The 51,610-nt window shown below is 44.8% G+C and overlaps 4 protein-coding genes across 8 annotated transcripts; 2 read left to right on the forward strand and 2 right to left on the reverse strand.

Moving 5' to 3' along the window:
* Window positions 1-2,956: 2,956 nt before the first annotated feature.
* Window positions 2,957-8,703, forward strand: rcbtb1 (regulator of chromosome condensation (RCC1) and BTB (POZ) domain containing protein 1). 3 transcript variants are annotated; one of them, XM_076094453.1, is made up of 14 exons: window positions 2,957-3,101; window positions 3,202-3,223; window positions 3,469-3,712; window positions 3,833-3,983; window positions 4,109-4,275; window positions 4,905-5,063; window positions 5,152-5,259; window positions 5,380-5,522; window positions 5,783-5,846; window positions 6,041-6,167; window positions 6,274-6,400; window positions 6,523-6,674; window positions 6,781-6,911; window positions 7,165-8,703. In XM_076094453.1, the coding sequence occupies exons 1-14, from the start codon at window positions 2,957-2,959 to the stop codon at window positions 7,303-7,305; spliced, it is 1,881 nt and encodes a 626-aa protein (XP_075950568.1). In that variant the 3' UTR covers window positions 7,306-8,703. The 3 variants fall into 3 exon arrangements, with proteins under 3 accessions (XP_075950568.1, XP_075950570.1, XP_075950569.1); XM_076094455.1 differs by lacking the exon at window positions 3,202-3,223 and having other exon boundaries at window positions 3,016-3,101; XM_076094454.1 differs by lacking the exon at window positions 2,957-3,101 and having other exon boundaries at window positions 3,201-3,333.
* A 122-nt stretch (window positions 8,704-8,825) lies between these two features.
* On the forward strand, window positions 8,826-13,360 carry cdadc1 (cytidine and dCMP deaminase domain containing 1). Its single transcript, XM_076094456.1, has 10 exons — window positions 8,826-9,233; window positions 9,531-9,631; window positions 9,735-9,912; window positions 10,022-10,319; window positions 10,396-10,602; window positions 10,688-10,797; window positions 11,103-11,152; window positions 11,417-11,776; window positions 11,854-11,902; window positions 11,994-13,360. The coding sequence occupies exons 1-10, from the start codon at window positions 9,134-9,136 to the stop codon at window positions 12,092-12,094; spliced, it is 1,554 nt and encodes a 517-aa protein (XP_075950571.1). The 5' UTR covers window positions 8,826-9,133; the 3' UTR covers window positions 12,095-13,360.
* Window positions 13,361-13,498: 138 nt separating this feature from the next.
* On the reverse strand, window positions 13,499-18,820 carry cab39l (calcium binding protein 39-like). Its single transcript, XM_076094457.1, has 9 exons — window positions 18,618-18,820; window positions 16,572-16,705; window positions 16,189-16,353; window positions 15,973-16,091; window positions 15,707-15,875; window positions 15,518-15,577; window positions 15,232-15,297; window positions 15,002-15,145; window positions 13,499-14,901 (listed from the first exon to the last, which is right to left on the reverse strand). Exons 2-9 carry the CDS (start codon window positions 16,671-16,673, stop codon window positions 14,722-14,724), a joined length of 1,005 nt encoding a protein of 334 aa, XP_075950572.1. The 5' UTR covers window positions 16,674-16,705; window positions 18,618-18,820; the 3' UTR covers window positions 13,499-14,721.
* Window positions 18,821-19,617: 797 nt separating this feature from the next.
* On the reverse strand, window positions 19,618-51,221 carry mcf2la (mcf.2 cell line derived transforming sequence-like a). 3 transcript variants are annotated; one of them, XM_076094940.1, is made up of 32 exons: window positions 45,097-45,344; window positions 37,637-37,720; window positions 36,821-36,935; window positions 34,894-34,984; window positions 30,437-30,550; window positions 30,206-30,322; window positions 29,931-30,080; window positions 29,711-29,835; window positions 29,501-29,615; window positions 29,289-29,408; window positions 28,692-28,883; window positions 28,365-28,556; window positions 28,120-28,273; window positions 27,975-28,027; window positions 27,746-27,825; window positions 27,586-27,652; window positions 27,376-27,491; window positions 27,139-27,208; window positions 26,938-27,030; window positions 26,740-26,832; window positions 26,532-26,657; window positions 26,218-26,439; window positions 26,046-26,138; window positions 25,881-25,959; window positions 25,708-25,780; window positions 25,508-25,608; window positions 25,185-25,277; window positions 24,576-24,650; window positions 22,693-22,802; window positions 22,499-22,611; window positions 22,039-22,142; window positions 19,618-21,933 (listed from the first exon to the last, which is right to left on the reverse strand). In XM_076094940.1, the coding sequence occupies exons 1-32, from the start codon at window positions 45,167-45,169 to the stop codon at window positions 21,854-21,856; spliced, it is 3,483 nt and encodes a 1,160-aa protein (XP_075951055.1). In that variant the 5' UTR covers window positions 45,170-45,344; the 3' UTR covers window positions 19,618-21,853. The 3 variants fall into 3 exon arrangements, with proteins under 3 accessions (XP_075951055.1, XP_075951053.1, XP_075951054.1); XM_076094938.1 differs by lacking the exons at window positions 24,576-24,650; window positions 25,185-25,277; window positions 45,097-45,344 and adding an exon at window positions 51,025-51,221; XM_076094939.1 differs by lacking the exons at window positions 24,576-24,650; window positions 25,185-25,277 and having other exon boundaries at window positions 45,097-45,342.
* Between the last annotated feature and the right edge of the window lie 389 nt (window positions 51,222-51,610).

A 51,610-nucleotide genomic window follows, 5' to 3' on the forward strand; every position in this document is an offset into this window, starting at 1 on the left:
GGTTGAACTTATTAGGGTTGAAATGTTGTGGATTTGATTTAAGTGCTGCTTGGTGCATTTTGCAGACTTTCAAACGACCACAAATAAAGTGGTTAAAAGCTTATCTCAGTTATTGGCTGTCAAGCACACTCATTGCGGGAAACGGAGCTGAAAACGCTGCAGTGGCGCTGTCCGTGGTGCTGAATCCACATTCGCACAATACTAACACACCCCGAGAAACCTCATCAGTACGCAGCTGTTGAGTATGCATGCGAGCTCTCTGGACTATAATAACAGTTAGTGTTTCAAACCGATTAAAAACTAACAACACCACAATGAAAAGCAATAAATGGACTTCATTTTGTTTGCAGATATAAATCACCAAAGTCACATCGTGCGTCTACGTTTTACTGAGATAGATAATTCAATTCCAGTGAATGATAGGACACGTTTAGACAGAAAAATCTGTCCAGCACATCCATCAAGTCCCTGAGAGCGTTTTCCCCGAAAGGCTTTTAAAACACACCACCCATTCTCTGGACGTTGCGGCTCATTTGCCTGCGATTCAGTCCATTACTAAACCTTAACCCCAAAACAGCAGCTTTGCTGAGGGAAAAGGAAACGACTTTCATGTATAACGTGCCTTTGATGTTTGCAGTGTGATAAAAAATCCCCCTCTGAGCTGACAGAAAGGTGCGGACCTGGGAATTTAGGAAAAGAAACATGCACTCTCAACAAGAACAGGACTTTATATATTCAAGGAGAAATGGTGATGAGCTAGGGTTTGAAACTAAAAGACTAAAATTGTATCTATAGGTTATTTGGTGTGACTCTGTAGCTTCTGTCAGGTAGCAGGGGACCATTTATGAAGCTCTGAGCATTATTTAATACTCCTAAAACAACCACGTCTCCTGCTCATGTAGTCTTGTATATTCTGCCATTTGAATCACAACAAGCACCATACATAAGGGATGCAAACACTCATTACGGCAGGACGACTGGCACATTTTTTTCCAACACTCTGTTAACAATTTGCATTGTTCTGAGGAGCTCAAGGCTGCAGCATTGCTGTCATCAAGGGTCACAATATCACCTGTGTGCACATGGAGGCTTCGGCTCCAACCAGCAAACAGCTGTATGCATGCGTGTGTGTGTGTGAGTGTGTGTGTGTGTGTGTGTACAGTATGTGTGTGTTTGTCACACACAGCAAGGAGAGTATAGCTGGAAAAGGAGGAAGAAGGGTGCAAGATAAATACACGGCGGGGGGAAAAAGGAGGAAGCAAAAGACTGAAACGTGAGAGTGACGCTTGCAGAGTGGGAATTCATAAAATGCAAATGAACCAGAAAAGAGGTGAATATTAATTACAACACTCAGAGAGATGATTTACATCAGAAAGACTCCAAAGCTTCTCAACTCATTATACATCTGATTGCAGGAGGATAGATAGAAAGCTCCTTTCTTGAATAAAAACTTGTATTTATTATTCTACATAAATGCGACCTGTTGCTTCTCTTTGTTTTCTACTTATTTCTCTATCTGAATGTTATTGCCGACAGCATGGAGAGAGCTTTATGTTTGGTAACAAATTGGTAAATGGAAAGAAACATAAAATCTGCAGGAAGAGTGCTAGTACTACAGTACTTTGCTCAAGTAAAAGTACTGTTACTTTGAAGAAATTTGACTCAAGTAAGTGTAAAATGACAACAATATATCACAGATACAAGACACTTCATTGTGTAATTTTGTATTAAACAGCTTTAACGCAATAGGCCCTTTTCACATGCTATTGCAGGACAAACACAGGTGTAATTAATAAGATTAATTAATGTATTATACATGTTGGCTCACTGGAAAGGCTATGACACACAAATTAGAATGGTACCTCAATTAAGTTGATCAATTACACCTGTGTTTACCGTGCTATGACATGTCAAAATGGCTGCTATGAAAAGGGACTATAATACATTTTTGTATTAAATTATAACATATTGCAGTGGTTATAACGAAATGTGTACAATAATACATGCATAGCCAACCATAAATGATGTCTCCATCTTTAAACAGGTTATATTGTTAACAATTTAGCTAAATTAAACTCCCCAAGTAAATTAGACCTCTATGGATTCTTCACATCCATGAATACGTTTCTAGGTTGACTCACCTGTCCGAACGTCGTTCTGCGAGTCTTGAAGAAGTCCTCCTCAATCTGGTCCAGGCTCAACTTCTCTGCTTCTTCATTCCCAATGCAAAATAAATAGCCGAACCAGTTCACTCAGCCTCCTGGTCCCACTAAAACCGGTCTACTCAGCCTCCTGGTCTCACTAAAACCGGTCCACTCAGCCTTAGCATTTTGTATTTTGGCTAGTACCAGCATGCACCTGTTTTGACGCAACAACGTGGGTGTGTTTGATTTGTGTCACTTAGCGTGATTGTCAGGCGGTCAGTTTTTAACCTTCCGTACACAAAATACTTCATACTTTGTACACTTAATATAAAGAACTTCAAATGCAAAATATTCGGTTTTAATCCCTTTTTTTAAATAACTACTTTCAGCAGAAACAGACAAACAGCACTTGCTCCTGAGCGTCAGATTTGTGGACTGATCTCTCACATAATTCAGCACATCAAAGGCCGATGAGCCCAGATGTATGTGGTAGTACTCCATCTGCTGGTTGTCAAGCAGAACTACAAGTACATGGAAAGATAATTTAAAATACTGGGTTAACTTTTTATTTTAGATCCTAAATGCAAGCATGTGCTGTATAGAGTTGTCTTGACTTGAAGGTAACTTTCTACAAATTAAATAATTGCAAAAGTCACAAACCTTTTTTTGCTCATGCTGATGTGCATCAAACATTTGATTTAATAATAATAAATTGTACATTGTTGTGTCTGAGCTTGGGTGCCAAAGGTGTTTTGTTTTTTCCCCCAAAAAATGGACATAAACAATAACTTTTTGGAACAGCAGTTCAACCAATGACCGGAGGGGGGCAGCAACACTCACCCATGCAGTCTACTCTACCGGAAATAAAAGAGACGAAGAAGCCGCTGTACCCAAAACAACCACAACAGTTTAGAGAAGCAGTTGTACTGTTGACACCGTGGAGACGTTTTCAGTCGGGTAACTTTACACCACTCTATATATTACAGACGTGGGATATTTGTACTGATAGTGATATTGATTGTTGTAATGAAATATGTGTCTGTTTGTCTCTTCTCAGTTGTCATGGAGCGATGCTTTAGGTAGGAAGAGCTCAGGCACTAAGCCACTAGCTTCTGTTGTTGACCGTGCGCTTCAGTGCCCGTTAGCTTGCTGCGATGCAATTAACATCACAATGCTGTCAGAGAATAAAGTTAGTTTCTTTAGCTTCTGATTCTCTCATTTGGCTGAATAACTGACTTATTTGCATGTAATTATGGGTGCATCCGTCTGTCATCATATCAGTCTTCTGCAGACGTCTTCTTCTTCTTCTTCTTCTTCTCCGTAGTGTCAGCAGGGATGGTTCCGCTTCTTGCTCCCCACCTCCTCCAGCATCACCTCCTCCTCCTCCCTCCTCGGCCCTGACCGCTGCTCCCCAACAAGGAAGGCTGAGTTTCACAGGAGCCATGGTGGACGTCAGTAAGTGGCCCCTGTTCTCTCTGCTGAGCACCGAGGAGCTGGCCACGGTTCGACAGGCCTGTGTGTTTGGAAACTCTGCCAATGAGGCCATCTACATCACACATGCCAATGAGGTGAGGGGCGTGTGTTCAAACAAACTCCTTGTTGTGTTCTTGGCAGTTGTATTTGTTCTACATACAGTTCTGGTAACAAAAACCTTCTTTTATGTTGATTTGTGTGTTATTATTTCGCAGGTGTTTGCGTTTGGGTTGAACTGCAGCAGCTGCCTCGGCACAGGAGACAGTCTGAGCACCGTTGTGCCAAAGAAACTGGACTTCCTGCAGGGGAAGAAGGTAGCCGGCCTCAGCTATGGAAGTGGACCTCATGTCCTGTTGGTGACAGAGGGTCGGTACTTACTTATGCAAGCTATATAAATCACTCAGCCTGTGAATCATACCTGTATTTGAGCTTAGAATCTGGATTGTCAAGCCTTAGGCTCTGCTGGTCGTCTCTGTGTTTGTTTACCGCAGACGGACAGCTGTTTGCTTGGGGGCACAACGGCTACAGTCAGCTGGGGAACGGGACGACCACTCAGGGACTGTCCCCGCTGCCGGTCGTCGCCAACCCGCAGAACAAGAAAGTGAGAGAAGTGGCGTGTGGCTCGCATCACTCCATGGCCCTCACTCTGGATGGAGAGGTAGCCGTTATTATTTTTTAAATGCATGTTTATTTAAATGTTTAACTTCCAGCTTCATATACAATAATGAAGTTACTTTGTGTTAAATGTAATCGTTCTGGAGACATAAAGACCTGAATGTTGTCGTTCCCATGTCAGACAAGTATAGCACGGTTTGCCCCATAATTTAATTAAATAGAGATAAACACAACAAGAGCATATCTACATACACTAGTATGTTTGTATTCCATATTTAGTTTTAGACGAGTCTCGTGAAAACCTTGACGTAGCCACCTCCTGCTGTGCTAGTGTCGGACTAAGCAGCTTATTTTTAACCCCAAGGCATTAAGCTAGCGCTTAATTAGGCTGTGTGTGCGTGTGTGTGCGTGCGTGTGTGGCAAGCAGGAAAGGCTGCTACCATGTTAAATACTGACTCTACAGTAGTACATTTGACAGTGTTGTGTTAATATTATATAAAAATAAGATGTGAAATTGTCTCAGCGTTAGTCACACGGAGCTCTTTTCTTACCACCGAAGACATGTTGTTGACATTACAGCAGAATCTGGTTGTGCCTTTCCTTACGCTACAACTCGACCATTAAAGATTTGTGTTGCGTCCCTGGTCCTGACCTGCCTCCCCGCCCCTCCAGGTCTTCACGTGGGGTTACAACAACTGTGGCCAGATTGGCTCGGGCTCCACGGCCAACCAGCCCCACCCCAGGAAAGTCACCGGCAGCCTGCAGGGCAAGACCGCGGTCGGCATCACGTGCGGACAGACCTCCTCCATGGCTCTGATCGACAACGGAGAGGTGACGACGGCGTTACGGGAAATCTTCACGATCCCCGCGGAGAAAAAAACTGAACTTCATACCGTAAAAGTTGTTTGTGTTTATTTAGGTTTATTGCTGGGGCTATAATGGTAATGGACAGCTGGGTATCGGAAACAATGGGAACCAGCTGACGCCTTGCCGCCTCACCGCTCTCCAGGGGCTGTGCATGCAACAGGTAAGGACGGCAACCCAATGTAATGCTGACTGAGGATGTTGTGTATACTGAAGGGGGGGGGGGGGGGGGGTCATCACACACTTGTCTCTATGCATGACTCAACCGTTTCCTGTTTCCCAGGTTGTGTCGGGCAACAGCCACTGCCTGGCACTGACCGATGAAGGGCTGCTGTACTCCTGGGGAGCCAACACCTACGGTCAGCTGGGGACCGGCAACAAGAGCAACCACCTCAGCCCGGTGCTGATCATGGCGGACAAAGAGAGGTGAGGGGCTGATGTCTTTGTGTTTGGAGAAGAGACAGATTCCTCCCATCCTGTTTAGACTTCTACTTCCTGTTTCCTGTCCTCATTTCCTCCCCCCTTGTACCTTTTCCGCTCCTGGTCTTAAGTAGTCGTCTGTGTGCAAAAGGAACTCGTCATAGACGATAACAAAACACCGCTCTTTCTTGTTGTGGCTGTAACAGGACATTAACACTCTCTATGTGAATCTGTGCCAATTTTTAAACGCATCTCTCGTTTGTCAGGATTGTCGAGGTCGCAGCTTGCCATTCAACACATACGTCAGCAGCCAAGACCCAAAGCGGTCAGGTACATATGCAATTAATCTTGTCTACGATGGCTCCTTATGTATTCATATGTGAGTGGATTTGTGCATTTGGCTTCAGAGTTTGTATAATCGGCTTTTTTTTTTTGTTGCAGGATTGAGTGTTTCTCAGTTTTGTCCCAATTATTTTAAGTGAGCCTGTGTGTTCAGTAAGCCATGATCATGTTTTACCCTCCAGGTGTATATGTGGGGTCAATGTCGGGGTCAGTCCATCGTCATGCCACACCTCACGCACTTCACCACCACTGACGACGTCTTCGCCTGCTTCGCCACGCCCTCCGTCATGTGGAGGCTCATGTCTATGGGTGAGAGAGAGGGTGTTGATCCTCATCCTTTCTTCGCTAACATCGTGAGATCTGTTCTCAAAAACGTGACCTTAAGGTTGATTTATTGCTCTCTGCTTTATTCCAGAGCACGACGACTTCATGACCGTGGCGGAGGCTCTGAGGAAAGAGTTCGACAGCCCGGAGACGGCCGACCTCAAGTTCAGCGTCGACGGCAAGTGCATTCACGTTCACAAAGCTGTGCTGAAGATCAGGTGCGTGTCCCGTGTGCTGTTAAGACGTAGATATAACTCTAAAAAAAGCAGTTATTTTCCCATGCACACCAGTCTGGCAACCCAAAAGATTCACGACAGATAATGTGTGTTGTTTTGAGCAGGTGTGAGCATTTCCGGTCCATGTTTCGCTCCCAGTGGACGGAGGATCAGCAGGACGTGATCGAGATCGGCCAGTTCTCTTACCCCGTCTACAGATCCTTCCTCCAGTTCCTCTACACGGACGCCGTCGACCTTCCACCCGAGGACGCCATCGGTCAGCACGTACATTTGTCAAACGCTCTGTTTTCTCATTTGTGTGGCTTCGATTCATACCTGTGTGTGTGTGTGTGTGTGTGTGTGTGTGTGTGTGTTGGCTGCAGGCCTGTTGGACCTGGCCACCTCTTACTGTGAGAACCGCCTGAAACGACTGTGTCAGCAGATCATCAAGAGAGGGATCAACGTCGAAAACGCCTTCACCTTGCTGTCTGCCGCCATACGATACGACGCTGAGGTACAGTACAGGCACACTGTACTACTATACTGTAGAGGTTCACCCTACTTTTACAGATATTTTCATATACTTTACAACAAAAGTCTGAGTTTAAAGCAACTGAGAGGCTGCATGATAAACATGTCTCGTGAAAATAACATCTAAACTTTCCCTCGAATAGTTTTGAAGTAAGAATCGGTCAAAAGATTCTCCATAAAGCCAACGCTGTTTGACAAACGCATCGCCCTGTCTCGTGTTCTTTCTCTTTTTCTAGGACCTGGAAGTGTTTTGTTTTCGTTTCTGCGTGAACCACCTCACTCAGGTGACTCAGACCGAAGCCTTCTGGCAGGTGGACGGAGCGATGCTCAAAGAGTTCATCAGCAAAGCCAGCCGCTGCGGGGCCTTCAAGAACTGAGCGGTACTCTTGACGTTACCGCGTCGCTGCTCCACAAACATCAGGTCGGATCACATTCCGAAAAGAAAGCTTTCTTGAAACGTTGATTTTCATTTTTACCGAGGCGGATAAGCAGCGTTCTCTATATGGACTGGAATTTTAAGCTGCTTTATCGGCAGATCAGCTTTTTTCTTCTGTCTCGCTGCATTGAGCTCTCTTCACGCTGTACTTGAATTTTTGCTTTTTCTCTCGGCCAGTGCTAACTCTTTTTTTCTGACATTCATTCATTCGGGAGACCAAAGACCTGGTTCAGAGGACAGAGTCTGTGTCTGGCACCTGAAAGAGATGTTTAGGTAGAAGAGCTTTGACTTAAACTGGCCAGGACACAAGAACCACTTAACCGAAACACATCAATTTACAGCAAACGTAGCTCCTGGATGTGTTGAAAGTTTCAATTTAAAGTCGTCAATGTACACAAGTTTAAAAACCATTGTAGGATGTATAATAATTTCCTTTTTATACTCGAGTCTGTTTTGTTTTGTATGCTCATTCTACCTGACTTAAATATGTTGCTCTATGGCACTTTTAAGAAACTGCAGTCGCTTCTTTTTCTTTTCATGTATCGAAGGCAGATGGCTTGTTGCAGACGCTTTCTATTCCAAGGATGACCTTCTATTCCTTTTTATTTTACTCTGGGACTGACAACAAACTGATCCACGGTGTCTGTTTTCATCTGTTTGTGTTCTCGGGGCAAATGCAAAGAAACAAAGGGGCAACTCAGTGAGACCAAAATGAATCCTGAGTGATTCCTCTGTAATTTAATCACATTTTAAAGCACAATACACTGCAGGCTAAAAAGCAATATGAACGTGCGTGATTAAACAGTGAGATGTTTTGTTGATATTCTGTCCGCTTGCGTTTATGATGACCAATAACTGCCTGCAGGTCCTGGTTTATTACTTCTGTTGCATTACTGGGTAATTAATAAAAGCAGTCAATAAAGAGTGTGATTGGCCAGGTCAGATCAGTTTCAGTTTCGTTTCGTTAGGTTTCTATTTCTCCATCAGACAAGCGGTTTGTTTTGGTCTGAGCTTGCTGGTAAGTAGGAACTCTGTTTATTATCAAAGCAGAGTATTAGGAGCAAGTTTACAATTTAGTTTTAGATGAAAATAAAAAGATTGTTCTGCTTACTGTATTAAGATTAAAGTGTATTTTTACTGTACTTTGTTTATATTTTATTTACATAGGACAAGTTTATATTTATTTGGTTCAGCACCATGGTTTACTTTGAGGTGATCAGCACTAAAGTACTGGGATCTCTACGACTGTTTTTCTGCTGTTACATAACTGACATGTTTTTCTATACGTATATTTAGTTATGGAATCACAAGTCTGAAGAAATAAATAACTCAAACCCTGCTTTGTTTCCATGTAATGGTTGTCTTTGCACTAGAGTAGTCTCTTATTATTTCATTCTTTGGCATGAAATTAGACTTCAGATATTATAAAAATCACATTATTTCTTATTCTGCACTTAATGTTGTGTGTCATACTAAGGCAGCTACTTCTTCATAGTGTAATAAAAGCGGCAGTTATATGCTGATGTATGATATCGTGGTACTCTGCTGCCACCTGCTGGAACAAACGGGTATTCAACGACGTACTCATCGTTGCCCCGCCCTCTTTGTTACGTCAGAGGTTATTGCGGAACTCACCCGGATGTTTGTCAAGCAACCAACCACTAGCCGCGACAGGAACAGATCTAAGGTCAATTCTTGTGTGCAGAACATGTAGGATAATCCAAACCTGTTACATGTAACGCGTAGGAAGTGTAGGTTAGCCTGATTGAATGGAAGGAAGCGAGATGAGGAACCGAGCCGATCCGGGCCAGTCCACACCGGGCCGCGATACGAGAGACAGTAGCGCTCAGACTGACAGCAGACTACAAGGTGAGCCAGATGGAGGAATAGCTCGTGCTGTGATTGTTTAGCAACACTTCTGTGATGACATAAAACAGCTGATGTGTGAGCAGCTGATCTGTAATTACTGCTGCTGTTACACCTGAATGTCCATTCTTTAAAGGGCTTTTCTTGTCTAATATAGCAGCTACATCCAGAATGTTTGTGGTAGCAGCTTGTCAATAACCATCATGCTTACATGACAGTAGCCTAAATGTATTGTTTAGCTCAGTGTGTCTCATGTGTGTCCAGCTGAGTGTGCCCTACCTTTTATTGGCTGTCCTCCAGGTCCTGGCCCCAGGCTATCCGAGGTAAACCTGTTCACCTTGTTGAGTTTGTGGATGGAGCTGTTCCCGCAAGAGCAATCCGAAGAAGAGGACCACAGTGAGGTGGGTTTCATGACACACACACAGTTGTGGGACAGTGAGTTATCGCAGGCTGCGGCACTCGAGCGCTCTCAATGTTCAGTGAATGACATCTGTCGTGTTCTAGATCCGCGGGACGGGTCTGGTGGTGGTGCGGGACAGCAAGGTGGTGGGACTCCACTGTTCAGGACCCGATCTCCACGCAGGACAGGCAGCCATCATCCAACATGGCGCCTGCTTGGCTGACTGTCAGTTGTACTTCTCGCGGAGGCCCTGCGCCTCCTGCCTCAAGATGATCATCAACGGTGAGGAGATTTACAAACATACTGACGTATTATACATCAGTAAGGTGAAGTTTGGATCGCTCGGCTCCACCTCCTCCACAATACACCATGCTGCTTTCTCTTCTTCCAGCTGGGGTCAGTCAGATCTCCTTCTGGCCCGGAGACCCTGAGGTCAGCATGCTGAGGCCCGCCTCCGCAGACCACCCGAGCTCCCCCGGTCCACCTGGCCGCATCACGGAGGAGGCCGCACTGGACGCCGTGGCAGCGGAGAGGCTGAAGTCCAACAGCCGTCCCCACATCTGTGTGCTGCTGCAGCCGCTGCCGCCCGGCCTGGCGCAGTTTGTGGACGAGACGTCCCGGGAGTGTGATTTCGTGGAGAGGATGTCCGATGATGAACCGGGGCTGAATACAGAGGAGCTCTTCAACAGGTACCGTCCTTTGCATCACAACTCATTGATGGACCGTTGCTGTGTTGCATGTAAGACGTTCTTCCTGCTTTTCCAGAGAGCGGACGACACACCTGAAGGATTTCTCCAGACGGCTCCTGGTCAAGACGTCCGAGCGGCACCGGGAGATCTTGACCCACATGGGTCTGGAGAACTTCTGTGTGGAGCCAAACTTCTCCAACCTGAGACACAACATGAGGGAGCTGGTGGAGGTTCTGGCCGCGGTGGCTGCCGGCGTGCCGCAGCAACGCTACGGCTTCCACAGGTTAGAAAACGCTCGCCGGTCCCTCACGCGTCTGCCGTGCGTTTTGCTGTTATTTGTTGTTGACTGTGTCGCTCCTGTGACCCAGGGAGCAGCCGTCAACCCCGGAGTCCTCGCCGCCTCTCCGTCACGAGGGGCTGTCCCAAGAAGTGGCTCGCCATTGCATCATCCAAGCCAGGCTGCTGGCTTATAGAACAGGTGTGATTGGTTCTTCTGTTTGTCACAGACAGGATTCATCTGTTTCACTACCAAACAGCACGCTAGCTTTTCATTCAATTACAAACACAGATAGCTGAGGTCAGCATTAGATTCCTGTGTGTGTGTGTGTGTGTGTGTGTGTGTGTGTGTGAGTATCTCGGCAGTGACTCTCGAGGAAACGGATGCATGCCTGTCGTACATTTTTCCTAAATTGCATGTTTAAAAGGTCACAGTCATTAGTAAACAGCGCTCCTGTCACCAGCCTCTTCTATGCAAAGTATGCAAAGCTGTCATTTTCATTTCAGAGGACCCCAAATTGGGTGTGGGTGCTGTCATCTGGGCCAAAGCACCGTCGGTGAGCTCACCTTCCTTCCTTTGATTAAACTTCTGTTTTGTTTTGTTATTATCCCAGGTGCACAATTAACATTGCTTCTGTGGCCTCATATGGGTGGAGGTGTTTGTTCGAATGCTTTCATTTTATATTAAGGTGTGCCACTGAGTCAGTGTGCACGATAGCAGAGGCCTGGCACTGGCACAGGGAAATATAATGCGTAGTAATTACTAATAGCATCATTATTCCTGTTAACATAGTTCACTTTGATCTGCTCTCTTGTCCCAGGCTGCCAGTGATGGAACGGGGTGTCTGTGCCTGGTGGGTTGCGGGTACAACGCCTACCCAGCCGGCTCCCACTATGCAGAGTACCCCCAGATGGACAACAAACAGGAGGACCGGCAGAGACGCAAATACAGATACATCGTCCACGCCGAGCAGAACGCCCTCACCTTCAGGACCCGACCCATCAAACCGGAGGAGCCCGCCATGCTGTTTGTGACCAAATGCCCGTGCGACGAGTGCGTCCCTCTGATCAGAGGCGCCGGCATCACGCACATCTACACCACGGACCAGGACCGGGACAAGCACAAGGGAGACATCTCCTACCTGAGGTTCGGCAGCCTGAAAGGCGTCAGCAAGTTCATAGTGAGTACGCGAGGACGATGTCTCTCTCTGCTGAGGAAAGCAGACAAGGGGGTGACATTTGTGTTCTGTCTTCACAGTGGCAGAGGAGCCCTTCGGTTTCCTCGGCGTCCTCTCCTCACCACGCCAGTGAGTCCCACCTCGTAACCTCGACGTCTTCAAATGTGCCTTTACATGTCTCGAAAAAAAGTAACCCTCGGTGTCTTTTCTTTTATTCCAGATGGTTATGTCGGGAAGCACATCAGGCAGGCCGAGCGGGAGCGTCACAGCAACAAGAAGCTGTGCACCCACAGATCCCACGACTCGCCGACTGTCGGCTGAACGCCGGCCGCAGACGGACAGATGCAACGCTACAGGGACCTGTAAGAACTGGGAGAAACCTGAACGTTAAGTCTGCGCCGCACATCATTTTATTCATTCGCTCTTTCATGAAGTACCTGGGATCGGTGTCATGACCTTGATCGCTGGTCTGCCTCTATGTTGGACCTCTGACCTCAGAAGGAATCTATTAGGAAGAGACGGGTGAAAGGAGAGAGAGCGGGAAATAGGGATACAAGAAAATATATTTTAAATGGTAATATAAACTGTGATATGTGGATTTGTCTGTCAGTTCATTTGTTTATACGTGGTGGATAGTTAATTTAAACCAGTGGTTCTCAAACTGTGAGGCGCGCCCCTCTAGTGGGGCGCGGAGGTATTGCAGGTGGGGCGCAGGGGGAAATGCAGACATTTTTTATTTCAAGAACTTTATTCATACCTGCAAACTTGTCGCTTTTAAACCGGAACACCGGCGCATCTGGTTGCAGGTTGTTTGTGTTAACTCAAAGTAGAATGAGGATGATTTCGTGGTCATAATAACTGTCATGACCACGAAACATGAGGCCCAGATACTGATGAGATGATGAGCTCCTCTCATCACACTGTGATGACCACAGCCAGTGTACCAACAGTCCCAACAGTCCCACGTGCACTTATTATTATTATTATTATTATTATCACAGCTATTATTTTATTCTTAGAATGCTACATTTTAAAGCTCATATTTAAAATAAAATGCTCCAGGTATGTGTGACGCATATCTGCACTCATTTTGTTTAGTTTTTCACAGGTTGCAGTTTATTGTTATCTTAGAAAGATATTCACTGCAACACAGGTGAATTGCAGCCACAATAAGCTATTTTTTGCCAAGTATTAGTTATTTTTTGCACAGCTTGCATTTTATTTGCATTGTTCTAACAAAGTGATTGCACATTGTATTTGTTTTTGTCTGATGGAGCGATCTGGTTTACTTGAAAGTAATTGCAATTTTCTTTATTCTGTTATTTGAAAAAGCACAGATGGAGTCAAAATGTTATTTCAATAAAAGTTCAACATGCACCATTTTGTTGGGGTGGTGGGGCATGAACATTTTTCTTCCTCCAAAGTGGGGCGTGACAGAAAAAGTTTGAGAACCACTGATTTAAACTAAGGATGTTGAATTGCAGATGGTACGCAACGCCGAGAGTATTTTCCTCATGATTATATTACAGATGTATTGATATGATGCATAAAGCAGCTTTAATGAAGGAGCTGGATTACAAAGCTTTACTCTGGTGTCATTGTGTGCTTTTGTGTTTAAAGTAAGTTGAAGCATATTTTAAGGAGATAAATACACATGGGAATAAAGTTAAGAAAATGAAAGAAGTTGTACAGCACCTGCCTGTAAACACACACACACACAAAGCATGAATTCCCATCCTTTTATTTGTCGTGAATGTGGTACAATAGCATCAATGTGGAAAACAAGGTGGCTGCTATCAGAGAGAGGACACTGGGAAGATGTCACAGCTTACAGCGTCAAATAAAAAGCTGTTTATTTTACGCCAGAAAAGCGAAAGCAGAATGTCCGGTCACAGGTTTATAATCGTTACTGTCACCCAGCTGCACACTTCCTGTTAGAGTATTAGTCTTCAAATGTACCGTTTAGAGTCCTAATTAAAGAGATTCAAACATAAAACTTCTGTGGGAGCTCATATAACCCTAATGGAAAATGGAAATATAAAAGTTTAAGTTACAAACGACTCAAATATAGCGAGTTAAAGAGGTTCAATGCTCAATCACAACAAATATGTTCTTATCCAGAGCATATTCTCATCGACGTAATAACTAAGCTCCCCCTGGAGAGATGCTGTCAAATACAAAAGAAAACACACCAAAACCAAAAAGGCACCTCTGACTCGTCTCCTTTCTAACACCAACATCAGAGCAGAACACTTTGTCACAGTACAGAGAGAGAAGAAACAAAGACACGAGCGGCCATCTTTACGGCTCCTCCACCCAGCAAAGTGCCTCCTGTTGACGCGTCGTCACTCGCAACGGCACTCACTTCAGGCGTACGAACCATAAACTGTACATGACAATGAAACTATATATAAAACATAATTACCCTCAAGCAGTGTGGAAACAGTGATACAATTAACAAACAAAAAGAACATTTGTTTTTTAATATAATACAGAAAGTACCATCAGCCACCAGCAAAGAGAACTAGTGATGAAAACGGGTTGAAGCGGACATGTTGATCCCGCTAAAAGACGAAAAAAAGAAGCAGAAACTCTTCATATATTTGTTGTTTTTTTTTGGATTTGCAGCTACTTCATTTAAATAGTTAAAAATCAACACGCGTGCTGGGACTAACAGAGGACCTGGTGGCTGTGATTCTCCCAACAGAGCTAATCCGCTTCCTCCGACACCTTGAGTTGTGGCGCTACATGCTACAGATGAAAGGGCAAAAAGATTTCACGATAAAAAAAAAATGTACAAAAGAAAAGATCAGTGATTGAGAACTACTGTTGCACGAGTTTTAAATGAACCAAAGACAAATAACGTCTTTAAATAAAATAGAAAGACTGTTATTGGTAAGGTGTTGTTTTCTTCTACGTCTTCCTATCAAATAAAAAGCCGCGCTCCTCTAGGAGGCCGGTTTCTTCAGATCCCGGATCTGTTTGATTAGGTAGGTCTTCTCGTCGTTGAACTGCTCGTCGTCTGTGCGGTCCTTCTGGAAGTTGCTCAGGAAGTCGATCAGCTTGGTCTGGTTCTTGAGCAGGATGTCGATGATGGGCTGCGTCTTGTTGGGGTTGGCGACAAAAACCTGAAGGACGTGGGGGGGGGGGGGGGGGGACGACGACAATGTTTATTTCTGGACATTTGCTGCGTTTACATGCACGCGTGTTGTGTTTGTGTGTTGTTACCTTGAAGACATGGAAGGCCTCAAACTGGATGTTGGGGCTCTTGTCTCGTAGCAGATTCATCATCAGCTTGAGATTCTCAGGCTTGCTGATGTAGCGCGTCATCACCGTGAAGTTATGTCTGTCCAACAACAGCTCGCCCAGGAGCTGGAGGAGAGAGACAATCAATATACATATATATACATATATATATATATATAATATATAGATGTGTAATGCTGTACAAATCAGACCTTTAGAGACTGCCTCTTGGTGACGTAGTTCTCAGAGTGCAGCAGCTTCTCGTAGTCTGCAAACACCTGTAGTGACATTAGAAACACATTTTATTATAGATTACTAACAAACTGGTGGATCATTATTATTATTATTATTAACAGATGGAATGTGGGAATGCTTGCTGAATGTCTGGTTGCCTGTGGTTTGAATATTTGTCCATTTGCCCCCAAAGAAGTTTAGCAATTTAAAAACACCAAAACAAGTTAAAAAATAAAAAATAAAATGGAGTTACGCGTCACTCACGGCATCGTAGTGCTGTTCAAGGTATTCAGCCACAAGCACTTTGTGTCTCGTCAGGAGATCCTGCGAATAAAGACGGGAACACGTATTATAAATCCATCACACGATGGAGCTAAACATTACAAAACGCCGTGACTCAAACCGCTGTCCTGCAGATGTTTTCCATGGTTTCTGGTTTGACCCCCGAGGTACCTTGAAGGTGGCGAAGGCGTCGGAGGCGATGTCGAAGGTGGACATCTCCACGTAGTGGAAGAAGCTGTTGAACTGATCCGACTGGAGAACTATCTTGGCGAGCGGCTCGTGGCGGATGCACTCCCTCAGCATGATCCCACAATTCAACGCGACCTGCGGAGTCTCGTACCTTCAAAACGCAGAGAGAGCGTTTGTGTCACCTCTCTGGAAGCCATCCGACTCTGTAGAGTACGTCCTCTGTGTGTGTGTGTGTGTGTGTGTCTCACCCATTCAGCAGTATGAAGAGGACCTCTTGGTGGGAGCAGAAATATTCAACGGTGGGGCTCCGCGTCCCAATCTGCCTCCTCAGGATGTTGTTGAAGATCTGACACACGTCCTTCTTCCCCTGGAAGCACGAAAATAAAAACACCTCAACGCTCCATCGTTTCTTTCCCCTTCCGCGGCTGAAGACACGGCGACCGCACCCTCGGCCCTCTCCTCACCTCGAACTCGATGACCTGCAGGTTTTTGACCAGCGACAGCAGCAGGCCGCTGTTGTACAGCTCCTGGGCCAGCTGGGCCACCGTCTCGGTGTGAGGCTCCTTGTCGTTGCTGCCGTACAGGATCTCCTTCATGGACACCAGACACTTGGACACCTCCTCAGACGCCTGGAGAACAGAGAGGGGGAGAGAGCTGAAATCTGAAACTGACTTGAGCCTGAACTTTACTCCTATGGCTACAGTTTATATGTGTGTGTGTGTGTGTGTGTGTGTGAGAGTGAAATGTCTTGACAGGGAAGTGTGACAGGCCCAGGCTGGTCCATGGTCTAATTTCACAGAGGGCCGTCACCTTAGGGGCGCCTGGAAACACCCTTGCCTGTCTCTACCTTGTCTGTCTTCTTGTCCTGTTTCACCAGGATGGCCATGTTTTCCTTCAGCGTCCTGACGATGTCCGCCGGACTCTTGTGGGATTTACCAAACAGCGGCATGGTGGGCACACACACACACACGCCTCAGGGACCTGGAGAACACACACACATGCAGGACACATAAAGGAGCAGGCAACGACAACAGTGTGTTCTGTTATTGCGTGTGGAAAAATGGCAATTTTATCGATCTAAAAGTCAATTTACGACTTAAATATTCCTGCAAAAAGTGACGGGGGTCTTCAGACAGGGACAGAGTTTGGTCTGTGAATGAGTGTGAGCATTTTAAAAAGGCAGCAGTGGCCTTCGCGATCCCGGCCAGGTCAGGAACCGGCAGAGAACTTGTGACTGCTAATCCTCATCCAGGAATGTATAAAGGGCATCGCATTCTTCCCCGTGTCCAAAACGCTGATCCGGTTGTATATCACTATCTAAGACAGAAGAGGCTGAAGGAACCTCGATTCACTGCTTCTGCACAACAAAGAATGAAGAAGAAGAATGAACAAGATGCCTCACAACGTCCGGGGAAAAGCTGCTGAGCGCACAAAATACTTCAGGTACCGTCGGGCAATTCGGACTCTCTCAAAAACAGAAAAGACTTAAACACACTTCAGTCCCTTTAACATGATGCATTCACTTCCAATAATACACGTTATCATCAGATTACGTCATGCCCACACAGCTCCAGTCAATATTTGTCAATGGATAAGCGAGCGATGAGGAAGCAGCGATCAAAAGAGGGGAACTCCCCTGCTTTCTAATCCAATAATATTGTAAACAACGGCTAATATTCCCACCCTGTTGCTGCAGCTGGAACTAAATGTTTCAAGATTAAGACTAAATGTTATGTAAAGGACTTAGCCAGCTGCTCCGTTTAGGATTATACCAGGTGCTTTTGGTGACTAATTAAAGTCATTCCGGTGTAGCAGGAAAGTTACCCGTCACACCTGCAATAGTGGTGACAGCAACTCGGACAGTTCAAGGAACAGGTTTCACGCACACTCCTAAATACTCGACTGTCTCGGAATGCAGAGGCAGCCATTCACGATTCAACTGGAATCTGAGTATTCAAGGAGGAGCAAAGGAAGGATGGTTAACCCTCAAACACTCAGACCTACAGCCTTGAATCGAATACAATTCATAACCGTTCAGGGCTTTTTGGGTCTCAACTGTCCCTACGCAGGAGCAACCCGATACCACAGCAGACCCTGATGCCTGCCCGTATTTGATGCACTTCACTGCCGTTTACAGACACAATAAAGATTCAGTTACAGCTCTTTGCTGTTGGTAGAGTCAGAGCTGCTCCCACCTGCTGCACCTCCACCTGCTTAGAGAAACATGGCTGACTGTATGCCACAAAGTGACCAGTTACAGGTATGAAGTATCCCCACCTCTCATACATTATAAGCTTATTACTAATACAGTCGCTTCATCAGGAGAGGTTCCTGTAATGAGCAGAGTCAACAAAGGTTAATATAATAGTTCAGGTAGTTGTGCTTTAGAAATAAGAGCGGAGCAGATTCAGAACATCTTAAACACAACATGTTCACTGCATTACATGGACTCAAAAATATTAATATATAAATATTACATCTACAAAATGTGGGTAAAAATGAAAGAAGTCCATATTGACATATTTGTCTCAAACAATTAATTGATTACTTTCTAAAGATAATTTAATAGATGAATTAAGTAATAGTTTGAGCACTAGACAGGGTTCGACAGGTTTTATTGTGAAATGTTACCGGAAGCTGCAATGTTTTCGTCCTCGCTAGCATGACGCTGGTCGTCTAAAGTAACACAGCAAGGAGGAAAAAACACAAAAAATACACACACTGTATTTGTGCTGCTGAAGAATTAAAGAAGACGTGAACGACAGTGTTTAGAGGAATAAGAACGCGTAAGGAAGTCAGCAGTAAATAACACAAAAGGCCGCGTTAACAGTGATTTAACAAGGCTACACCCATCTCGAGCTATTGCTCTTCGACAGCTACAAATGATACCTACAGAGGAAGGATGTCTGGTGGGGTATCCTTAAATGTCTTGACCGCTTCTGTCCCGGTTCACAGACAGGCTATTGTAGTCACGCCAGGGCTGTTTGTGAGCAGGAAAGTCCGCTAAAAATGTGCGCGATACAATGTAAAATGTGTGGAATCCGTTAAGAAGCCAGTGCGGAATTCCATCTGGTCGCTTTCCAGTCAACTGTCAAGCTAGCGTGAACAAAGCCAACGACTTCCGGCGTAAATCTTCGTAGTAAAACCTGCGCGGACGCTCATGCGCTTAAATTAATGGACGAAGAAGGGAAAGCGAGGGTTTTAATTAAGACGAGAACAACTATTAGTATAAATACTACCTGTATTAATTAATATAACCAAGAAATTCCCTATTTGTACAATATTTCATTGTCGGGCAGACAAATTTGCTTTATAGAGAAAACTGTGTCACTTCCGGTAGGAGTCTGGCTCCCGCATGCTAACTTTATACATCTGTATCTTTCCAGCCGCGTCTGAGTCTCGTTCACATCCTCTCACATGAAGTCCTTCTACCCACCTTGCCTCAGATATTACCATAATGTATGGTATTAAAACCAATAGAAAACATTATTTGATCTATTTTACATGATTTTGCTTTTTGTTCCACCACAGGGATAAATAAAGGAGAAAAGAGACTGAAGGTCGGATGGTGTACGTGTTGGGACGCACCCCAGAACAAATCATGACAGTCTAAACTTGAAAAAGCCCATTGGAGGTTAAATACCACGTGGTTAACATTACACATCCGGATCGAAATACATATTTTACAACAGCCAATGTACTCATGTGTTTCTATGTTGAAGAATCTACAAAAAAAAATTATTTATTTCAAAAAATAAGCCAGTTAATAGTTATTCCAAAAGCTTACATGGCTTACACTGGTCTAATTGAGGGTGTTACAAATATAACTTTATTCAAATACAATTTGAATAAAATAAAATAGCTTAAATTCCCACACAAAAAGGCAAAATCCCTTAGAGGAAACCATCTCAGACTTTATTAAAGCTGCTTTTCATTTTACATACAATTCAGAATTACATATTTACAAATATACACATAATATCTCATGATAATATATTTATAGCAACACCATACTCCGTAGATACAATAGGAAAATAAAGACAGTGGTCGCTGCAATGTGCTGCATAAAATGAAACCTAAAAAATATAACCCTTCTCATCTCTCCAGCCTCCAGGTCAAAAAGTACAAACCCTTCAATAAGCTTCATTGTGTGATCATGATAGAACACCGACTTAAGTTTCGTGCCCGTGTCAGCTCCCAGGATGGCAGAAAATAAACTCTTGTTCGGGGCCTTGACAAAGAGAGGTTCATGAGGAACATGCCACAAAGAGAGACGCTACAGAGAGACAAGGAGACTCACATAAACCATGATCCTCTTCACAATGTGCATGCTCTCGAGGAAAACAATGCGAGGTACAGAGGACACATCTGTACAAGTGTAACATACATTTTCTCGGTCTCACACAGGTCAACGCATAATACCAGCCACAGTTTACTCCCTGGTTAAGCTCACAGTTTGACACAGAGAGGCCCGTAGGTGTCCTTTTCTTTCTTTTTTTTACTGGAGAAGAATCTTTCCTTTCATAGGGAGGACATGCTTGTTGTGATTTGAGTGAGAAAGGTGGTTTTTTTTTCCAGCAAAAAAGAGCTCGAGAAAACCATCACGAGCACTAATCATAGTCGGGGCCGTGTGTAACAAAACCACAGTGGTGATAAACAGTGGTGGACAAATGTAACCCACGGGGTGGTGGCGGTTTGAGTGTAACACCATAAAAACATGTTTGCCTTTGAAAAACTAGGTATGATAAAGGTCATTCAGTGTTCAGAATAGCACAGCTTCCTTGTGTGCAGCTGGTTTGTCAGAGACGTGCTATCAACACCCTCCTTTCCACTACAGCCAACTTAGTTTACCCCCCCCCCCTGTCAGACTTTTCTCATTATTTCCTATTTGCACCTTGTTATTCGATTACTCAGCTACATGGTTAAGCAGGCAAATTTTGCTGTGGGGGGGCGGCTGGTGCAAAACATGTTGAGAAAGGTCCGGGCCCCGGTTAGCGCTGCTTGTAGAGAAGTGGCTCCTGTCACATGCCAGAGTGGGGGCTGGGAGCAGAGGGGAGGGGACAAAGCCTGCTTTTGTTGCCGCAGTGCAAACCAAAGAAAGGTGAGCGCAGTGGTCATGACATTAGATATTAATCCAGCAGCTAAACGCACTAGAATGGCCCTCTAGCCTCCGGAGGGCGACATACACTAGTTGGATTTGTGCAAGAACGTGCACACACAAAAGGCGCCGAGTCGACACAAGCAGGTATGCGGTCACACCTGCCGGCCCACGCGACGTCTGGGGCTTCCTGAGAAGGTAAATCCAGAGCAGCTCAGAGTTAGAGAATCACTCTTAGATGAAAAAAAAAAAAAAAAAAAAAGAGGTCCAAAAGTTGTTCCAAGCTGCCGCTTGCTGTGTAAGGGATTTGGATGCGAGGCTTGAGAAGTGAATGACATCTGACCACCAGGTAGCGCTGTGGGTGACATTCACCTAGTGATGCATTTGACTCTGTGTTTCCAGTAGAAGATAACGCCACAAAACCAGCTGGGAAGCTCTTATCAACAACATGGGAGGAATGCAACCGCTGGCCCGCCAGACACTGCAGGGATCTAACACACCTCCCCCTGCGAGTGACAAGACTCACAGCGACACGTCCTGAAGATTTGACCTGCACAGAGATGCTCCAAGATCACAAGAAGCATTTTTTTCTCTCTCTCTTGTTGCAGCCAGCTGCCTAAAGCATCATGTGAAATACCGACTCTGATCTTATCTGCACCTGTGGACGTCCCGCGCAAGAATCTGTCGCTGTGCCGCGATGTCGTCGGCTTGAAGGGGTTCAGTTTTAAGTGCAGATGTTCTTCAAATGTGTCCACTTTAATGCTACATTGCAAGAAGGATTAAATATGAGACGGAGGACGTTTAGCTTTCCTCTGTACACCACAGATACTGTGATGTTTAAAGAAGGCCAGCATGTTGATCTCTTTGAAGGTAAAAATAATCTAAAGTGAGAGTTTAATACTGCTGGGTGGAAATAAGACTGACAGGCGGTTATAAATAATCAGAAAAAGGTGGGTGTAGTCGGCCGTCAGATAAAACTCTGGTAGCATTTGTTGGACTGTGACATGGGGGGCTGGGACAGTGATCGCAGGTCAGGGTTTGATGTCGGAGAAGCTGGTGTAGGTCTCGCTGCAGCTGGAAGAAGTGCTGAGGTTCCCCGAGACGCTGCCGTCTGCAGGGACAGACAACAACGGTGTTGGAAAGAGCACATCGCGGCGTAAAAACAAAAAGTGTTGAGGAACAGGTGTCTCTAATATAGTGCACATGGGAAGAATACCTGAGCTGCTGAGCGACTGGGACGACTTGGACTTTGAGATGAGGCTGAGGAGGTTCGCTGTTGCCACCCAGCCCTCCTGACTGCTGCGGAGGTTCTTCACAAACCTGCAGAGGATGGAACCCAACGATGTAAACATCTATTCATGTAGCCTCCTTTGTTGGCACTATTGCACATAATCATTAAAGGATTTGGAGTTTGTCCAAACACAGTTGCAGTACCAGCTATTGTGGTGACTGTAATTAAGGAGGAAAATACATTCTGGTTTATTCCTGAACAGGATGCCTGCAGAGAATTAATACATTTCACAACTCTACATGATATTTCCATAACAAAATAGACCCCATAAAGTGCTTAATTGTGGAAGTATAATATATTTCAAAACTGCTAGGACCTTTAATAATCCAACTCAGGGATATAACTAATTTGGGGTTCTTTTGACTGAAGAAAACCAGATGTTTACCACTGTCCCTCCTCTCCTTCTCTGATTAGCTGCACGATATCTCCGCTCTTGACAGACAGCTCCTGAGGTCCCGCCTTCTCGCAGTCCGCTACCACCGTGTACTTTCCCGGAGCCTGAGGGGGGCAGGTCGGTTAGAGGTGGCAAACATCAAACAACAGAGTGTAGGTAAGAGAAGTCTTCGGGTTCAGGCTCACCAGCTTCCTTCCTGCTTCGTCCTCGGGGTCAGAGTTCATGGGGTCCTCGCTGCTGGAGTAGCCATCATTCTCTTCTGAGGCGTCCACCGAGAGAGACGCCTTGGTCCAGCCTGTAGGGGAGGAGAGAAGTGGAATAATGAGACATGGAAGGTGACTTGAGGAATCTGAATCACACACACACTCACACTCCACGTGGCATTAAAATGCTTCCTGGTTCACTAATTAAGGAAAATTTAAAACATGTAGAATGATGCGGACAGAGTGACTGCACTGAGTGGATAGTCAGGATATTCATGGTTGGAATATAAGTGAGATTGATGTTTTCTGTTGATATTAAAAGAACAGAAACACAAAGACATGTTAATGAAGGGGAATTTTGCCAGGAGCAATCCAAATGCCACTTGGAAGTAAGAGTCCCAGTTACACACAAATCACCCATGAGGAGCACAAAACCACACGATCTGTTCTGGACCATCAGATCAGAACATGTTTGTCTGACAAATCAATACATTTACACACACACACACACACACACACACACACACTCAAACAACCAAATCAAACTCCTCCAAAATCCCAGAGAAGATCAATGTAGACAGCGGACAGGTCCCACCAAAGCTAAATCGAGATGCATGATCAGAAGATTTCAGAGATTTGAATCACGTGGACTAATTTCAAGGCTGCTCTGACTGCCAGTGCTGGAAAATAAGTTCCAATACTCATTGTCCACACCACACCATCCCTAACCCAAAACACCCAACAGTAGAAGAAGAGTGAATGATTGATTTGAGGTAGAGTAGGTAACTTGCAGAAAACGGTGCCATTTAGCCTTGAAGTGAGACTTAAAATCTTATATTTGCAAGTGCAAAGAGTAAAGAATAGCTTTCAGCAACTGACGCCAAATGAAAGATAAGTCAATAAGACTCAATACAAGGCTAAATGAAAGGAAAGTGGATATTTTGCCACCCTTTACCTCTTTCAAATCAATCATGTCCACCACAAACCACAGCAAACACCCACAGTGGCTGATCCTCAGAGCGGCTCTGTACCTCGCTGCTTGTTCTGTAACAGACTAGAGGCACTCATCCATCTGACTCTGCTCAGAGTGGCATGGCGAGCCGGCTCTATGGACGGGGGAGAAACAGCCAGCGAGTCAGTGAGACAGCTAGTCCTGTAGTCAGACAGCTGGGTCGGCAAAATGGACCAGGAGAAAGACCTGCAGGTGTAAACCCGCTCCACATCACTGCCACTGGACATACGCAGGGATTTCTCCCCTGATTAAAGTAATCAGACATTTGTTAAGTGTTCACCACAGCATCTTCACAAATTATTTTATACTACTCTCGTGTCTATACGGTGCAAATGGAGCAGGAGCCAGCAGCCGGTTAGCTTAGCTTAGCATAAAGACTGGAAACAGGGGGAAACAGCTAGCCTGGCTCCGTCCAAAGGCCAATTTACCTTTGGACAAAGCAAGGCTAGCTGTTCCCCTCTGTTTCTAGTCTTTATGCTAAGCTAAGCTAACTCTAAATAAGAACAATTCCCAAAATGTTAAAAGGTACAAAACATATAATTTAGAGATGATGATTTATGACCTGTGAAAAAATATTGTTATGCACATGGCAACTGCATTTCAAGACTTCGAGGTCCTGCAGATCAACACTCGTACACTGTGTGACGGTGAATGCAGGGTGATGGTATGAAAACCAGCTTATACTGCTGGATTAATGTTTGGTGTCACATCATATCCAGTTTCATCCCTCTAATGTGAGACACGGGTGAGATCTAAACACACATACTGGAGTACGCTTTAGTGGTGAGGGATGGGAGGATGAATGACGGCCTCTAAGCGTTAGACGGGCCTCTGATATCGGACGACAATGTACCTTTGAACCCAAACGGTGTGGGGTCACTCTTGACCAAGTGGCGTTTGGAGCCGTGCTCGGGGCTCAGGGCCGAGCCTGGCCACACAGGCAGAAAAAAGTGAAGAGAGGGAAGAGGAAGAAGAAGAGTGAGAAAGAGAACGGAGCAAGAATGCAACACATTAAATATCTAAACCAGCGAGAAGCTTGTACATATTGTGCCTAGTGGGACCTCCAGTCTTTGGTCAGCATCAGGTAAAAAAACACAGAATTAAAACTGCTTATTGTGACGTGTGAACTGATGTACATGTAGAAACTCAATATTTAAGGTCTGGTGTGTCTACAGCAATGTTTGACTTTTACCACCAGGAGGCAGAGTGACTGCAACATAAAAACTAGAATCACCAGTTCACCTCACAGCCATATTATAATGCAATAATTGATATTCAATGAATACCACAGCACATGTATGTACTGTATTTAGTATAAAAACTTATGATAACTATACTGGCTGAAGAGAAAACTTCCTTATTTATTTTAATTAAGGGTGCGTTTTAGTGCTCATAATTTAAACTTTTCATTCGTTAAAGACAAAATGAAAGCTAAAATCCTCTTTCGGTCTGTCAATGTTACCTTTCGGACTCTTCAGATTGCTGAAGCCCTGCAAAGTAAAACGCTTTTTAGCCACTGCAGACCTGTCAGTGGTCGGACTGGTCACTGGTTCATCTGGAAACAATGTTTTGAAATGGAGGAAAAGAAAAAGAAAGGTTTGCAATAATGGAAAAAAAAAGAAAGAATAATTGAGAGGTAGAGAGACAGAAGGAGGAACCATGAAGATGAAGGCGATGAAGAAAAAGAAGATTAGTGAGAGTTTACTCTGCAGCTCTCAGTAAGAGCATCTCAGCCACAGACTAATACATGTCATGTCTAAGTGTGAGGACTTATCAAACATTTACCTTTGTGTTTCGGTGAAGAAGAGGAGTCAGACACCGAGCTCGTCTCCGCCTTCTTCTCCTCTTGCTTCTTCTGATTTTTCTGACCACTGCTACGAAATGGACTGGGAACGAGAAGAAAGAAACGTTAAAAATAAATAAAGGGCATCTTATCCGTGGGTGCGCCTTGTGTGTGCGATGTCTTTACAAGGCTAGACACCCACCTGAGGGAGATGGAGCTGCTGTTGCTGGTGGGACTCGGGAAAACGGAGTCTGAGCTCTTCTGCTGACTGGCATCTAAAACATGAACTGCAGTTGAGAGCGGTGTTGTGCAAAAAGACAGAGAAGAAGAAGAAATGCAAAATGATTTGGCGTTTGTGCGGTGTGTTCACGATACCTCTGCAGGCTTTGAGCTGCTGGGTCAGAACTTTGCGGATCTCGTTCAACCATGACGTTTTAATCTCTGGTGTTGGAGCCTAGATGAGAAAAATCAATAACACAGCATTAACAGCGATAGGGTTTCTTCTCCGCCTATCAAAGCGGCGAGGCTGAGTGAGCTCACCTGGACTATGAAGACTTCGTCTCTGGAGTTACACCAAACCTCAAACTTCTTGTTGTCTCCTTTAGCGCTCTCTGTAATGCCCACCGCAGTCATCTGAGAGGAGAATGAAGACACACAGTCAAGCCCTAATCTTTCACCCCGGCAACTAAAAACCTGATTAATGTGAGTTTACACTGAGGGAGTGCTTGAAGCTGTAGGACGGAGCTTTCTCGTAGCCCTCCCCGTTCTCCTCCCTCCTCTTGCAGAAGAGCAGCGCCTTCTCGTGCAGGAACAGGTGCCTCTGCATGGGCTTGAACCGGGCCAGGTCTTTGACTTTGGCGTGACCTTTTTTGTGCTCCGTCCACACGCTGAAGGAGCCCTGCATCAGCAGGCGACCCAGATCCGACAGGTTACCCTGAAGTAGGGAGAAGACAGACAGATATTTTATCCTCCGCTCTTGCACAACTGACTAAACGGCTGCTCCGAATCATCCAAACCGTCTCCGACCTCGTATCCCGTGATGGCGATGAGGTGCATGGAGTCGTTAACAGCCTTCAAGATCCCCAGGATGGAGGAGAGAGCTTGCTGTAGGTCATCACAGCCGTCGCATCCCTTGCTGTACTTCAACAACTCCTGCAAACACACAACATATGTATGTGAATACAGTGAGACTGAAATAAGCCCACATGGATACACAGTCAAAACATCAGCTCACCTTCAGCAGCAGCTGGTACTTGGTGATTCTCTGGACAGGTTTAAGGAGGTAGGAGTCCAAACCAAGTTTGTGTTCCAGCTTCTTCTGGCACTCCTGGTTCACACAAAACATAAACCAACGAGGATACTTAGAGTTCTTTTGAGCCACACGGAAAGGAAGGTGTTGCTAAAGTACGGGGTGAAGGGTTAAAGGTTCTACCTGGAAGAAGGCACAGTCGGAGCACTGTCTCCACAAGCTCTCAGAGCGAGGTTTATTCTGGCAGTACGCCTCGTAGATCTGCAGGTCCTTCATCTACAGAGAGACGTAAAATCATGTCCGTCATTGATTTGACTTTTTAAGATAAAAGATATGTTTTTTTATTGGCTCATTATGAGTCCACACCAGAAAGCAAGTGCTCACCCTCTCTAAAAAGCAGTGGCCCACTAGTTCTGGGCAGTCAGTGTACGCTTCCAGTTCTTTAAGAAACGTCCTGGAGACAAACGACGTGAAGGTTTAGAGTGTCAGTTATACAGTTATTCACCTTCTTGCCAAGAGTTCCATGAGAAGATTGATAACACTCTCGCATCTGTACGGCAAGCGTGAAGCTGGAGCCAGCAGCTTAGCTTAGCATAAATACTGGGGGGGGGGGGGGGGTACCTCTTATGAAACTGGTAAATTTCAGACATGTTGCCAAACAGGACGACCTTCTTGCTCAGCAGGGTGCTGGGGATGAGGTGAGCCATGGCTGGGTTGTCCATCTCGGCTGCGTAGCCCTGGAGTTTGAACATCACATGCGTCACAGATACGGAGAACAGATGCATGTACCGAATTACAACTCAGCAGTGAAGTGACATGACCAACACTCGCCTCCAGCACGCACAGCAGCTCCTCCACGTACGCTCTCTCCGTCTCCAGCAGTTCATTCATCACGTGGCTGCAACACAGCAAAAGCAGAAGTTTCCGTCAGTTACAGTATCACTGATTTTCTTATCTATGGCTCTGAGGATGATCTTTGACCCCCCCTTACCGCCGAAGCACTGCCAGGTTTTCTTCCTCTTCTGAGAGAGAAGCATGTCTGGTGCCATCGTTATGTATGGGAGGCTCCACCTGGACATGCACACATTCATATGGAGTATTTGACTAAACATGTCTAACCATTTTGAGGGATAATTGACTCGAACTAATCATCATAAAGTAAGAAATTAAATAAAATCCAGCTTCAATATTGACTACTTGATTAATAGTCATGCATTTACCTTTTTGCAGATGGTATTATCTGCAGAGTATCTTCTCTCTTTTCTCTGTTGATCTGAAGGACGGATAAAAAACACTTACCAGGTCAGAGGATTTAAAAACCAAGTCTTCTTCACTAAACCAGTTTATCTATTGATCCAGGCTTACTGGGAGAGGAGAGCGGAGACTTCACTTCAGGCCTTGGTGCCACTGGCTGGACCGGTCTGGTCTGTTTGGCGGCGAGTTTCTTCAGGCTGACGCGTCTCTTCTCGAACATCTCCTGAACGGAGATTTGCTTCTGGAAAACTCTCTCTACCTGGTCCTGATGGAGACCAAACACGATCGCAGGTATTGCAGCGAATTAACTTAAAAACGTAAACCGAATATAATTTCATCCGTTAAATCCTACTGACCCTGAGCTGAGTTGTGAGCACCGCCTCATACTGGCAGCAGATGGCGCTGCGGTCGGCGATGGTGTGCAGCGGCGCCGTGTCCAGGTATCGCTCCAGCTCCTGCAGAGCTGCTTCAGCTCCATCCTGAGACTGACAGCGGTCCACTGGCTGACTGGCCAACAGGAAGATGCCATCCTCACACCACTGTGACGCCTAGGAGGAAAATATTCATAGAAATGATGGACTACAAAGTCTGGAAAAATGTTCCATCTTCTATTACTTAACTCCAAAAAAAAAGATCATCTTTCTCCACATCCCATGCACACACAATCTGGCCCACAGTCCTACCTTCTCCAGAGCGTGGTGGAGCTCCATCGCCCTTAGCAGGAAGCTCTTCTTGCTCCTCAGAGTGGAGCTGATCTCCTCGCACACTCCTCTCAGCTCGCTACACTTGGGCCTGATAGAGTCCTCCGCGTAGTGGGAATTGTCTATCAGCCTGTCACCTTCACACGCCAGGGACAGGGCATGGTCCAGTGCGTCCTGTTGAAACACAGCGGAGATGTCTGTTTTTAATATCGAAATATTGAGGATACGTGGAGAATGGTGGGCTGTCAGCAGTGGACACGTCATCAATCAATCGCTGACTGTGAAACAACCTGTTCTCCTTCTCGGTCCTCTCCGTCTAAGTAGAGCGGAGTGTCCATTACAATGCTGGACGGAGCGGGACACATACTTTGTACAAATCAATCAACCTCTTTCGGGTTTTTTTATATCAGCATTTTCAAATGTGAAGCTTGTGCAGTGATTGGGGGGATGGGATAGAGCATCACATTGATTATATCATTAGCCATATGGCTTCAAGGATGCATCAAAGGGGAAAGTGTCGGGCATGTGTCGCATGATGAATCAGGACAGTGTGTGTGTGTGTGTGTGTGTGTGTCTTACACAGGCTTTGTCCTCGTGTCCGCTGAGCTCTCGGAGGACGTGCTCAGCGTGGGCGGGGCTTACGCTGACCTCAGAGAAACCTGACAGCCGCTCTGAAGTCACGTCGAGATGGGCGCGCACCTGCGAACGAGCACATTGTCAACATGCTGCGCTACGTGCACACATATTGCCGTTAGGCTGTCCAAAGCCACACTTCCCATAATTCAACTCACTTCACGGAAGTGCTGTTCAAAATGGCGGAGCTGCAGACACTGCTCCAGCTTGGTGCGGTGACGCTCCCAGAATTCATCAAACGCTGTCTCGGTTTCGTCCAGCTGACCCAGGAGTCTGAGAGGAAGGAGGAGAGAAGGAGGGAGGATTCATTGATGCGTTCAGGGACAACTTCCTCGCCTGTTAATGTTTGCATGCATCCCTTCTTTTACCTCTGCACAGTAGCTAAGTTTTCCAGTTCGTCACTGGTCATGATGTACTCAGGGTCCGTCTGTAGAGGCTCGTTTATACACTCCAACAGCTGTCCCCCTTGAGACTGAGCCACCTGCAGGTCCTCCTGGAAAAATCCAACAAATCATTTTGTTCAACACTCTCGTGGCAACAGAGAACAATCACCTCCACTGTTCCTGCCTTCGTAACAGCATATCTGACCGTCATCTTATCCTTCTTCAGAGTGTGCGTGTGCAGCAGGTTGGTGGTGGCCTCGGCATCGTTGGGCAACTCCGTCTCTGCAAGCTCAGTGCCGAACGCCTGCAGGGTCTGAGCCGTGGTCTTCACCATGAGGGCGAACGCCTCGATCGCCTGTGGAGGTAGACACACAGGTCGCAAAAGAATAGTCAAACGGGGTGTTTCTGTTTTTTGCCATGGAACACAAAAAGAATAACACTTCAAAATGAAACGGACAAAATGCATGTGCGTGTACACACAGTGCGGTGTGAGATCCAGCTGTCATGACGGTATTCCTGCGTTCCTCCCAGCTCTGTGGTCAGTTGTCCTGGGTCGATATAAGCATGGAGCTCAGTCACCGAACTCAGCATCACCACCTGATAAAACACAACCGGCTGATTATACGAAGTGTCATTTGTTAAAAGACAATCCTGCGTAACTTACAATACACAAAGAAGAAGAGACAGACACGTGCCGTGCACAAGTCACACCTTCATTTTGAACTCATCCCTGTTGTACTTGAACAGGAAGTCTGACAGAGTCCGCTGGAGCAAAGTAGTGGGACGCAACACCAGAACCAAGTGTAAGTTCCCTGGAAATGAACCCTGAGAGAGAAAAACAGGACGTTTTAGTAATCAAGTATGTTTGTCTTTTTAAGAGGAAATCAGGTGTAGAAATAGTCTGTCAGGATAAAATCCAGGCCTTCAGTTTTTGGTTTTATAGTGAGGTTGAAAGAAAATAGTCACAGATGCCATATTTGATTTGATTAACACAACTAAAGAACAAAGTTTCAATATAGCAGCTTTCTTCACTTTATGGTAACAGTACTGCTGGAGAGGTGTGAAGCTAGACGCTGTAAACAGCTGTCCCTCTGCTACAATTCTGAACCATGAAGAGTTTTTTTTTCTGGGATTTAATATCCACTAAATCTCTTACATCGCTCCCTTGTTGCCCCTCCTCATCTAGAAAGCTGTGACTACAAGGTAAATTAGTCCTGTGGCTTTGGGAGCAACCACAGGCTTTTGAGTCTCCACCTCCGCGCTAACAGGGTAAAAGCGTAGAATTGCCTTTACACAGACAACAGCCCAAGAGGCCATTCAGCTGAAAGGCTATATCGGTTATGGCTTCCTCTAAAACCCTGGGTGGATTGCTCCACACTGTTAGGCATCATAAATCGATGTAGGGTGACATGCTCACACACACACACACACACACACATAAACACACAGGGCCAGAGGCAAGCTGAGAGATGTGTGACAAGCTCATTAAATCCTCAGCGGTGGCATAAATTAAGCAGAAAAAAAAAAAAAAAAAAAAAAAAAAAAAAAAAAGTGTGGATATTGTAGAAAACATTGAACATAATCAGGACGTATGAAGTTCGATCACCGCCCAATCAAACATCATTCCTGCTTGTTCCTGGCTTTTCTGTCGCTGACATTTTAGAAGCAGTGGTGCGTCCTGAGCTGCTCATGCAAACAACCAATAGACTAAAACATAGCAATGGAAATGTTTTGGTTCTTTGAATCTCTAAACCATTTAGAGGGCTGCATATGTGAGGAAACAACATACTAACTGACGTCTTGCATCTCTCCAAAATGGTGCCACCCACTGCCTGCATCCGTCGTCGATGTCCATCAGAATCACAGAGAACAGTCCATAAAAACCCATACAAACACTGTACATGGCTTGAATTTAGTCTGCAAGTAGGCCTGCGCTCACACGGAGGCGCACATACATCACAGTCATTAAATGACTGAACGGCGTTGCCATGATAACCATTCTCATTGGGAAAAAACGCATGGAGCGAGATGGAGAGCGCACGAAGGAATGCAAGAGAGAGTGATGATACAGAGAGAGAGAGAGAGAGAGAGAGAGAGAGACAGTGTGTGTGTGTTCGAGGGAGTCTTTTAAAAGTCACTCTGCTGCTCCACTCATTTATTTTTGGCTCACACACACACACACGCACACACACACGCTGTGATGCTGATGAAAGGCAGCCAGGTTGGAAAATTCAACGCTCGCTCTACATAGGTTCCTCTCTAATTTTCAATAACACCTGCAGATGATAAACTGTCAGAAAGATGCAGCTAAAAAGCAAAATAACTGCTATTTGGGACGTTAATTAGATGAAAATATAAAAGCGGATTCTTGTTCGACCAAAAACACAGCAGACAAAAACACAGCAAGCGATACATCTGTAATTGGAATCCATTAAATTCAATAAACCCTGAGAGGTCGCGGTCTAATTTGTGCCTCTGCATTAACATGATAATACACAATCTGCTGGGTGCATTCCCCTGACAGATGAACACAGACATGCTAATGTGCACACACATCCCCTGGACGCACACTTCCACGTTAAAGCGAGGCACACTTCTCACAGATGAAGAGCCCACATAAATAAATGATTAGGATTAGAATATCATTTTCTGTTGACCAGGGTGATTTATATTCTTTCGGGGAGGAAAACCACTCCAGTCGTGTCCTCTAATGACATCCACATTGTTCTCCTGGGAGCTGGATATACCTCCCTCCACATGCTCAAACCCCCTCTGTCTGCATCTCTTTTGGCCATGAAAAGTGTCCACACGATGACAAAGAGATTGACAAAGGATGGCGTCCCGCAACTGCCTTTTAGCCGGTATGTTAAAAGTGGAACAAATTCAAGCCTCTTCTTTGCACCAGCTGATGGAGCGGCCTGTGTTTTCAGCCCGCAGCAATGTTTGCTTCAATGACTGCATATCTATTATCCCAAAATCACAGAGACCAGCGAAAATGTCCCATCTTCATTCGACTGCGAAAGCATGTGGATTTACCCCGTTTGCCCTAATGTAATAAGCAACTGTTGCCTATTTCATGGTGACGACAAAGTTCATCCTCAGTTTTAATTAGACTAGAAACTGCTGGTCAGACGAACAACATGGCAGTGTGAGAGCATCAGGTGCTGTACACTAATCTCTGGCTTTACATGACAATACTGCCCACTCCTCTTTTCTATCTGGCGGGAGAAACGGCAAATGGCAGCGGGCAACCTTGAATGGCCTTGGTGAGCACAGCGTCTCACTGGAAGACGAGCGACCTTCATCCTGCAGTCATTGGCTGGTGTATCTTTTTGAATGGGACTTATGTTTAAGGGTCTAGCGATAACGGGCGCAGCATCTTGGAATCAATAAATCACGACTGCAATTTTGAAATATTAGTAAGCGTCCTGTCAACAAAAGGCACCGCCGACAAGAAGACCAGCCTCTAACCTGCTCTACAGCACGGGATTTAAAAGCTCTTCCAACATGATAATCCACAACAGAAAAGATGAACAGTAACCTCAACAAAAGCCTGAACATTTCAACAAATACAGACGAAAATAACAAATACAGTGTTCCCAGTTGTTTTGAGTGCTACTTTTCAAAGTGCTGTGTGGGAAGGGAAGTAGAAGATGACTCCGAGGAGCAAAGAGACGGAAACACAAAAGTAGAGCAAAGAAGTGAGGTAATGGATAAAAAAAAGACCTGCTTCTTTACACAGATTTTATCTTAGCTATTATGTTTTTATTGCCCTAGTTTTATTGTCATCAAATACAGAACTTGAGTTTTATGCTGATTAAACAATTAAGGTATAAGAGGTTAATAAATGAGCCTTACAGGTGCTGCTAGGTTTGTTCCCTTTGGACAGAGTGATTCCAGTCTTAATGCTCGTCAGCCATTGATAAAAACATAAAATGATATTTGATAAAAAGGACTTTGGTTTATTGTTTCCATGTATTTTGGTTTGTTTCTCATTATTCCACACAGACTAAAACAGGCAGCTACTAATTGGCTCTCTGCTATCAGAGAAACCCACAGTCCATCAACGTCCCCTTCAAGGACGTGGACTGGGCCAATGGACTGGACTAAGATAATAGACCTGGAATGGTCCATTGTGATTGGTGGGGGGGTGTCTTGAGTGTGCAGATGTTTGTGTCTCCAGGTTAAATTGACTTGGTGGAGTAATTATCAAGCGAGGACCTTCATAAAGACTTATTGTCACAGTGGGGATAGTTTCTTAGAAATACCAGGACAGGACTATTAGATTTGATTATAATCAGTGCCCAATTAGCATATATTAGCATATATCTGCATATGCTGAACATGCTAGGCGGTGTAATGCAGGGTGAGCATCTTAACAACAGATGTGTAGGGTGTGGTGAAGCCTTGTCCTCATGTTGGTTAATCATGATTCCAAGATGGAGTGTATGGAAGCCGATAGAGTAGACATAAACTATCACAAAGGGAGCTAATGAGGTAGTGATAGTGTCTAGAGACTTCACCCTTACACACACATGATTGTCTCTCCTCTCTTCGCCTTTTCTCAACTCGTCATCCCCCATTTTCTCTTTTTAAACATTCCCCTGCATCCCCTTCTCTTTCACTCGCGTAACGCCTCTTCGATTCATCGTCTCAGAGAGGAGAGAGAGTTTGACACTGTCCAAGAAGAAGTGGGCTAGTAGGCTAACGGCTCGCACAGTTTGGACACTCTGCGTCTAACAGGACGGCGTCTCATCGCACACAACCATGCACACTCTGTGTTCCACTCCGGCATAACACGCTATTTTTAACTGCCCTCCTGCTTCGTTTCAACATCCAGAAGGAAAAACAACACAGTCGCTTAATTGCCATCAGTGTTCTTCCAATACACAGCGAATAAATCAAAACTCACACACATAATGTAAAGATTGTACAAGCTAGCAAACGCACACAAAACACCAAAACAGCCATTACTATAAGGGGTGACAAACCAAATTATACACACACACACAGCTGACACCAGCAACTACACAGATCTGTGTTAAAAGAAGCAATGCAATGCACACAGTCCAAAACAGCCATTTGTAGTCATCAGAGGTACATCATCAGCAAATGATGCACACAAACAAACTGATCCCATTCACTCACTCACACACACAGGGTCTTACAGCGATGCGGAGCAGGGTAGCCCTGACGGCGGCCCATCGGTCCAGTCGTCTGTCGATGACCAGGATGAAACCCACGGCTGATGCTGCAACGCTGCAGGGGAGAAGCACACACCGTTATCACCACTGTGTCCTTTGTACACCACGTTTAAGTCGTCAGTTGTTGGACAACAGGTCCAAATGAGGAGTAAGGAATGAATTCACGTGCCGCTAATTAAATTCAGCAGATTTCAGCCTAATCACAGAAAATATACTTTGAAAGATGGGGATACATTTGAACATTTGCAGCGTGTTTGTGGGTTTAAAATTCAAAGTGCAAGCTTTTCTTTACAGCAGGCCAGGTCACTGCAACTGACACATAATAGCAAATGTAAAAATGATGTAAAAATGACGGGTACTCAGTGGTCTTCACAACAGGAGAGAATATTATTTGGGGATTAAAAAGCAATGCTGGGAGAGGTTAAATCCTTTGTAACTACTGCCAGTGAGTGTGGTAATCATCTGTCATCAGTGATGATTATTAGAGACCCTTGTGATTACCATGGTAACCTTGGCTCTGCGTTAATATGCGTGCGTGTGAAAATCTTCATTACATTTCATTCATTCCACAGGCAGCGCCATATGTAGCAACCTCATTAAGCTAGTGTGTGTGTGTGTGTGTGAATGCAGTATTTCCGGCTGAGGTCCTGCTGGGCATCTTGACATCTAAACACACAAGTATAACGAATAAAGCCCGACGCGCACAGGCACACACTGTGGGGCCAACATAGAAATACTGCCGAGTTGGTCCATCTGGGCGTCATTATCAGCCAATTTTCATCCTCACTCACAGATACATTAAGAAAACATAACACTACCCAGTGAACGCTGCGACATCAAATCCTCAATCCATCTCTACTGGAATATTTTTTTCAAACCACTTGAATGAAGCCGGCTGCAAATCTGAGGGAGATCTTTGCTATTCCAAGACAAAAAAAACACACAAATCCTTAATATGCCTTTGCATCCAGCAATAATCCATTCCTCCTTCAATTTCCCTTATTCCGCTGTTGTCAGTGTTCAATCCCTGCATCCACAATCATCTGTTTGCAGCTCGCGGATGGAAAGAGGTGACTGTTCACATCCTTAAAGAGCATCTCCCTCCTCCTTTCCCTTCTCCCTCTGCTCCTCCACCACCTGCCTCCCAGCCTCGGCCAATTAAAAACAAGCCCTGCATCTTGCTGTTCCCCCACAGCCAATCAGGGCGCAGAGTCCAGCCGATTGGCAGCTGGGTGCCGATAGCTGGCGGGGAGAAAGGGAGGGGGGGGGGATATGAAAGGTGATGAGCCACAAAAAAAAAAAAAAACTGAGACCGCCATGACACACACACGAACATTTGTATAGAGATGCATACATCTCCATCCTTTCTCCTCCCCTTAATTATGTGTGTGTATGCATGAGTATGCGGCACTCAGCAATAAAGGAGAGGTGAAAGAAAGGGAGGGGAGATGAGAGGGAGGAGAGGATAAAGGAGGAGAGGAGGAGGAAGGACAGAGGGAAGGAAAGAGGTGTGTATAATGATACAATTTCAATTCAATGAGCAAAACAAATTGTGTTAAATTCAACCTCAAGCCACATCTAAAACCTTTCTTTCAAGGTGAGGATTATTGCGGTATCTTAATTCTATCTACAACTAAATTGTATTATTTTATACATATAATATTTCTTGTTTCTTTCCATTCTCAAAATATATTTCCGTGCAATCTTCCATTCTCTTCAAAATGTATTTCTTTATGTCTTTTGTGCAGTAGCTGTCCTTGCGGCAGGCCTTTGTTATCGCTCTGCTGACACCTGCTGGCTCCACGTGGTATCGCACCTTCACAAACTGGCCAGACCTTTGTTTGTTGTCAAACCAAAAGAAGCTGCGGAGGTGCGTGTCTGTGATGCTTACCTGGGGATGTTGCTAAGGTAGCCGAGGACATTTTGGACCTCCTCTTCCTCCAGCTCGCTGAAATCTGGGAACTCTGGCAAGACGATGACGGGGTTGCCGTTCATCCCGCGGCCCCCTGGAGACACAGAGGTCATGATTCAAGATTAAAATACATGCGACATGATTTTAAATCTGTTTTCCACAAATCACTTCTGACCGACTTTCAAAAGGACAGAAACTAAAACAAAAGTGTGAAATCAGACGGGCCTCAGACACACACACACACACACTAGGCCTTCTCTTTCATTGGTGGGTCAAGTTGCAAAGCAGATCATCATGATGATGAATTATTCACATGCCGTCACTCGGCAGGCATTATCGTCACGGTAAACCAACACAGGGCCCGAAGTGTGTGTTTCCGTGTGCACACGTTTCTATGTGAGCAGTTGTTTGTGTCAAACTTTAAACGTGATGCTTCTTTTCATGAGAACTTTACTTTCCATGACAGGACTACTTTGGAAGAACTAGTTCAAGTACAGAATTTGTGTACTTTTCTTACTTTTTTAAAATATAAAATCACAAGAAAAATAAACAGCACAACAGTAATGCATTGTTTCATTCAATTGCGTTTAAGTGTATTCAAAATGTTCGGTCTAATTGTGTTAGAATGTAGAAAAACAGTGGTCGCTAGAGTTGCAGTTAATTAGTTCAATTTTGGTAAACGAGAATCTCTCACAAGCTAATTAACACTAAGCCTGATGGTACAATAACACGAGAATGGTGTGTGCGTGTGTGTGTGTGTGTGTAACGGCCGGGAGAGACAGGAATCAAACCAACCTGGCCGGATGGCAAACTGTTTCTGGAGTTCAGAGCCGATTTCTGCTGCACACAGGGGACCATCCTCGCTCTGCAGAATGCCGTCTGAGGAGAAAGACCCGAAACACATCGTTATTGTCCCCCTGTAGAACCGGCGGACGAAGTTATCAGCTCTTTGCGATTAAGAACAGCCGATTGCATTTGGCTGAGGTCGGCTGAAACGTTACAAACGGGATCAGGCGACAAAGACGAAGAAGAAACTGTGGGGAGCGTCGTGGCAGTTTAACCACCTTCAGATATGGAGCCAATAATTCAGTGTGACCCATCTTTATAGCCAACAGCTGAGGTGTGTATGAAGTGTACATATAAACTTGTTGGCCAGCTGTTATATGTGTATAGACACTTCAGATGACACTAAGAGAAGAGACCAGGAAGTGCAAGGAGGAGAGCTTCCAAAGAGGAGAAAGGGAAGGAGAGGGGAGAAAGCGAGGTAAGATTTCCTCCTCTCTCCGGCCAAGCTGGATTACAGTAATCTCATTTAGCCCTCTGAGACATGTAGACACAGAGACATACAGAGATAAAAACAACGTTCTCCACCACCCATTCGGCTGCCATGTGTGACCCATGTATGCGTCTGTGAATGAAAACTGTGATGTTTCTGTCATGTCAGTGTGTGTGTAGTGCATATGTGTGTGTGTGTGTGTGTGCGCTCGGCAGTATGGACAAAGGCTGGCGCTGAGAGCGGTGTGAGGGGAGTGTTGCAAGGTTTCCAGGCAGTATGGTGGGGCTGGCAGCGAGCGGCATCAATTACCATCTAAGTGCAAAACGAGCAAACTGTTCATATTTTAGAAGAGAGCCAGCCGACCAATCGGCTTTCTTACCGATACTTCACTGGGCTTCCATGTGCAGAAACGTTTTTTGTAGATCATACAACTAGCATCCTCCATCATAAATGTTCTTGCATCGTGCAAGAAAACTGCACATTCTGTCATGATCAGATGTGACCCGAGGACACTGTTGTTTTTCTGCATGTAATGAAGATTAAGGGCTTAGATCCTCGGTAACGCTACGCACAGTGTGTCAGCGCACCGTTGGCTAGACTGTGACTCACACCGCACACTGCAGGTCTCATGTGTAGTCCGCACTTAGCAGCATGCGTTAGAGCCGTTTATGACTAAACAGGCAACGCAAAACACATGTAGTTGTGGTCGGGCAGGAATTTATTACACTGGAAAGGAACACTGGCTGGCGCACACACACACGCAGTTGTAATGCCAGTCAGGCACTGGGCATGGCTCCTGATATCAAGGGATTACATTAAGATGACAGAACAGTGACTCAGGAATCATCCGGCTTTGATACACAAACACCATCACACTGACATAAATCATACATTTTCTACCACCTCGAGAGTAATACGCTACAGGAGAGAGGCAGCAGGGACAGAAGAGGAAGGAAGGAAGCAGGGAAGGGAAGATATTAGTCAAGGATTTATAGAAGAAATTATATAATTTGGCAAAAAAGGGTAGTAGAAAAGCAGCACAGAAGAAGGGAAATAGTTCGGGAGAGTCGAAAAGAGCAGGATGCAGTTTAGAGAGACGGTAAAGCAGGTCCACTTTAATAGACTTTAACAGACCACAGAGCTTCCACCAAAGTCGACCGGCCCTGTAATTTAACCCGAAACAACAACTCTACCACAATTAGCAGAAACCAGAAAGAAGGAAGGGAGGATGTGCTCTATAAAAAAACCACAATAAATAGAGCTCGAGAGGGCCACGGTTGTCTTTTAGAAGCGCTCCCACGTTCAGACTGTGTGCGAGCAAGTCGTGTGTTTCAGACAGCTGTCAGTTCAGTGTGTCGGGCAGTAAGCCGGGGTTAAGACCCAGACTCTGGAGCTCCGCCAGACATGTGCATCCCTCTCTGACTCTACTGTGTCTAGTGTGTGTATCTGGAGGAAGGCCTTACAACACTGACAAAAATGTAGGCGATAGGAATCACAGCTTTCGAGTCTCCATCAAAAGAACTCTGACCCAGGAGTCACTCAGCATGTAGTTTGCAGGTGGGAACACACAGCTGATTGAGATCAGCTAATCAGACCCCTTTTCCACTTTTACAACTCGTTGTACTCCAAATTAAAACCAGCTGTGTCGTCTACCGTCCACTTTTCAACAATTCTTTTGATTTTCTTGTAAATAACCAATAAACAAACTTTCATCAACCACGCATGCTCGTTGGGGTGAATGGGTGAGGACTTATCAGACATTCAGGCGTCGGGCTGCTTTTCACTGGTGCTGAAACCCTAAAACTCCCCGCTTTGTCCTCAGCCGAATGAATGAAATTAAGCTATAGCGGCCAGGGCTGCAAGTGAACCCCTTTACCCACCAAACACACACACACACACACACACACACACACACACTACTGGAAGTGGGGCAATGCAGCCAAACACAAATAGTGATTATGGGGGGCCTAGAAAGAATGTCCCTCCGCCTCCTTGTACCCTTCCCCCAAGCCCTGACACCCCTTCACTATTTCATTCATCCTTTTTTCGGGGGCTTAGCTGAGGGGAAAACTGATACATAACCCAACTACCTTTAGAAGTAGATATTACAGCTTTGAGCTCTAGTTTATCAGTGTCCCTTCAGCTCTATTCAACAGGTAAAGTCACCCTTAAGTTGCTCTCAAAGAAACAAGAAATATTGTAAGAACTCGTGTCATTACTTATATTTACGTTTTCAGGATTTAAATATGGGACAAACTCAGCAACAAGTAAAAGCCAACTGAATCACATAGATTCTTGAGTGTGTCTCCAGCTGAAAGCCTGTTTGTGTGTGTCTGCATGTGTGAGAGAGGATTTAGAGGTGAAAGGGGGGTGAGGCAGTCGGGGGAAAAAAAAAAAGTGTGGAGGTGCTCTGGTCTCAATAGGATGAAATAGAGGACAGGGTTTCTTTACACATGCCTACATATTTAATGTGTTGGCCTGGTGCTAGTTGATACTGTGGATGTGTTTTCTGTGTGGTAGGAGGTCAACAGCAGAACAACACTTTACTGTAAAATACACACATTGTACACGACAAGGTGGCCATCTCTTTCTTTCCAATTTTGAGCCACTGTTTCAACAATTGCTATCATTTGATAACCATTTTATAGGTGAAAACATTGTTTTTGTTTTTTTATTTAGACATAAACACAATCACCAACTTTGTGAAGGTATTATCTTGTTATATGAAACATGCATTTTTTAACCACTTTTCTATGGCGCTTGGAATCCTGCCAGCCTCACAAATGAGGGTTAAACTAATGAATCAGTCTGCTGAAATCATGAGGCCAGTATCGGTCTAACTAAATAATGTCAACTATTGGCCTTCAAACGGCACTATAGTCTAAAATACCAGCAAAACACAGTGTTGGTTTGAGGCAAAGCCTGCAGACTGATTATCTCATCTGTCTCAGCATCTCACCCCACACACTTAAACAATAAATGAGCGAGTGCACACACTGTGTATATGTGTTTGGATTTGATTACAGCCAACACTCCTTTCCAATGTAATTTGTAAAAACCCAATTTGTGAAACGCACTCTTGGTTAGGTCAGCACTGCGAGGTGAAAGAGGCAACGGCTCAATTAAGTCTCATGAAGGTGCAGTCCATTACACACACACAAAGCGTCGTCTATGACCGTCTCGCTCACAACGCCTCCTCCTCTTCCTTTGTTCCACGCTCGAGTTCCTACAGGTTTTCATTGCTGACAACACATTGTCAGTTCAAAGATGGCAGCCAGCTGTTCTGTGCTGGTTATTGGCCGCCAGTGCTGGTGCGCTGGTCAAAGTTCAAAGCCACAGGAAGCTGTGAGGGCTGTCTGATGTTCGCTCAAACACACTCATGCAGGCACGGGACCCCGGCTGAGGACTGTGCAAACAAAAACAAGCATGACATGGCTGGACGGAGGTGCATCAACACGCAGAAACAACCTCAGACACAGAGAAACAGACACATACACACAATGCAGGCATAACTTCTCAGCTAGATTCAAGCAGTTTGTTCAATAGATTTCTGTTTTAAATAATAATCCCAATATTTCGGGCTGCAGCGAAGCGCCAAAGTCAATAAATTGTTATGTCGAGTGAGCTCAGCTATTGATCCTGCCTAATGCTTTGCCATTAAAAAAAAAGTAGAGGATCGAGACATTCATAAGACGGACGTCCAGCAGTCAGGCGTCACGGAGACCTTCAGCCCCTCCATCTGCTGCTCTGGTATGCAACAAATGGAACGGACCGACTTGGAACGTAGACTTGAAGGCACTAGGTTGGAGAAACGAGGTTTGTGTGTGTGTGTGTGTGTGGGGAGGGTGTGGCAGCGGGGTTAAAAGTTGCTGCGTTGGTATCAAATGCCAGCAGAGAGATGGCCAGCTGCGTTGTGTGTATTTGCATATAGAGAAGCGAGGATTTGCCAGCCGCTCTGCAGCTGTGTGTGTACATGCACTTGTGTGAGGGAATCTGAGCTCTATTATCTGGCATTATAGTCAGGGTTTACCAAAGTCCCATCTGTCACTGCTGTGGGGTATCTGACACACACACACATAGAGGACAGGGGCAGAAACACACACACACCATGCCAAACAACAACTGGGTCAGACGACCAACAGTGGCCTTGAACCTGTGTGTGTGTGTGTGTGTGTGTGTGTGTGTAGTGCCCCATGTCCAACTCCCGGAGTTTGAATTAGTGTGGATCAGGAAGAAAAGCAGCCAGACGAACATTAAAATATTACTGATGCTCACACGAGTTCAATCCTGATCGTTTATGCCATCAGGGGACACCCCACTGAGGATATTCCAACATCATCTATATTTGCTTTTCTGCAATAGTTTCCTTGGTTGAGTCGTTTTGATGCAGCAAAGCATCAAACATCCTACACATGCATGTCTTTGTTGAGGCCAAGAAGCTGAAAGTCGTGTGCTCTTCCTCCAACGGTTAGAAATCCACAACAATGGCTTCAGGCCCGTCTCCGTCACTGGCAGCGAGCCCTGATTTACTGAATAGATGGTGGCATCATCATCTCAGCAAAACAACACACTACTGTCCCCCTGTCTGCAGTCTGTGCTGCCGTCACAACACACGCACGCAACAGATCAGAGGACGAGTACCCATCCAACGCTCACGCGAATCCGCTGCAAAATCTAACAATTAGCAGAGAAGATTTGAGCTTCCTCAGAGCACATATGAATAAATACATGAATTGCATTAAGTAAATACAAAAATAGCTGTTGGCACATAATGTAAAGTTATTGTGAAGTTAAAAATGTGCATCCACCACATAAACAGCACTAAACTACAAAGCGCACACTCGCAATCTTGTGGGTTTAAATGCAGGTCCTCCTCCCTTCCTCTCTCGCCACCTTTTTTTAGCTGCCTCTGGCTATGCCGGTTATGACACCACACAGAGCAAAGAAGAACATGAAAACTGAGGAAGACAGAGAGAATAAGAGGGAGGCAGCGAATGACTAAAGAATCCAGGAGGTCTGTGTTTTTACTTGCCCTCAAAGAAACCTGCAGCTGTAGGAAAACACTGACGCTACTCTTTTACACAATGACATCATGCACTGGAAGTAAGGCTTATCCTCTACTACGATACGCTTAAAAGGTCACTGAGGGTGTGTTGGATTGACTTTAGGAGGTTTTGAGGACAGTAGGAAACCACCTCAATTCAAAATTGAGAGTACACTGATCTTGGCTTGCACAGGAATTTGATCCTAATAAGTTGATACTAAATTGTATCTGTGCTGAAGTTGAACAGGTCATAATGAAAAGGTCAGCAATCCTCAACAGAAAGCGATCCTTCTCTTGAAAGCTTACATGTCGGGCACGATGAGAAGGAGATCTGCCCCAGGGTCACATGCAGCTTTGGCTCATTTCAACTAAGTTAGAAGGTGTGTTTGCATCTTTTTGGCCGAGGACAATGTACATTATGCCGAATGTATTAATTCTGACCAATGTTAAAAGAGGCATTGCGTCAATTTTATAGTTCAAGTTAATTTTACTTGGGGTGTCGCATTTAAAAGGACACGTCTAACACATTGGATTTCCCTCCTTTTTAAAATCAGTCTCTTGCAAACCCCCTCCCTTTAGACACGCAGGACGCTAAAAGCAAATGGACTTCAGGTCATAGCTACACAGTGAGAAGTCACTGGAGCTGCTCCGAGCTGTGTGTTAGCCTGATAAATATGTTGCTACCTTCAAAATCAATATGTTTGATCTGTTGTGTCTTGCTGTTGATGTCATCCTATCCCCCCCTCAGGGATCATTAAAGATTCATCCCATCCACTTTATACAATCTAGCTCTCTAGTACAGTTATTGATAAAGTACTCTTGCTTTTGTGTTGCTGCAATTTTGCTGTAAATGACTCTGGAGGACAAAATAAATTGACTGACTGGTACATGACAACAACTGCTGCTAAGTCCAATGCAAACAGGTCATTTCAAAGCAACATAGATGCTTCGTGTTCTTCTGTGAAACATACACGCATGGATCCACATCCCAGACTGCATTACGGGAGCTTAGCTGAGACTTGTCAACGACTAATCTTGATTTGGCAAAAAAGCAACTGTGGGACAGGTTGATACCTTGTTACTAACTGTGTGTGTGTGTGTGTGACCAGGCTGCATACGCTCATGAGATAACCTCAGTCCATCTGGCAGGAGAGCAAACATGGTCACTGCACAGCAACACAAAACAAAACTCACCACAGACACACCTTAGAAAATGCTGCCAGCTTGCTCTCCGCTGTGCGTGCGTGTGTGTGTGTGTGTGTGTACTGTACACGGTAGGACCTCACGTTAACATACAGCTCGACCCCACAGTTAGAGCCTGAGGAGCACTTCACATTAGGTTATGTAACCGTCTGATGGACGCAAACGCCTTCGGCAGGGGAAGCATCTTTGGACAATGAGACGAAATCAATGTGGGCAACAAAGTCAGGTCATGTTCATTAATTTTGCTCGTTCATACTTACGACCAATCTGCTTTTAACAGCCGATTATGGAATACTTGTAACGACATTTGTAACACACACACACACACACACACACACACCTGCAGAATTCTCACATTATTATCTCTCTCTCTCTCTCTATAGACATATATATATATATATATACATACTAACGTATGTATATATATATATATATACACATACTAACGTATGTATATATATATATACACATACTAACGTATGTATATATATATATACACATACTAACGTATGTATATATATATATACACACACATACTAACGTATGTATATATATATATACACATACTAACGTATGTATATATATATATACACACACATACTAACGTATGTATATATATATATACACATACTAACGTATGTATATATATATATACATACTAACGTATTCACACACAAGAAACACACACCCTCCACCAACACAGACAGTCCAGTTCTTCCTCAGACACTTTACCTGTCATCATCTTCAGTTGCAGCCACAGTCTGGTGATATCGTGGCAGAGTAGAGACACTCGGTTTAGAGCCATTGTTTTTGCCAGTACATGTATGCCCCCCTGACACACATGCACACACACACACACACACACACACACACACACACACACAGTTAAAACACACTCACACACAGCCGCATATTCTGCCAGAGCACATCGCGGCGGAAGTTCAGGCAGTCCATTCCACTGTGGCAGACGACTTCAGCCGCTTACTGAGCTGTCAGTGCATCAGCGCAGCCCACACACACACACACACAGCTCCCCCCCCACCCCATCTGTACCAGCCAGCGAGGCGGAGTTTCACATGATCCGCCTCCAGTTTCACATGTCAGTGTTTTCACTGAAAGGCTTCAGCAACTGCTAATAAATAATGATTATCATCCTCCTTATGAATAATCTCTGCAGTGTTGCTATTTAGTTGATGAATTAGATTTCTGCATTAATACATTTATTTGTTTTGAACACTGTGCTGTATGAAAGACGGTCTAAATTAGCTGCGTTTGAACGCACCGAGCTGGCAGAGTAGTGAAATAAAAGTTCAAACTTCAGCTAAAGTCAACACAAAGTGTGTACTCATGGTGCCAGAGGGAACGGAGGCCTCTTTCGCTCTGCTTTTCTCACACAGACACAAAACACACACACACAAACACACACGATGCCAGTGAAGACAGCAGGGGGACCCAGTGTGCCACACTAACACATTCTCTCACACAGAGATGCAGTGAGAAGCTGGACTGGTGAAAACGTGAATAGACCCCTCAGGAACTCAATTCATGAAATGCTTTTGTGCTCAGGAAAACACACATTTTTAAACTGTTGCTCGTTCTCCTTCACATGAACAAGGGATACAGTAACTCCTCACATTTGATTTTCTCACGAGGCCATCAGTTCTGCTTGTATCTTCCCGACCTGCCCCAAATTATCATCTCACTTAATGATGAAAAACAATGCATGTGTGAGATTAAGAGTTAGATTAAAGATGGATCTCTCCGTCTAGTCTGAGATAAGATTATCAATAAATGAAGGGATTCAACAGTTTGAGCCGACGGGATTTAAAAAGATGTGACAATGGAGGTCGGTTAGCGTGTTGTCACAGAGCTGTGTGAAAAAGCAGCACCGACTGCGTGTGTGTTTACCTCCTGTCAGATTTAGATGATAGAGCACGTTGGCTGTGCGACAGGAAAAGCCAGAGGCTTTATAATGGTTCATTTCCTGTCTCCGCTGCCTTATGCTCCAGCAGCTCTGACAGTAGCCAGTTTCACCCACGGGTGGCTGATTTACAGTCACACCCTGAACACTCAAATTTATTTTGGTACACTACAAGTGTCAAAAATGAGCTGCTTTAAGACACTTTGTGCATTGTCTTATGTATGTGGGAATCATCACGACTGATGATCTCAACAGTAGAAACCAGCCACAAAATAAACTTTATCGTGATCTTCTCTTATGAAAGGCTCGTCATCATCCGACAGGTCATTCGTGGACTTCATTTGTTCAACAATAAACGGTGTGTGTTAGTGCATCAGTTAATACGACACATGCGAAGCCTCTAACATCAACGGGACATCCGAGTGTGTTGACATGGGATGCAGAGCAGACTTCAGAGTGTGTGCGTGTGTGTGTGTGTACGGGATGTGGTGCAGACTACAGCTAGAATAACTCCCAGCTCGATTATTTATTTGAGACCCAAAGATCAAACACTATTGGCCGGCCGGAGCGTAAACAGGAAGAGACCAATTGAGAAGTGACTCACAGGCCCGAAACAAGCAGCAGAGGAGAAGAAAAGGTGTGAAGGGTTTGAATCAGCAATTAACTGGCTGGAAACCAGTTACAATGTCTGAAAGATACAATGAAGAGCAGGACAGTAAAGAGAAGTGTGAGAGCAGAAAAACAACGTGCAGAAAACTCAAACAAATGTTGTGGGAGAAAAGAGAATCTACAAGCGATTATGAGCCATTTTTATCAAAAAAATCAAACAGTTATGATAATCTAACTGTGCATGCATCATCATAATCACCACCAACTGTGGCTGACTGGTTTGGAGAAGGGAAGTCAATCAAACAAAGACCACAGCCAGGCGCCTTTGCTACATGTGATATCTTCCTCTTCCCCCTATTTCTATCCTGTCAAATAAAACACTGACCACATTTAAACTCATGCTTTATGCATGCGACAGATCTGTCACAAGTATTTTTTTTAGATGCAACTGTCATCCGGGGAGTCATTAAAGTTCTAATAAACCCCAATGAAACAAATTCAACGCAACAGGGATCCTCTGTTGTGGGTCTACGGTCCATGTTTTGCTACAACGACGGCTCAAATCCGGCTCACAGAACCTCCAATAAATCCCCGATCAGGAGGACGACGATAAACAAGAGGGAGAAGAGAGAGTGTGTGTCGAAGGGTCGGGGTCAGTCAACAACCACTCAGATGATGAGCAGGGATTTTTATCTTAAAAAAGGTCAGCAGTTGTCAAACAGGTCAAAGAAACAAAGAGCGTGCTGCAAGAGGGATTTCACGGGAAAGACAATCATGAGAATACCCGTGAAAAAGGAAGTTTTGACACAAGGGGGGGGCCTATGTCACGATGGGTCATCATTCAGGGAAACACCAGAGGAAGTTACAGCAGCTAAACAAAACCACAGCTTTAAAGATCTACAAGACAAATCTGCGCAAGTATCTCAGCTCGCGTCTTAGCGTCCACATTTCACACCCCAAAACAAGCAAGTCGTGGGAATGTGAGCCGATGAAGCAACAGCAAGGAGGAAAATAAGATCAAGAGCAAAAAACAACGCAGCACCTGTCTCCGTGACACAGAATTTGTAGAACAGCTCTTGCTAAAAATACACACGTCATCTCTAAATACAGACCAAAGCCAACAGGAAACGGACCAGGATAGAGCTGAATCGTCACCGATCTAAAAACCATCAAGCACACACTGCACAGTCTTCAGACACCTGGGAGTCTGCCCGATCGATGGAGCACAAATACTGTCTCACACGCACATAGGTTCTCAGATAATTAAGTCAACTTTTATTGAACCTCCTTGAGTAAATAAGGATGTAGTATATTACTCTTGTTCACATGTACTTTGATCCCCTTCGATAGACCACAGGAGACATTTATCAGGGGCAGAAATAAAGTCGGTATGTTTTCTTGTCCAGCTTTGAATCTTTACATAATATGAAAATAACATGAAATGAACAGCTGTGCATGACTGACTGTGTTGTCAAGCAGCTCCACTCAAACTCCAAAGAATAGAAAACTAACTCTCTCCACGGCCATTGAATCAATTACTAATCACCCTTTGTAGAAACGCCTTGAAGACAGAATGCATCATCTGTGCCGTCGTCACCCCGCTGACTATGCAAGCACATGAATTCAAAAGTCAGCGAACGCAGCAGTTTATTGCATTTTTCATTTATTTTCACTTTGTGATTGCGATGAACGCTTCCTCTTCACGATAGAAGAGCAGAGGCGGTCTTGTTGAAGGAAACAAACATGAATTGGTGCTTTTCTGAACGTTTAAGGGTGTATATGTGACGCTTGCAGCTCCTGCTGTTGTCCTCATGGAGGACTTTTCATGAGGGTATTGGAATAATATACATGTAATTATCATGTGGCAATCAAATGCAAGAGATTATGCTACCTTATGCTACATCATGATATTGACTTAAGAGTTCAGTCTTTTCCTCCCTAAAGAAACCACGTTTTCCATCCCAACTTGAGCCCTCTCCACACACACACACACACACGCAAAACTCACGATGCAGCCGTTGACAGCACTGGGTGCATCTGTAGTAGCTCTCCATCTCCTCCACAGAGATGCGGACAAACCTCTCTCCTGCATGTTCCTGTCTCCTGTCTGTGCGTTCCTTCATCGCGTCCCTCCGTCTGCTCTCCTCTTCCTCCCTCAGCGACAGAGACAGAAGAGCATCGCCCGCCTCATCCTGCTCTCCTCATTTGTACTTCCACTCCCTCCCCGTCTGTCTCTCTTGCACACACACACATACACACACCTGTGAGAGTTATGGAGCGATTACACCACTCCTCTTTCCTCCGCCCCCTCCCTGCTGCTGTGCAACTCTGTATACCTTTACCTGAGCGAGACACTCAGAATACATGCCGATAAATAATCACTTGCACTGCATTTTTCCTCGTCAGTTGCCAAAGACACCACCAATTTCATGTAGTGCTGACTCCTTTAAAATCCTTTCAAAATAAGACTATTTTAAAACAAGACCCTTGACGCTGCAGATAAGAGTTGTATATATTAAAGGGTTCATAGTCCAGCAAGGAACTGGTTGTCAGTGTCTCCAACTTCCTGCCTTAAACTGAAAGCTTTTAATCTGCAGCACAACTACACAAACTAGTATTCTGGTGACAACCTTGCTATCAGACCTATGCTGGTTTGTCAGCACAGACTGTGAAATTTTAGCTACAACTATGAAGTTCTCAGCATCATCGGTGGCGGCACATGTGAATCAGCTACACGCCCAAAGTCAGATGTCTTTGTAACACATAAAGAGCCGAAAAGGATTACAGTGTTTGGATAGAAAAGCTGCGACACAAAATCATCCTCCCATAATGTCTACAAACCACGAGGACTCCTCTGACCTGTCTGGCTCCTGAGAAAGTTGTTCATGTGGACAAGTATTGATAAGGCTGTGCCGCGTGACTAACAAGGGAATTTTTGTTCCCAATCGATGCATTTTAACCGACTAAACTTGCCCCGCGACCCTTGAAGTGACTTCTTTCCAGAGGCCGACCGGTGAACACTCTCCTCGTCTGCTTGTCTGCGTATATTTGCGATTCCGTTTCCTTTCTGCTGGTTGACGGACGCAGCAAAGGTTGGCCGACATGATGAAGACCAACACCAGTCCGCTTGTCTTTCTAATCAGTTTCTGTTTATCCGTCCGCGAGCAAACGTTTCTGCTGCTGGTGTATTGAGACATACTGTGAGTTATCAATTAGCCACTCACAAGGTATATATCAGGTGATCAGTTACAGAGGTCAAACACCAAAGAGGGCAGCGTTCAAAGATTTACACTCTGTATAAAGTGACAGCTAGTGCCTCTGCCGGTCTGCTCAGTCTGCACATTAAGGAATACGTTGGGAAGTGCAGTGCATTCTTTTTACCGTTTACTGGATGTTAGATGAGAATATTGACGACTTCATACAACACAGACACTGGTCCTAAAGGCCTAGCTTAGCACAAAGACTTGAAGCAGGAAGACAGTTAGTTTAGCTCCCTTAAAGTGCCTTTCGACAGCTCCAATGCCGTCATATTTACATGTTGTATGTGTGAATGTATAGCATATGCAAATACACATCACAAATTCACAACTCTACTCGCAAGCGTCATGAGAGCAACTCACTATTGTGCCACGCGAGGACAATCCTGGTATACTGATCGAGTAATAGTTATTTATCCAGCATAATATAAGCTGCAGAAAATACCATAGTAAAAGCAATTAAATAATACATTCATTTAACATAGATTGGGGATAAAGTTGTTTTAGGGGTAGGTCCCTGAACTTGACACTTACTGTAAAGACACCTCAAATAATATGTATTGATAATATCTAGAGTGAGAAGTACATGTAACATTGTGTGTGTGGTATTTCATGTTATTGTTCCCTATGGTCAAATTTCAAGCCACTTAAACTACCGCAGACATACTGCAGCATCAGCAGTAAACTACAGAGTAAGTTCCTCTATTATGTTTGAATAATAAGGGGAGAAACACGGCAGAGAGGAAATCCTGTCCCGTCATCCTGTCACATTGATTTTAAAATAAGACACTACTGACCAGAACGCTCTGTGACGCGTAACACAAAATATGACGCGAAACCTTTAACCATCAGCGCCGACAGACTAACACCAACCTGTTGGTCCACAGCTCCTGCGGGTCAACAGACCGATGGACGCGGACAGGTCGTGAAGCAGTCCACTCAACACCCCTCGGCCCTCTTGAACTAACTCCAGTAGAGACATCATCACATCACAGCAGCTTTCATACTACGTCTGAGAGCTTGTTCTTCAAGCCGCCCGCCTCTCCTCCTCCTCGATGGAGCTGCTGCGTTTGCTCTTGTGAACGAGCGATTGTTTATCTCACTTCGTGTCTGCTGTGTTTATCGCAGGAAGAGAGGGGCGGAGGGATGACATCAACCCCTCTACAGCTAATTATACAAACTTAGCAGATATGTGTGTGTGTGTGAGATTTGGACGGTTCGCCCAGGGTACTAAAGTACACTAAAAACAGATACAACCACCTTGTTTTTTTTGTTTTATTTCCAACTTAAAAGCGCATCAACACATTCTCTGGTGTCAGAATTAATCAATAATGTGTGTTTTTCTTCTCCAAGATAAAGAAAGTGTCAACTATCCCATATTATCTTCCCAATAACACCTACCAACTCACTTTGTCCTTATGAGGAAACTGGTGATGGATTTCTTCATCAACACATGATA

This window comes from Anarhichas minor, unplaced genomic scaffold (assembly GCF_050575085.1).
Source record: "Anarhichas minor isolate MPS153535 unplaced genomic scaffold, ASM5057508v1 ptg000018l, whole genome shotgun sequence".
Taxonomy (NCBI): domain Eukaryota; kingdom Metazoa; phylum Chordata; class Actinopteri; order Perciformes; family Anarhichadidae; genus Anarhichas; species Anarhichas minor.

What these genes read in the sequence shown, in the direction of transcription:
- rcbtb1 (XM_076094453.1), top strand. Translation starts at nt 2,957, where the DNA reads ATGACCGGAGGGGGGCAGCAACACTCACCCATGCAGTCTACTCTACCG. An exon ending in ACATCACACATGCCAATGAG is followed by an intron (nt 3,713 to 3,832) that starts GTGAGGGGCGTG and finishes ATTATTTCGCAG; the next exon opens with GTGTTTGCGTTTGGGTTGAA. An exon ending in CCAAGACCCAAAGCGGTCAG is followed by an intron (nt 5,847 to 6,040) that starts GTACATATGCAA and finishes TTTACCCTCCAG; the next exon opens with GTGTATATGTGGGGTCAATG.
- cdadc1 (XM_076094456.1), top strand. Translation starts at nt 9,134, where the DNA reads ATGGAAGGAAGCGAGATGAGGAACCGAGCCGATCCGGGCCAGTCCACA. An exon ending in AAGAAGAGGACCACAGTGAG is followed by an intron (nt 9,632 to 9,734) that starts GTGGGTTTCATG and finishes GTCGTGTTCTAG; the next exon opens with ATCCGCGGGACGGGTCTGGT. An exon ending in ACAGAGGAGCTCTTCAACAG is followed by an intron (nt 10,320 to 10,395) that starts GTACCGTCCTTT and finishes CTGCTTTTCCAG; the next exon opens with AGAGCGGACGACACACCTGA.
- cab39l (XM_076094457.1), bottom strand. Translation starts at nt 16,673, where the DNA reads ATGCCGCTGTTTGGTAAATCCCACAAGAGTCCGGCGGACATCGTCAGG. An exon ending in CTCTTCATACTGCTGAATGG is followed by an intron (nt 15,876 to 15,972) that starts GTGAGACACACA and finishes TGCGTTTTGAAG; the next exon opens with GTACGAGACTCCGCAGGTCG. An exon ending in TTGAACAGCACTACGATGCC is followed by an intron (nt 15,298 to 15,517) that starts GTGAGTGACGCG and finishes ATGTCACTACAG; the next exon opens with GTGTTTGCAGACTACGAGAA.
- mcf2la (XM_076094940.1), bottom strand. Translation starts at nt 45,169, where the DNA reads ATGGCTCTAAACCGAGTGTCTCTACTCTGCCACGATATCACCAGACTG. An exon ending in AACTTAGCTACTGTGCAGAG is followed by an intron (nt 29,616 to 29,710) that starts GTAAAAGAAGGG and finishes CCTTCCTCTCAG; the next exon opens with ACTCCTGGGTCAGCTGGACG. An exon ending in GCCACTGCTTTTTAGAGAGG is followed by an intron (nt 27,031 to 27,138) that starts GTGAGCACTTGC and finishes GTCTCTCTGTAG; the next exon opens with ATGAAGGACCTGCAGATCTA.